Source organism: Phacochoerus africanus, chromosome 7, assembly GCF_016906955.1.
Source record: "Phacochoerus africanus isolate WHEZ1 chromosome 7, ROS_Pafr_v1, whole genome shotgun sequence".
In the NCBI taxonomy this organism is placed as follows: domain Eukaryota; kingdom Metazoa; phylum Chordata; class Mammalia; order Artiodactyla; family Suidae; genus Phacochoerus; species Phacochoerus africanus.
Genome location: NC_062550.1, coordinates 16,923,921 through 16,983,533, shown reverse-complemented (window position 1 = coordinate 16,983,533; position 59,613 = coordinate 16,923,921). Strand labels below are relative to the sequence as shown.

The 59,613-nt window shown below is 51.9% G+C and overlaps 3 protein-coding genes across 4 annotated transcripts; 2 read left to right on the top strand and 1 right to left on the bottom strand.

Moving 5' to 3' along the window:
- Positions 1-12,268: 12,268 nt before the first annotated feature.
- RND1 (Rho family GTPase 1) lies at positions 12,269-19,656 on the top strand. Its single transcript, XM_047786501.1, has 5 exons — positions 12,269-12,493; positions 13,269-13,356; positions 15,991-16,100; positions 16,989-17,123; positions 18,551-19,656. Exons 1-5 carry the CDS (start codon positions 12,374-12,376, stop codon positions 18,794-18,796), a joined length of 699 nt encoding a protein of 232 aa, XP_047642457.1. The 5' UTR covers positions 12,269-12,373; the 3' UTR covers positions 18,797-19,656.
- Positions 19,657-24,613: 4,957 nt separating this feature from the next.
- On the top strand, positions 24,614-45,328 carry DDX23 (DEAD-box helicase 23). Its single transcript, XM_047786500.1, has 17 exons — positions 24,614-24,715; positions 35,132-35,340; positions 35,977-36,087; positions 37,625-37,718; positions 37,831-37,896; positions 38,440-38,578; positions 38,850-38,983; positions 39,106-39,218; positions 39,451-39,594; positions 39,689-39,914; positions 40,139-40,284; positions 41,103-41,280; positions 41,997-42,239; positions 42,671-42,822; positions 43,011-43,119; positions 43,804-43,978; positions 44,411-45,328. The coding sequence occupies exons 2-17, from the start codon at positions 35,132-35,134 to the stop codon at positions 44,632-44,634; spliced, it is 2,463 nt and encodes an 820-aa protein (XP_047642456.1). The 5' UTR covers positions 24,614-24,715; the 3' UTR covers positions 44,635-45,328.
- Positions 45,329-46,038: 710 nt separating this feature from the next.
- Positions 46,039-58,730, bottom strand: CACNB3 (calcium voltage-gated channel auxiliary subunit beta 3). 2 transcript variants are annotated; one of them, XM_047786499.1, is made up of 13 exons: positions 58,575-58,730; positions 51,188-51,310; positions 50,890-51,012; positions 50,295-50,410; positions 49,947-50,011; positions 49,729-49,748; positions 49,452-49,532; positions 49,181-49,239; positions 48,914-49,023; positions 48,443-48,594; positions 48,153-48,248; positions 47,857-48,006; positions 46,039-47,405 (listed from the first exon to the last, which is right to left on the bottom strand). In XM_047786499.1, exons 1-13 carry the CDS (start codon positions 58,614-58,616, stop codon positions 47,091-47,093), a joined length of 1,452 nt encoding a protein of 483 aa, XP_047642455.1. In that variant the 5' UTR covers positions 58,617-58,730; the 3' UTR covers positions 46,039-47,090. The 2 variants fall into 2 exon arrangements, with proteins under 2 accessions (XP_047642455.1, XP_047642454.1); XM_047786498.1 differs by lacking the exon at positions 58,575-58,730 and adding an exon at positions 55,143-55,820.
- Between the last annotated feature and the right edge of the window lie 883 nt (positions 58,731-59,613).

Here is a 59,613-nt window from a genome sequence, read left to right as displayed (position 1 = left end):
GCAACACCGGATCTGCAACCCACTGAGCGAGGCCAGGGATCAAACCCGCAACCTCATGGTTCCTAGTCAGATTTGTTTCTAATGTTTCTAATGTGCCATGGTGGGAGCTCCACTCTCTTGCCCTTCTTGATTGTACCCACTGGCACCTTTTCATCCCTTAGTGTCATCTGCCTGGAGAGATCACCTCGAATGAAGTAGCCACTTGACCGCTCCCTTTCGTGTTCTCTGACATTTGTCAGTATGATATTTTTCTGGCTAATTTTTTTTTTTTTTTTTTGGTCTTTTTAGGGCCACATCCGCAGCCTATGGAGGTTCCCAGGCTAGGGGTCAAATCAGAGCTGTGGCTGCTGACTACACCACAGCCAGAGCCACAGCAACACTAGATCTGAGTGGCATCTGTGAACTACACCACAGTTCACTGCAATGCCAGATCCTTAACCCACTGAGCCAGGCCAGGGATCGAACCTGCCTCCTCATGGATGCTAGTCAGATTTGTTTCCTCTGAGCCGAGGTGGGAACTCCTGGCTAGTGTTTTTTTGTTTACCTGTTGGTTGTTGTTGTTGTTGATGGTCTTTCTCTTCCACTCTGATAAGGGTTTTTTAGGTACTGTTCCCTGCCTTATCCTCAGTACCTAGAATGGTGCCTGGAGCATGGGAGGCGCTCAGTAAATGTTGACAGACCACAGAAACAACCCCAATCCAGACCCCCTCTCTCTCTCTCTTTGGGCCCCAGCATCCTCTTCTACAAGATGCGAGAGCCCTTCCTGCTTACCTCCAGTTCAGTCTCCCAGGGCGTGCCAGAGGATGCCAGAGTCTGGCAGGGGGTGGGACAAAGATGGCCAGGCAGTCACCCGCTTACTTGTAGTCCTGTCTACCTGCTGAGGACAGAAATTGAGGAAGGACTTTGCTTCCAGGTTGCCGAAGGTTAAGGGTATACACCCAGGCACAGAGCAAATAATGGAAAGACAGATGTAATGAGAACAAGCCTATTGGCGCACTTCCTACGTGCTGGGCCCTACCTGCTTGGCCACACTGAGCTCTCCCCGCATCGCCACACCCCCGAGGGCGGATGAGGTGATACAGAACTTCACTGGCATTCCCACCCAGGAGTCAGCCCCACCACACCTGCCAAGGCCGCCCAGGTGGAGAGCCCAGGCTCAAGCCACATGGCCCAGGATTGAATCCTGGTTCTGGCAGCTACTAGGTAGGTACATGACCCTGGGTAAAATGACTAAATCTTTCAATGAGCTTTCTTAGGTTTCCAGTGGGGATGGCAGTCATTGCATCACCTTGTGATCTTCCCAGCCCTTCCTGGGAATTGTGAATCTTAAGCAAACCCGGAGTCCCCACGGGGCTTGCCATCCCATCTGACCCCCTTGGGGTCCTGGCCACTGGCTACAACCTGCTGGTTGAAAGCCTTGGCTCCACGCCCAGCACTAACTACCTTGTGACCTTTAGACGTCCTCTGTGAGCCTCTGTTTCCGTGGCAGGATTGTGGATTTCCAGAGCCAGGGTTTCACCACAACTGGAACATTCTTCTGATCACCAGCCTTAGCCTCTCCAACCCTGACACTTCCTCTTCCCTGAGGGAGAGAAAACAGAAATTGGCCCCGAAAGCCCTGAAGTCTGTTATGATTAAGAGTTTGACCTTCTCTCTTCCGGTTTGCTCCCGATTGAATAATCAACGTCCCTTTTTCGTGCCTTCACGAATCTCATTCTCAGGAGCTTCCATTGTGGCTCAGCAGTCATGAACCCAACTAGTACCCATGAGGATGCAGGTTCGATCCCCAGCCACGCTCAGTGGGTTAAGGGTCAGGCATTGCTGTGGCGTAGGCTGGCAGCTGCAGCTCTGATTTGACCCCTAGCTTGGGAACCTCCATATGCCTCGGGTGCAGCCCTAAAAAAAAAAAAAAAAAAAAGATGGGCAAGAGGGAAAGCAGCAAAAGGCCCCCGGGTACAGCCAGAGTATGTTGCGCTTAGGTGAATGTTTTGGGAAACTGATTTCACCATGAATGTGTGTGTGCTATAAATAAATATATATGTAAACATATATGGATGTAAGGTGCGAGGGGGTGTATATTTTGGGTTGTGATGTGACATGGATTATTACTATGCTTGGTGACAGAAAAGCCTGATAGCCATGACTGGAGGAAGTAGAGGTTCGGCACGGCCGGAGCACAGTGGGAGAGAGAGGATGGGGGCGGTAAGCGCTGCTGGGGCCGGGCAGATCGTGTAGGGCTTTAAAAGGCATTGGATTTTATTCAAAGTGGACTTGATCCCACAAGAAGACCTAAGGAGAGGATGCATATGATCTGCGTAGTGTGTTGGGTTTTTTTTTGGGGGGGGGTGTTGTTTTTGTTTTTTCTTTTTACATCCCCACCTGCAGCAAATAGAAGTTCCCTATGGGTTGAAGTGGAGCTGCAGCTGCCTGCCTACACCACAGCCACAGCATCCTGGATCCGAGCCACATCTTCGACCAACACTGCGGCTATGCCAGGTTCTTAACCTGCTGGGCCACAAAGGGAACTCCCATCTTGGTTTTGTTTTTAATCTAGCCATTTTTTTTTGGTCACAGCCACGGCATGTGGAAGTTCCAGGGCCAGGAACCCCCATCACTGCAGTGACAATGCTGGACTCTTAAGCTGCTGAGCCACTAGGGAACTCCTAATCTAGCCATTGAAAGGTAAAGGAATTGAGTCTCCTTACAGTCATTTTCCCACTAAAAGAGGTTTGCTTCGCTTTTGCAAGGCAAGAAAGTTGAGGGCAGGCAGAGGAAAGGTATATTTCTGTCCATCTTTGCAGATCAAGAAGGACCTCCCGAAGTGGGACAGGAGGGTGGACACACAAGGCTCCCCAGGGGGGCTGTCAGGAAGGGTGAGCAGAGGAGGCCCAGAGGGGGGAGGGGAGGGTGAGGGAGCTGCTACTTGAGGGGGAGGACGAGAAAGTGTCTGGACCTGGGAAACTGGAGAGGGCGTCTGTCTAGCTCAGGGACTGCATCATTTCCCAGCTCACTCGCATGGTCCTAAGGCCCTCCCCTCCCTAGAATTCCCTCTAGCGGGAGGGGCTTCCTACCTCTCATCCCGCAGGTGGCCACCTTGGTCTTGACCAAGCCCTGCTGGTGGCAATAGAAGGCAGGAAGCCCTACATGCTGTGGTCTCCCCAGGGTTCTGTGCCCCAAGTGCCTGTACCATGGATGGCAGCTGCACTCACTTTGGCCACATTCTGATCCTCTGTTCCCCACCCCCACCCAACTCTGCACAAATAGCACAGAACACAGGCTTCTTCAGGATCGCTGTCTTTTTTTTTTTGCTTTTTAGGGCCGCACCCACAGCATATGGAAGTTCCCAGGCTGGGGGTCGAATTGGAGCTGCAGCTGCCGGGGATCAAACCTGCATCCTCGTGGATACTAGTTGTATTCATTTCCCCTGTACCACAGCGGGAACTCCAGGATCACTGTCTTTACCACGGCCCTGTTTCTCCTCCTGCCCCATCCACAGCCATCTTTTTCCTCCTAATTCTTAGTCTAGTTCAGAGAGCTTTTTTTTTTCTTTCTTCTTTTTTTTTTGTCTTTTGTTGTTGTTGTTGTTGCTATTTCTTGGGCCGCTCCCGCGGCATATGGAGGTTCCCAGGCTAGGGATCGAATCGGAGCTGTAGCCACCGGCCTACGCCAGAGCCATAGCAACGCGGGATCCGAGCCGCGTCTGCAACCTACACCACGGCTCACGGCAACGCCGGGTCGTTAACCCACCGAGCAAGGGCAGGGACCGAACCCGCAACCTCATGGTTCCTAGTCGGATTCGTTAACCACTGCGCCACGAAGGGAACTCTTTTTTTTTTTTTTTTAAATGTATGCCCCCCTTTTAAAATTTCATGGCTATACCTGTGGCATATGGAAGTTCCCTGGGCCAGGGGTTGAATCCAAGCCACAGATGCAACCTGTGCCATAGCTGCAGCAACACTGGATCATTTAACCCACTGTGCCAGGACAAGAATCAAACCTGCACCTCTAAGCAACCCAAGCCACTGTAGTCGGCGTCTTAATCCACTGCGCCACAGTGGAAGCTCTTATATATGCCTTTGTAAACACACACACAGATTCACTAGTCTTTTTCCTATGCCTCCATCTCTTGCTTCCATCCCATCCCATTCCTCTAGAACATTCCCTGTACCTTGGTCCACCTCTCAGTATCCCCCCACCTTTTTTTTTTTTTTGGGTTTGCTGCATATGGAAGTTCCCGGGTCAGGGAACAAACCCACACCATAGCAGCAACCCGAGTCCGTGCAGTGACAAGGCCAGATCATTAAGCCAGTGCGTCGCAAGAGAACTCAGCATCCTATTCTCGTTTGACATTACAGCTCATTGCTATTTCCTCCAGGAAGTTTTCCTGGAAAACTCTCCTCTTTTCTTTCGTTTCTCCTTCTGGTCTCTCACCAGACTCATATCACAACACCCAACACCCAGGAAGAGAAGTAGAAGAGCCCAAGAAAGAGAAAAGCCCCAGGAATGGGCCTGGCCCTTATAGCTTAGGCTTTGGTTTTCTGCTATGGAACATAACTTCATAGAACACCAACATCAGGCAAGGCGACCCTATGACCATGCTAGATCAAGGACAAGGCCACTCTGTAGTCACATGCAAACACAGACAAAAACATGAACATTGTCCAAGCCACAAAAATGAACAAAACATCCCCCTGTCCTAGCGAATACGAGTGGCTGCTGCTTCTCTACCAGGCACAGTGTTAGCCCTGCTTCATTCTTTCCACCTTCTGGAAAAGATTTATTAAGGCACTCGATTGTAGAACCCTCTAGCTTCCTGCGAGCCTATAACCCAGAGCAACCTTGCTCCTCTGACCTCTCCCCAAATCAGCAAAGATAAGTCCAGATCCCAAGTCCTTGTCCTGGATGCCTCACAGTTCCACCTCAGTGTGTTCGTGCTCTTTGCTGAAATGAACTCTATTTTGTTTGGCTACAGGGGTCTGCTGGTGGACTTTTTTTTCTTGTTATGCTGCACCTGCGGCATATGGAGGTTCCTAGGCTAGGGGTCTAAATCGGAGCTGCAGCTGCCAGCCTACGCCACAGCTCACAGAAACGCTGGATCCTTAACTCACTGAGTGAGGTCAGGGATTGAACCCACATCTTCATGGATACTAGTCGGGTTCTTAATCCACTCTGCCACACCGGGAGCCCCCTGTTAGAGGTTTTTGTCTGGAGGGCATTAACAATCAAGAACAACATGTAGGGGGATTTCCTCTTGTGGTTCAGGGGTAATGAATCTGACTAGTATCCATGAGAATGTGGTTTGATCTCTGGCCCTGCTCAGTGGGTTAAGGATCCAGCATTGCTGTGAGCTTCGGTGTAGGCTGGCAGCTGTAGGTCTGATTTGACTCCTGGCCTAGGAGCTGTAGCACCAATTTGACCCCTAACCTGACCCCTAGCCTATGCCTCGGGTGTGGCCCTAAAAAGACAAAAAAGAAAAAAAACAAAAACAAACTACATATAGGGGAGTTCTCACTGTGTTGCAGTGGGTTAAGAACCTCCTGTCACCATGGAGGTGGGGGTTCATTCCCCAGCCTGATATAGTGGGTTAAAGGATCCAAGATGAGTCCCAGCTGCAGCTAGGATTCAATCTCTGGCCCAGGAACTTCCATATGCCCCAGGTGCAGCCATAAATATAAATTTTTTTAAAAAATTAAAATAAAGAACAACATACAGGTATTATTGCACTTATTTTTTAAAACTACAAATTCCTATATTTTGGATTTTAGGTATATTTTATGATATTTTAGTATCATCTTTCCTTTCCTAATTATGTTTCCTGGCAAACTGCCCCACGCCTATCATCTCCTCCAGCTGTTCCCATTGATTCCTCAGGCATTTCGGGTGCTTTGCATTTTCTTGCTTCCATCCTTTGCCCTCACGGATCTTAGAGCAGAATTGAGGCCCAGGTGAAAACACCCTCTTTCCTAAGCTTTTAAGGATCACCTCGCCAGGTCTGACTCCTCCCTCCTTAGTCCTCCCCCTGCACTTGGTTTCAATAACCCACCAGGCTCTTGCTTAATCTCCCCCCATAGCTGTTAAACCCCTTGAAGATGGGGATTGAGATCCTAAATACTTGGCTAGCACTAGAGTGGCTCCTTCAGCTAAAAAGCCCAGTCGAGGAGTTCCTGCCATGGCGCAGGGGGTTCAGTATCCCACTAGTATCCATGAGGATGTGGGTTCAATCCCTGAACTTGCTCAGTGGGTTAAGGATCCTGTGTTACTGCAAGCTGTGGTGTAGGTTGCAGATGAGCCTCGGGTCCTGTAGTGCTGTGTTTGTGGCTGTGGCTGTAGCCGGCAGCTGCAGCTCTGATTCGACCCCTAGTCTGGGAACTTCCATATGCCGCAGGTATGGCCATTAAAAAAAAAAAAAAGAATCCCCCTGCAGTGGCTCAGCTTGCTGTGGAGGCTTGGGTTTGATCCCTGGCCTGGTGCAGTGGTTAAAGAATCGGTATTTCTTGCTGCAGCTGTGGCATAGGTTGCTCAAGCTCAGATTCCATCCCTGGCCCAGGAGTTTACATATACTGTGGATTTGGCCATAAATATCTTTTTCTTTCTTTTCTTTTCTTTTCTTTTTTGTCTTTTTGCCATTTCTAGGGCCACTCCCTTGGCATATGGAGGTTCCCAGGCTAGGGGTCTAATCAGAGCTGTAGCCACCAGCCTACGCCAGAGCCACAGCAACTTGGGATCTGAGCCACGTCTGCAACCTACACCACAGCTCACGGCAATGCTGGGTCCTTAACCCACTGAGCAAGGCCAGGGATCGAACCCGCAACCTCATGGTTCCTAGTCGGATTCGTTAACCACTGCACCATAAAAATCTTAAGAAAGGAAGGAAGGAGGGAGGGAGGAAAGGAAGGAAGAAAGAAAGAAGAAAAGAAAAAAATCCCAGTCAAAAGGTCAGGTGTTCCCAAGACCAGGGGGCCAGAGAACCTTGCTGTCATGAGAAGTTATGGTCTAGAACTGAGAAATGGAGCACCTGAGTCATATGAGGGGTGGGTGCGTGGGGGAGGAGAATGGGCCCTGCCCTGCTAAATTCCTGGGGGGACGCATGTGGCAGGGTGCCTGGAAGCTCTTTGTAAGGCTCTCTAGAGCGGAGAAAGTACTGGGTTTCTGTACCTTCTGGTAAGAGTCAGAGTGAATTTGAATTTGCTCTCATTCTCACCACCTTTGTGTATTACGTCACTGTCCCAGACAAGGACCTTATCAGAGTAATCAAAGCCAAAAAAAGATAGGGCAGCCCTGAGTTTTGGACATGTGGCGCGTGCGCGCGCACGCACACGCACACACACACACACACACACACACACACGCACGCTGTCCAGGCTGGTAGTTTTTAAACTGTGTTCCCTGGAGTTTTGTCCCTTAGAGTTACCCCAGGAGGGGAGAGGAGGCTGAGTGAGCCCCACCCCAAGTCCCCTATTGGGACTCAACCAGAGCAGTTTTTTTGGTTTTCATCGCTTTTGCATTTGGGGGATTCTGCATAAGATTTAATTTGTGAAGGAGTTTACTACATGTTAACAACACCCTGGAGATGCAATCAACAAAATCCAGAATATGAAAGACACTGTAGACTAAACAGTCTGGTTTCTTCATCAAATATATCATAAGAAAAAAAAAACAACAAGGTGAGACCTGTGAAATAAAGGACACTTAAGAGTCCTATCAACCAAATTCAGTGAGTGGACCTTGTTTAGATTCTGATTCGACTAAATCAATATATGACGCAATTGGGGAAATGTTAACACTGGAGATCTCGTGATATTAAGGAGTCATTTATTTTTAGTTGTAATAATGGTATTTTGACTTTTTTTTTTTTTGTATTTTCTAGGGCCACATTGTGGCATATGGAGGTTCCCAAGCTAGGGGTCTAATCAGAGCTGTAGCCGCCGGCCTTTGCCACAGCCACAGCAACACGGGATCCAAGCCATGTCTGCAACTTATACCACAGCTCGTGGCAACGCCAGATCCTTAAGACACTGAGTGAGGCCAGGGATCGAACCCGAAACCTTAAGGTTCCTAGTCAGATTCGTTAACCACTGAGCCACACTGGGAACTCCAATAATGGTATTTTGACTATATTAACAAAGAATTCTTTTCTTTTACAGGTGAGTACTGAAATCTCTATGGATTAAATGATGATGGTTTAAATTTGTTTTAAAATCAGAAAAAAAATTTTGGAATTATAAACTTTTTTTAAAGTAAAAGCTTTGGAGTTCCCTGGTGGCTCAGTGGGTTAAGGATCAGCATTGTCACTGCTGTGGCACGGGTTTGAGCTCTGGCCTGGGGAATTCCACATGCTATGGGCATAGCCAAAATAAATAAAGAAGGAAAGAAAGAGAAAAAAAAGAAACAGCTTTGGAGTTCCTGTTGTGGCTCAGTGGTTAACGAATCCAACTAGGAACCATAAGGTTTCGGGTTCGATCCCCGGCCTCGCTCAGTGGGTTAAGGATCCAGCATTGCCGTGAGCTGCGGTGTAAATCGAAGACATAGCTCAGATATCCCGAGTTGCTGTGGCTCTGGCTTAGGCCGGTGGCTACAGCTCTGATTAGACCCCTAGCCTGGGAACCTCCATATGCCGCAGGAGTGGCCCTTTTTTAAAAAAGACAAAAAAAAAAAAGAAAGAAAGAAAGAAAGGAAGAAACAGCTTTATCAAAATATAATTCACATACCATTTATCAATTTAAACTGTACAATTTAGTGGTTTTTAGTATATTCACAGAATTGTACAACCATCACCACACATTTAGAAGAGTTTCATCACCCCAAAAAGAAACCCCACATCCATTAGCAGTCACTCTCTGTTCCTCCAACCCCTGCAGCCCTATACAACCACTAATGTACTTTCTGTTTCTTTGGATTTGTTCTGGACATTTCATACAAATGAAATCATATAGTATGTGTTTTTTTGGTGACTAACTTCTTTCACCTTAGGATAACTTTTTCAAATATAACCTTGTTTTAAACTTTCCTGATCTTGATAGGAAATTTTGTAACTTTGTACATGTATTACTCTGGCTATGGAGTTAAAAAAAAAAAAAAAAAGACACTGGGAAGAGGTTTACACAGACTTGCTGGAGGGAGTCTAACTGCTAAAAAACAAAAGGTTAAAAACCCCTTTAGTCCAACCCCTCACATTACATTCAAGGAAACAGGGGGAGTTCCCATCGTGGTGCAGTGGTTAACGAATCCGACTAGGAACCATGAGGTTGTGGGTTCGGTCCCTGGCCTTGCTCAGTGGGTTAACGATCCCGCATTGCCGTGAGCTGTGGTGTAGGTTGCAGATGTGGCTCGGATCCCGCGTTGCTGTGGCTCTGGCATAGGCCGGTGGCTACAGCTCCGATTCGACCCCTAGCCTGGGAACCTCCACATGCTGCGGGAGCAGCTCAAGAAATAGCAAAAAAAAAAAAAAAAAAAAGGAAACAGGGGCCCAGAGGGAGAAGTTACTCTCCTAAGTGTACATAGGTTGTTAAGGGCAGAGCTGGTCCAACATCCAGACCTCCTGAATTTTGGTTCCATCCTTCTTTCTTTTCTTTTTTTTTCCTGTTACGGCCGCACATGCTGGATATGGAAGTTCCCAGGCTAGGGGCTGAATCAGAGATGTAGCTGCCAATTTAGGCCATAGCCACAGCAAAGGGGGATCCAAGCTGTGTGTCTGTGACCTAAGCTGCAGCTTGTGGCAATACAGGGTCTTTAACCCTTTGAGCGAGGCCAGGGATCCAACCCTCATCCTCATGGAAATTATGTCGGGGGGGGGGGTTGTTTTGTTTGTTTGGCCTTTTAGATTCCTAGGCTAGGGGTCAAATTGGACCTGTAGCTGCTGGCCTACACCACAGGCATAGCAACGCCAGATCTGAGCCACATCTGTGACCTACACCACAGCTCATGGCAACTCCAGTTCCTTAACCCACTGAGCAAGGCCAGGGATTAAACCTGCATCCTCCTGGATACTAGTCAGATTCGTTTCTGCTGAGCCATTCAGGATTCCCTATGTCAGATTCTTAACCCACTGAGCCACAGTGGGAACTCCCCATCCTCCTTTCATGTTTCCACACTTCCTTCCAGCCTCTTTCTCTGTCTCTCTGTCTCTCTCTCTCTCATACACACAACGCATAAGCATGTGACCCACAAAATACCTTCAGAGACAAGCTTGAAACTCAGTCATGATGGGGGCTGCTCCATCTCCTGGCTCAGGCTTCAGGCTGCCCTCCCCTGGAATTCAGCCACAAGGAAGAATCAGTGATAGCCTAGTTCCCAGAATTTCTATCTGGGTGGAGCTCAGGAACAGCAGTCTTACTAGAAGCCAGAAGAAGCTGTTTGCGTAGCAAGAACAGTTTTTACTTATTTGAATATTTATTTGGGGTGGCTCAGGGAGGGGGCGTGTGTAGGGAGGCTGGTAGAGAACGTGGGGGAGAGAGAGGGCTAAACCCTTTGGGGCTGGATTGGAGGGAACCCTGTTCAGGGTTAAGAGGATGTATGGGAACCCCACTGATGCCTCCAGACCTGAGTCCAGATGGGACTGAGAGTGGGAGACAAGAGGAAAAGCTCAGACTGAGGGAGAGGACTCCAGGTTGAGGCAGGCTGTGATCTTATAGCTGTTCCTGGAACTCTCCCAAACCATACTTACGGGCAGCTCAGAGAGGTTGCCAGGCTGCTGGAAAAGGGTAAGCAGAGGACAAATTTTATAGACAGAACATGATCCGAGCGCTGAGGTTGAGGCCTTGGGAAAGGTAGCAGGAAGAAACTTCCAGAGAGCCGGAGAGAAGAGGGTAACCAGCCAGGGGTAGCACCCCTGGGGTGATTTCTGATTCCTAGAGGGGGAGCCTTAGGAGATGGGCAGAGGGCAGTGCAGACCTTAGCCCCAGAGACCTCAGCCAAGCAGCTTGGACTTGGATGCCACAGGCTTTGACGGGAACACACTGGTTAGGTTACAATCTCCAAATACCCTCCATTCCCTTGTCTGTAGTGGGCATTGGCCATCTTACCCTTAGAGATCTGTCCCTTTGGGTCCAGGGAAGACTTTTAAGCATCCTTATACCAGGGAAGATACCCCTGGGTGGGGCAGTGATGAAGGTGAATAAAGCTCAGTTGGAAGGGGACTCTGTGCTCCAGAGGTGCTGGGCTTGACAAGGTGAAGGGACCCAAAGATGAAGCCCTCAGGGCTCTCACTTTTGCCCAAGGTCAGTCTTACTTCAACCCCTGATCCCCAGGAGGCCTCCTTGCAGGCTGTCTTGGTTCCTGAATAATCAATGTGTTACCCAAGCTGCCTACGTACATCCCATGGTTCTGGCCAGTGGTGGTGAAATGAAGGGCTGTGAGGGCCTCATCTTAACCTCATCTTGCCCTCTATCTTCCTAGTCCCAAAGTCCCAGGCCCTGGACTTCCAGTCTGGACTTCAACCAGGTGACACACTCAGTTCATTAGAATCAGTAGTTGTCAACCTGAAACTGGACCTGTGCCTGATTCATTCAGGAAGCTGAACCCAAACAACAGAACAAACACCCCTAAAGCAGATCCTGCCAGGCCTGAGGTGAGAGGTTGTCTGGCCAAACACACAGTGACTTTGTTTTCTGTGTATTCTTCTCTCTCATCCCCCCTTGCCAGACTCTCTCATTGCTTTCTTTTTGCCCATCTCTGGGTCAGTAGCTCTGTGGGTTTTTTCCAGGTGACGCAAGAAGGCGTTTTTATTTTTTGGTGAAGGTGATTTCTGAGGAAGAGACTTGGGCATTGAAAGGGGTCCAGCAGGAGCTGAAAAAGGGGTCCCCGCGCAGGAACTTCTGTGAAGGGAAGCCAGAAGTGAGAACTGGTTTGGGTGGGCATTGGATAGAACAAAGGGGTCGGAGATTTCTGGGACCACCCGTTCCCCAAGGGGTGCCACATGTCCACAGTTTAGCTAAGTCCTTCTCTTCTGGGACGACTCCACTTGACCTCACTTTCTGCATTCTTGGCTTGTTTACTGTTTTTGGCACTCATTGGCGGACACTCAAGACCATTCAGTTTTACTTTGTGTCCCTTCAAATGCAAAACAACGTGGGAATCCCCTTTCAGAAAGATGAAGCAATGGTGCAGCTTTAAGAAAAAGGAAAGGGAGGACGGGGGCTCTGACTCAGATCCTCCTGCTATTGGCTGCTGGAGGGGATCCCACCTCAGGGATTGGCTGTGACAGAGTCCGCCTCTTCTTGTGATTGGCTCATCCAGGGAGATATAAACTGGCTGTGCCGGCCTCTTTCTCAGTTGGAGAGAGGCAGGGAATCGGACTGGGTGGTGTTGCGGAGACGCACCTGGCGCAACCCTCTCCTCTCTGAATCCGAGTCCAGATCCCGCGGAGGCTGCAGCCATGAAGGAGAGACGGACCCCTCAGCCAGTAGTGGCCAGATGTAAACTCGTTCTGGTGGGGGACGTGCAGTGTGGGAAGACAGCAATGTTACAGGTGTTGGCGAAGGATTGCTATCCCGAGGTGAGTGGCTCGCCCGCCCGCTGGCCAGCTTTTCTCCTTGCCTGCCTGCCTTGCTGCCTGCTAGGGGTAGGTTCCCACCTGCCCAAAGGAGCTGTCTCACCCCACCCCACCCCACTCCATCTTCAGCCGCGTTCTGGCTGGAGAACAGCCCTGCTTTAGCCTCCCCTGAGACCTGTTCCACTTCTGCCGCCCCGCTGGCTCCTCCTCACCCCTTCACCCATAGGTCCCAGATCAAATACCCTCCTACCTCCCTTCATCCTGGAGTTTTCTCTTGGGAGGGGAAACTGGAGGCTTTTGAGAGTCTGGGGTTTCTTTTTGATGAATTACCTGCGCGGGTGCCTCCACCCACCCTCAAAGGGTCCATGCGCTTGTCCCCAGACAGGCTTCTGCTGTTCTTTGCTGCTGCCCTGATGGTCCAAGGGGCTTGTGAGGAGATGATAAAGAACTGGAATTGCCTTGTGGCTCTGAAATTGGGAGACAGACCAATCTGGGGACAAAAGGAATCTGAGCATGTGTCCCCCTGACCATCTAGGATATGGGGGCTTGTCACCGGCAGGAAGTCATTCACATTTCTTTCCTCGATGGAGCAAGTGCCTCTGCATCTACACTCCTCTCCCTCCTGCTCCATGTGGTCCTGCTCCAGATATCCCCTCTCCCCATCCCCTGCCACTTGAGTGGCTCACTAGGGTGAGTGGCTTCTTAGGGAGCCAGCACTCACTGGAGGGTTACCAGGGTAGGGGCACCTAAGGTGTGACGAGTTTCCCTCTTTTTACAGACGTATGTGCCCACCGTGTTTGAGAATTACACATCCTGCCTAGAAACAGAGGACCAGAGGGTGGAGCTCAGTCTCTGGGACACCTCAGGTAAGACTGCTGGCCTCACATGCCCCCTTCCCACCTGCACTGCTCTGCCGCAGCCGCTGCCTCTTAGAAATTGTTTCCCTCTTGGATGGGGAGGAGTGTGGTGCTCACTAGGAAACGGAAAGAAGGGGACCTGAAAATTCCTGGGTTGGTGTCGCGGAGGGTTTGGCCAACTCAGGCGGCGGGTTCAGGGGTGCAGAGTGGATGAACCCCAGAAGCTCCTCACTTCTCTGGGTCTAGCTCCATCCTTCAGAGGGCTGGGATGGTGAGGTGAGCGGACCCCAGAATGCTACTGGGGAGGCAGTCAGGGCTTCTCCGTTTCTACTCCCTGCCACCCATCACACGCACACACAGTCTTCACCGCCCCGGAGTAAAGCTAAATAAGAGGCAGGATGCTGTGCCGCTGGAGGCAGTTGTGGTTGAGGCAGGGAGACATGTCTGCTTTGGGGAAAATATTGCTCCCGACTCAGTTTTCTCTCCCGCATTCCATCTTGGGCCACTGCTGCCTGCAGGCCTGCCGCAGCTCAGCCCCACTGTCATACCTCTGCGGCTTAGGGATGAAGCCATGCATCATCCATGCCTTGGAGGGTGGGGGCTTGATATGGGGCACGGTCACGTCGTAGGTAGAGGGAGGACAATGTTGGCTCTGACCATCCCCCCCTCCCCAGGGCCGGGCTCCGTCTTTCTGGAACATAGAAAGCAATATGTTTGAAGCTTCTCATCCCTCAATCTTCAGTGCTAGGCTCGCCTTGGCTTTGATTCTGACTCCTTCCCATTATCTCTTTACCCCAGTGCTTTTTTAATAGACTGAGCTCAGAGTCATAATTAAGGAATAAAAGCCAGGAATAGGAGAAAGGAAATAAAATCCGCTCCTCTCCAAAAATGCATATTCAGGCTGAGTTTTAAGAGGAACTATAAATCACTAGGGGTTTCCAGTTACATACAAATATGCCATCCTACTCCTCCCAAGAGCTGTTGTTCCCATGATCCAATTTTGAGGTCTCCAAAGATTGGAGATAGGCAGGGGTAATCATTCCCCTTACTCTCCACTCCCCCAAACAAACCAGAAATTCCTCAACCTGGTATGCTCTGCTCCGTGGCAGTTCCAGGGCTTGGAACTGGTTATCCTGGGCTGTGCTATGCTGGCTGGGCTGGGCTGGACCGGAATGCAGCTTGGCTGCATGATGTATGGCTTTTCGTCTGCTCGTACTCTGCCCACCTCTCCGTCTTCCCAAGATCTTACCACAGCTCATCTCTTTTCATTTCACTACCAAGGCCCCAAAGAGCCCCTCCCCCCTCCTCCCACAGTCAGACGGCAGCCCTTGAATCCCAGTCCAGATAACGGAAAATCAGCAAGGTGGTCTCTGTTCCCTGTGTCGCATCCCCACACCGCCCAAGTTCCAAAAGGATGCAGCCTATCAATCAGCCTCAAACTCCCTTTTTCCCCTTTTCAAACGAGGTGCCCACAAGGAAGGAAGCGTGGCAGGGGTGTGTGGGATGGGGCTCCCCAGCACTGAGGCCAGGGTTGAAGCAGTCCCCATTATTCACTTGCTGGTCTCAGGGGAGGGGGATCGCTTGGAGCCAGAATGGAGGCCTCCTCCCCTCCCCCTTCCCTGGTGCTGCAGTGCTTGTTTCGCTCAGTGCTGCCTGCTGGGGTAAGACCCCACCTCAGAGACGGATGGGGAATGGCTGCTGAAGGAGTGGGCAGCGCTCCCGACTCCCCTTTACTCCTTTTTTTTTTTTTTTTAACAACCAACCCCCTGCCTCAGCTTGGATTCCCCCCAGTTTCCATGGCGATTGCGGTGCAGGGAGAGGGGCTGCTTGCTATTCTGAGCACGGATCGTCTGTTCCAAATCTGCTACTGTTCCTTCCCCAGGGTGGAGGGGGGCAGGCTCGAGCCCTCCTAGCTTTCTCCCATCTCGGACCCCCTGGGTCTGCACTGCCTTCTCCCCTCCCCGCAAAGGACCCTTGTTTCAAGACTCTAAATCCTAGCTATTGGTGCTGTTGTCTCTGAGGCTGTCTCCTTGAGATCCTGGGATGGGGGCTACTGCTTTCCTTGTGCCCTTTGCAGTGTAAGCCGATTTGGGTGGGAGGAAGAGTGGGACTGAATTCTTCATGCCCTCCCTCCCCGGCCAGCCTCCTGGAGTTCTGACCCCATGGCAAAGACACAGGGCGGCCAGTTATATAACAGGCGGATTTCTTTCTTCACTGGGGGGGACCCTGAAGCAGAAGAAAGGAGCAGAGGTCGTGCAGCAGGCACACTCTAGAAAAGAGACTTTAGGCAAGCCCTGGTCTCTCCGCAGGGCTGGGGGCAGCTCCCTCGGGGACTCAGAAAACTGTGGACTTTTAATTAAGCCCACTGTGGGAGACCCAGACAGGGCCAAATTCGACGCCACCCCCCTTTTCGTTTGCCCCTTCCGCTTGTTCAGGAGCAAGGAAGGTGATATTCTTGCATTGGCTTCTGGCAGGCGGTCAGGTCCCAAGCTTCCCGCTGCAGCACATTCCCCTGGGGAGCTGGGTGGGGCCATCTAACCTCAGGGACCAAGCATGGTGTGTTCCCTGGGCTCTTTGGGTTTCGGCCTGTAGGGGCCGGGATATGGCCTTGGCTCACCGTCAGCGCTTTCTCCCCTCTCCCAGGATCGCCCTACTACGACAACGTCCGTCCACTCTGCTATAGTGACTCGGATGCAGTGTTGCTATGCTTTGACATCAGCCGTCCCGAGACAGTGGACAGTGCCCTTAAGAAGGTGAGGCGGGATAAACTCTACCATCGCTGGCTCAGCCTGAGATCACAGGGGAGGCTTGGGCACCTTGTCATCTACTCCCCTTCCTGCATAAGAGGAAGAAACTGAGGCCAGGCAAAGAAGGGATGTGCCCGAGGCCACACCATTAGCTGTAGCTCTGGGACTGGAACCCAGTTCTCCCATCCCCTCTGCATCCTGCCTTTGCTCCAGTCCTACCCTGCTCTGCCAGAGGCCTAGCAAGGAAGGGCAGGTGGTGGGGGAGACTCAGGAAGCAAGGGACTGAGGGTAGAGAACCTTTCTGTGATGTGATGTGAGGCTCAGGGAAGGGACCTTTTAGCGGCACCTTTTATAGACCTCAATCCCAGGCCTACTAGGACTAGGCAAGCCAGGCAGGCCTGAACGGCACTGCTGGTAGCACATGCCTTGGTCTGGGCAGCAAGGTCTGCCCATACCGAGGATCTAGGATACCCTGTGGAACCAGCCTAGTTTCCCAGAAGACTCAGGGATTCTCTCCTTCCCTCGGAAAGAGACGGGGTTGGCTTCTTCCTGGCTTTCTGCACTTGTGAAGCCCTTTGACTGGGTTGAGCAGGAAGACCGCTGCCCCTTATGCTTGGCAGAGAGGGAGAGATCAGGCCCTGTGCTCGCTCTCTGGTGGCTGGGGTGTTGAATTGGGGGACAGGCTCTCAGGTCAGCACTCCTGCAGCCCCAAAGGCCTCCCGGGCAGGAAGGTGATGTCATTAGTGCAGTGGTGATGCTGTGACTCAGAAGGAGGGCTGGGCTAGAGGGAAGCTGGACAGCGTGTGTGATGCGGCCAGCTGGGCTTGTCTGGGTGGCCATCAGCCACTGACTCTTCTTCCTTCCTCCTTCGCATCTTCTTATGTGGCTCTTCAGTGGAGGACGGAAATCCTGGATTATTGTCCCAGCACCCGTGTCTTGCTTATTGGCTGTAAAACAGACCTGCGAACAGATCTGAGCACTCTGATGGAGCTGTCCCACCAGAAGCAGGCACCCATCTCTTACGAGCAGGTGTGTGTGTATATGTGTGTGTGTGTCTGTGTCTTGGAGGTGCAATGGGGAAGGCTGCAGGAGAGGGCTTGAAACATGGCCCTTGCTCAAACTCTCTCACTACGGCAAGAGGGAACTGGTATTCTGGGGAGCCTGTAGTCAGCAAACTGGTCACCTGGATAGAGGTGGTGGGTATCCAGTTTACTCAGATTTATGCTGTAGTTTGGCAGGCGAGCCATTCCTGGGTGTGCCAGCGTTTCACAGGTGGTTTTCTTTTTGTGGACCACCTGCGTTAGAATCCCTAGAGGTGCTTGTTAGAATTCCTGACTCCTTACCTCCAGAGTCACTCTGGGAGAAAGTTTTGGGAATTGCATTTTAATTAAATTAAATTAAATCCCTAGGGAGTTCCCATCGTGGCTCAGTGGTGGTGAACCCAGCTAGTGTCCATGAGGGCTCGAGTTCAATCCCTGGGCTCGTTCAGTAGGTTAAGGATCCGGTGTTGCTGTGGCTTTGGTGTAGGCCGGCAGCTATAGCTCTCATTTGACCCCTAGCCTGGGGACCTCCATGTGCTGCGGGTGTGGCCCTACAGAGAGAAAAGAAAAAACAAACAAACAAAAAACCCCAAATAAATTAAATCCCTGGATAATTCCTTATGTACATGGGAGTGTAAGGATCATTTGTTTTATTATTCTTATTTAAAAAAATTTTTTTTTATTTTTGTCTTTTTAGGGTTGCACCCACGGCATATGAAGGTTCCCAGGCTAGTTGTCTAATCGGAGCTGTAGCTGCCAGCCTACACCACAGCCACAGCAACACCAGATCCGAGCCGTGTCTGTGACCTACATCACAGCTCATGGCCACGCCGGATCCTTGACCCACTAAGCAAGGCCAGGGATCGAACCCGCAACCTCATGGTCCCTAGTCAGATTTGTTTCCACTGTGCCACCTTGGGAACTCCAGGATCATTTGTTTTAAAACAATGTTCACATTATAGTTGCCTGGAGAGCTCTTAAAAATACTATTGTCTAGACCTACCCACAGAAATTCCGATTTATTTGGTTTGGCAACAGTGTGGTTTTAAAAGTATTCCCAATGACTCTATCACTTTCAGAAAATAATCAGCAGAGGAGTTCCCTGGTGAGTCAGTGGGTTAAGGATCCAGCGTTGTTACTGCTGTGGCTTGGGTCACTGCTGAGGTTCAGGTTGCTGATGTGGCTCGAGTTTAATCCCTGTCCTGGGAACTTCATATGCTGTGGGTGCTGTGGCCAAAAAATAAGACAGAATTTTAAAAAGAAAAAAGGAAAATAATCAGCAGAGGGGGGTCGTGGGAGACTGGCAGTTGGGCCCATCAGCATAGCTGCGGGGAGGACCGCTAACCTCGGAAGGCGGAAGGCGGTGTTTCAGAGCCGTCTTGGATCCCTGCCCTGATGACCTCACTTCCCCTCCAGGGCTGTGCAATAGCCAAACAGCTGGGTGCGGAAATCTACTTGGAAGGCTCGGCTTTCACCTCCGAGAAGAGCATCCATAGCATCTTCCGGACGGCGTCCATGGTGTGTCTGAACAAGCCCAGCCCCGTGCCCCCGAAGAGCCCTGTCCGAAGCCTCTCCAAGCGGCTGCTCCACCTCCCCAGTCGTTCCGAACTCATCTCTTCCACCTTCAAGAAGGAAAAGGCCAAAAGCTGTTCCATTATGTGAAGTTGGGGGTTCGAGAGGGGAGCCAACCTCCCACTTCCTCCCTGGGGTTGCAGAGGCACGGGGAGAGGGAGGAGGAGACATTTTAGGACACTGGACACGAGTTTTTCAGACGGCCACGGTGAGGGCTTGGAAGGAGACAGGAACGGGACAAGGAAAGAGCCAGGCCCGGCTTGAGGACCTGACACTGAGAAAGAACCATCACACCCCAAGCCAGGCACTAGGTGGTAGAGGGGGCGGCTGTCCCCGTGCCCTCCGCTCCAGAGGAAGGACAGGTGTGGGGGCCTGGGGGGCATGCTGGCCTCATGGCTTTGGTTGGGGGCCTCCGGGAGCCTCACCTTCAGCATCATGCCTCTTCCACACAGCGTTTCCATGCGGACCAGGGGATGGGAGGGGTGCCTGAGCCCTTCCCTTCCCCTCCAAGGAGGCTGCGGATGAGTGGAGAGCGAGGGGAAGCCAAGAGGCAGCTCCTCTGGGAGCCGAGCCCGGGTGCTTCATAACTGAAATCAGAAGGGCAGGAGCTGGTCAGAGCCAATGCGAAGGAAACCTCATCTTTGCGTAGCCCATGCCTCCTGGAGAGGTGACATCATGCATTCTCATGCTTCTCACCTAAGTCCCCAGGGTCCAGGGGAGAAGCCCCAGACCCCCTTCTCTTGCAGTGTGGGGGTGGTGGTGCTGCAGGGGGCAGGGCTGGGTGGGGGTCACCAGACTTTTTCTGCCCTTGGGGCAGTATAGCTGGCATTTGTTTTATAGACTCTCGTCTTTGGAATTGGGGGGAGGGGGGAGTGTTTCAATCTGTTATATGTTCCGTGTTTAAAGAAGAAAACCTATTTATTAATGAAAAATATAACACATATAAAGAAGTTGGCTCCAGTGTTCTTAGTTTCTTTGTTTCCTTTGGGTGTTTTGTTTTGGCCACACCCTTGGCAGGTGGAAACTCCCAGGCTGAGCAAACTGCAGTTGCGGCCCGCACCACGGCTGCAGCAGCGCTGGAGCCTTAACCTGCTGCGCCACAATGGAACCTCCTCCTTTGGTCTTTGATAATGAGGAAAAGCTGTCCTGAGGTCCTTTCTGTGGGTTGCACAGTGGCTGCCAGCCCCGTTCCCTGGCACCTCTAACAAGGATCTCCTCCCCCGCCATTGCCCCGACCCCCACCTCCCACCTCATCTCCTTCCCTGCCCCAGTCCTGCTGAGGCAAATGAGATCTCTTTAGCACTAGAGCAGGATTTCCCAACCTCAGACCAAATGACATCTTGGATTAGATAATGCTTTGTTGTGAGGTTGTCTTGTGCACTCGAGGATGCTTAGCCTTCCTGGCCTCTGCGTGCTAGGTATGAGTAGCACCCCTGAGTTGTCAAAACCAAAAATGTCTCCAGATATTGTTAAGTGTCCCGTGGGGCAAAATCACTCATGGTTGAGAATCTTGTTGCCCTAGACACCTACAGAGACAAGGTTCAGTGAGATCATCAGAAGGGGATCCAAGCCGCTGAGATCCCAACCCCTGCAGAGGGTGGACAGACAGAAGCCAAGACTGGGATGCTGCAGGGGTTTTGATCTCTGAGTTCAAGGAGAGGTGATGCCCACCGCTCTGTTGCCCTTCCAATTCCATGGCCTGTGGATGGCGGCAGCTCAGGGGCCTTAACACCCCTTCTCTTCAGCTGCTTATGGCGGCAGCTCAGGGGCCTTAACACCCCTTCTCTTCAGCTGCTTATAGCTCTTTATTTTCTTTCTTTTTTTTTTTTTGCTTTTTAGGGCCACTCCCCTCGGCATATGGAGATTCCCAGGCTAGGGGTCAAATCAGAGCTGTAGCTGCCGGCCTACACCACAGCCACAGCAATGCCAGATCCTTGACCCACTGAACAAGGCCAGGGATCAAACCTGCATCCTCATGGATACTAGTCAGATTCGTTTCCACTGAGCCAAAACAGGAACTCCAGCTTAAAGCTCTTTTGTTCCCAAGTTTCAGTGTGCTAGAGATAAAAAGTTACCGTGTATTGAGTTCTTTACTTACTCTGTGCTCAGTGACAAGCTGAGTGCTTTATTTGTATTATCACATTTAATCTTGAAAAGAGCTAACATTTATTAAATGTCTACTACGGGTCAGGGGTGCTTATCAATTCTTTACATGTTACCTATTCCTGTGATGACCCTGTGATGACCTCATTTTACAGACAAGGAAACTGAAGTTCAGAGAGATGGATGTACCTAAGGTCACACAGCTAGAAAGTGACAGTAGTAACAAAGTGATACAAATCCAGGCAACCTGGCTCCAGAACATGCACTTTTCACTGCCTCACAATCCTATCCTGTGAGATAAATGGTATTAGTATCCTATTTCATTTTATTTTTTATTTTTATTTTTTATTTTTTTATTTTTTTTCCTTTTCACGGCTGTACCCGCGGCATATGGAGGATCCCATAGGGGTTGAACTGGAGCTGTAGCGCCGGCCTACGCCAGAGCCACAGCAACGCCAGATCCGAGCTGCATCTGCAACATACACCACAACTCACGGCAACACCAGATCCTTAACCCACTGAGCGAGGTCAGGGATGGACCCCAAAACCTCATGGTTCCTAGTCGGATTCGTTTCTGCTGCGCCATGACAGGAGCTCCTGGTATTCTATTTTATAAAGGAGGAAATAGAAAAGCGAGAGATGCCATATAACTTGCATAAGACCTTACTCTGGTAAGTAGTGGAGTTAGGATTCAAACCCAGTCTCCATGTTAACTATAGTTCCCTGGGTTCCTTACTGCTAGTCATGTTGTACTTAAATAAGACTACCAGGAGTTCCCGTGGTGACCCAGTGGAAACGAATCCAACTAGTAACCATGAGGTTGCAGGTTTGATTCCTGGCCTCGCTCAGTGGGTGAAGGATCCAGCGTTGCCGTGAGCTATGTTGTAGGTTGCAGACATGGCTCAGATCCTGCATTGCTGTGGCTGTGGCTGTGTTGGCAGCTGCAGCTCCAATTCAACCTCTAGCCGTGGGAACCACCATCTCCCACAAGTGCGGCCCTAAAAAGCCAAAAAAAAAAGAGAGAGAGACCTAGACTACCAGTGGTCCTTACTAGAATGTCAGAGTCCCTCTGTCTCCCTCTCTGGAGATGCATATTTTAGAAAGAACTAGCAGGGTAGGACAAACCACGCAAGCATTCTTTAAGCTCAATATCTTACGTGTGTCTTACATGTGCTCAAGTACTAGGGGACACTAAGTTTTGCCACTATGAACTTGGGCAAGCCTAATCGCCTTTCTGGCTCTCAAATTACTCATCTTTAAAGATGACGGAGGAGTTCCTGTGATGGCTCAGCAGAAATGAACCCAACTAGTATCCATGAGGATACAGATTTGATACCTGGCCTCGCTCAGTAGGTTAAGGAGCCAGCAATGCTGTGAGCTGTGGTGTAGGTCACAGATGCAGCTCGGATCCCGCGTTGCTGTTGCTGTGGTGTAGGCTGGCAACTGCAGCTCCGATTGACTCCTAGCCTGGGAACTTCCATATGCCGCAGGTGCGGCCCTAAAAATCAAAATAAATAAATAAATTTGGGTGGCTGCTATGGCCTGGGTCACTGCTGTGGCACAAGTTCAATCCAGGGAACTTCCACATGCCACAGACATGGCCAAAACATAAAAAATAAAGCTAAATGGGGATTTCCCATCGTGGTGTAGCAAAAACAAATCCGACTGGTATCAATGAGGATGCGGGTTCAATCCCTGACCTCCCTCAGTGGGTTAAGGATCCATCCAGTGTTGCCGTGAGCTGTGGTGTGGGTCACAGACGCAGCTCGGATCTAGCATTGCTGTGGCTGTGGCATAGGCCGGCAGCTGTAGCTCCGATTCAACCCCTAGCCTGGGAACTTCCATATGCCATGGGTGAAGCCCTAAAATAATAAAAAATAAAAAATAAGTAAAGCTAAATGAACCTGGAATTGAACACTGGCTCCTTTTTTTTTTTTTTTTTCTGGCTGCGCCGGCAGTATGTTGAAATTTCCAGGCCAGGGATTGAGCCCAAGCCACAGCAGCCACCCAAGCTGCTGCAGTAACAACCCCAGATCCTTAATCCATGGGATCCTTAACTTGCTGCACCACAAGGGAACTTCTGGCTCTGTTAAACGATGTGGTTTTGGAAGGCGTAATTAATCTTTCTGGGTCACAATCTGCTTATCGGTAAAAGGGAGGTAAAGCCCATCTCATACTGTTTATAAGAAGAAGTAAAATGAATAATGTAAGTTATTCGTCCAACACAGAGGTGGGCACTTAAGAGAGTCTCAGTAACTAGGAGTTGCAGTGCTTAAAGATTCCAGTCTACACCTTCGGTCTGATTGTTAGTTCCATTCTGTAGGTGGAGAGCCCTCCAGTGTTCACTGGGTGAATTACACCTAGCAGATCTCAGACACCTTTTCCCTCAGTTGTCTCTCTGGGGTGCAAGTGAGCAGCTCTAAGGCTACAGAGCTCTAAGAGCAGAAGCGTGCCTCTCCCAGGATTACTTTGGGACCTTGTGTGTGAGGATTACTTGGGCCTACCCCAAAGCTTTGCTTCAGTGGAACTGAACACATATTCGGAGAGAAAAACTAGATGTGAGAAGTTCCCCTGTGGCAGAGAAGATTGAAGATCCTGCGTTACTGCAGCTATGACTCAGGTTGCAGCTGTGGTGCTAGTTCCACCCCTGGCCTGGGAACTTCCACATGCCCTGAGTGCGGCCAAAATCAAAACAAGCAGACAAAGAACAATAACAAAAATACACAAAAAAAGACCTAGAGCCATGTGGGATTGAAACCAAAAAGCTAATGATGGGAAAAAGGAAGGAAGGAGGCAGCATTAGTTACTTCCTGGTGTCTATCTAAACTTTTCTAGAAGTTGGAAAGATTTTTGTTTTTGTTGGCGGGGAGAAGGGGCTGAACTATGAAGCATAAGATTACAGAGAAACAAAGTGAAAGTACAATTTGGGGTAAAAACAATAAAAAAACCCTCAAAACACCTCATTGGAGGGCTGAAGATAGGGAAGGAGGAAGAAGAAAGAAGAAAAATTACGGGAGTTCCCATTGTGGCGCGGCAGGTTAAAAACCAAAGTGTCTGTGAGGATGTGGGTTGGATCCCTGGCCTCTCTCAGTGGGTTAAGGATCAACAACTGGCCAGATTCCAAAGAGCAAGAAAGTGAGGAAGGCAGGTCCTATCTGCAATGTTGAGAAAACCAGGTGCCACAGCCCCAGAGCTACCATCCTTCCAGGCGGTCTTTGTAACCCCTTGTGTGGGCTCACTTCGAGTTGTCATAATAACTAGGGCGTTAGCACGGGGCTAGGATCACTAAAATGTCCTCCTACACCTGGGACAGTCTTCCACAATGAACTGTCCCTCCCTCCCTGGAAAGAGTAGCCTGCTCCTGTAACTTAACTTTTGGTTTGTCTACCTGTAAAATGGGGGTAGTCACCTATCTCACAGATTTTTGGTAAAAATGCTTTCCCACAAACAGTATTTGTTGTTGTTACTGTAGTTGCTACTACAATTACGTGCTATTGATATCTAAGGAAGGCCTTAAGTTCCTCCGTTGTAAGCCACAAGCCATGATAATCCTTAAAGGCAGCTGCTAGGAAAGCCAGCCTATTCTAACAGGACTGCGCCCACGGAGAGAACATTTTTCTGAGAGCCGACCCAGGAAAAACTCTTCCTCCCTTCCTCCCGCAGACTCAAGTGTTTCGAGAACCACATTGCCCAGAGGCCCCGGTGGTCCAGGGCCGGCTCTCGCGCCGTGCACTCTGGGATTGGTAGTTCTCTGGCCTCGTTATCAGCCGGCGCACCCCAGCACCAGGAACTCGTCTTCCCAGCTTGCCGCGCGGCCGGGCGAGCAGCCTGGCGACCAGGAAACGGGAAAGATGGCGGCTGTTCGGCGACGTTGAGGCCGCGTTGGGCGGTTCGAACTGAAGAGTGGTAAGTCTCGGGCGGTGGAAGCGATTCCCACGAGCTTGCACAGAGGGCGAGGGTGAGGGCACGGCAGTGGCCCCTGCCTCCGGGGCGAGGCGGGGAAGAACGCCTCAGGGAAAGGGCATGAGGTTGGAAAGCTCTGCCGAGGGGGAGCGGAGGGGCGCGGGCCCCAGGGGGAGTGTTGATTCCTGGGGGCACAGGGCAGCTTCCTGGACGTGGTTATGCCCTGACCTTTGCCGGTGGGCACAACCCTGTGGTACCCCCAGCCCGACCTTATTCCTTCATGTTTCGAGTAGCCCTTGCTCCAGCCAAACTGGAACTCTGGCTTTTCTCCCAGAACCAGTCATGCTTTCCCGCCTCTGCGCCTCCTGTGTTATTTCTTTTGCCGGGAAGGGCTTCTTTCCGGCACCTTCAATTACACATCTTCAAATTCTACCTATATTTAAATGCTCGAGCCACTTCCTCTAGAGGTCTTTCCAAATTTCCCACTTACAAATGAAAGGAAACTTCTTTGAACTCCTGTAATAATTCATCTGAGCCTTCATCTTGGTATGTGGCTCATCCCTTCTGTTCTGTAAGCTTCCCGTGGACAGGATCTTCCTGATTTCCTTTCGTAACTCACACAGTGCCTAGCACGGTGCCTGGCATATAGTGGATGTTTGGTAAGTGCACACTTCATTGACTGGGAAAAAAAGACTCTGCCCCTGCCCTGCAAGAGTAGAGGAACTCAAAGATCTGGAAGTTAGCGGTACCTATAATAAAACTTGCCTGCATTTCTTGTCTTCTTATTCTCACTTCTAACTCTCTTCTAAACTCACTCCACTCAGGCTTCTGCTCCCTCCATGCCACCGAAACAGCTCTTGTCAAAGGTCACCAACCATCTCTGCTTTTCTAAATGCAAGGGTCACTCCTTTATCTCCTAATCTTTCGCCACTTGATGCAGATAACCACTCCCTCATTGAAACAGATTTTTGGCTTCTGTGACGACATACTTTACTATTTTTTCTTTTTCTCATTAGTTGTTGTTTCTATTTTTTTAAATTTTAATTCTTATTTTTTTTTGTCTTTTTGCCTTTTCTAGGGCTGCTCCTGCAGCATATGGAGGTTCCCAGGCTAGGGATCTAATCGGAGCTGTAGCTGCCCACCTACACCACAGCCACAGCAACATGGGATCCGAGCCACATCTGTGACCTACATCACAGCTCACGGCAGCGCTGGATCCTTAACCCACTGGGCAAGGCCAGGAATCAAACCCGCAACCTTATGGTTCCTAGTCAGATTCGTTAACCACTGCGCCACGACGGAAACTCCTATTAGTTGTTGTTTCTTAACAGTTTTTTTCCTCTGGCTCCTCCTATACCTGACCTCTAAATGTTATAGTGTTCCAGAGCTTGATCCTGGGTCCTCTTCTATAACTAGAATGCTTACTTAGGTCATGTTATTTAGTGTCCCATGGTTTTAAAAGCCATCTATGTATTGATAACTCAAATCATTGTCTCCAGACTGCCTCCTGAGTTCCAGAACTGCATTTTCACCTGCTTTCCTGGAATCTCCACTTGGTTTTCTTACTGACATCTTACACTCAACATGGTCAAAATGAAACTTTTGACTTCTTCCTAAATCTCCCCCCACCCCAGTCTGCTCTGGTCACTAATGGCACCGCAAACCACTTACGTTGGTCAAACCACACACTTAGGAGCTCTCTTTGTGTCCTCGCTTCATCAGTAAGTCCTGTCAGCTCTGCCTTCAAAATATGCCCTGAAGCAGTCTCCTTCTTTTCATTTCCATTGCCACTTTCCTAGAACAAGCTGCTGTCATCTCCTGTCTGTACTACTATAATAGCATTCTCAGTTGTCCTGTGTCTTCGCATGCCTCTCTACTGTATATTTTCTCGTAAGGCACCAAAGTAGTGGTGAAAGTACTCAAAGTAATCAAAATGAAAAATAAGTTCATACCACCTCCTGTTTGACACCTTTCTAAGTTTCCCACTGCAGTAAGATTAAAATCCAAGTTCCCTTATTCTGGCCCAGAACACACTTCCAGGATCTGACTCCTGCCTACCTCCCTGAACTTATCTTGAATCGGTCTTCCCCCAGGTTACTGCCTCACTGCCCCTGAGCCGCACAAGTCTACTTTTTTTTTTTTTTCCTTTTTACAGCCACACCTGCAGCATATGGAAGTTCCCAGGCCGGGAGTCAAATCAGAGCTGCAGCTGCAGGCCTATGCCACAGCCACAGCAACACTGGATCCAAGCCACATCTGCGACCTGTGTCACAGCTTGCAGTAATGCCAGATCCTTAACCCACTGAACAAAGCCAGCGCTCAAACCCACATCCTCACAGAGACAATGTTGGGTTCTTAACCCACTGAGCCACAACAGGAACTCCCCTTAGGCAATTTTGGGGTAAAATGAGTTGTCTCCACCTTTTGAAAGTGCTACTTGTTAATTTTTCTTTTCTTTACCTACTCTACCTCTTAAAGATATATGGCAGGGATTACATGGGAATTGTAAGCTGAAGTTTAGGGAACTGATATTTCATCTGAACCATTTGGACATAAAATAAGTTCGTTTTTTAAAAAATTTTATTGAGGAGTTCCCTTTGCGGCTCAATGGAAATGAACCCGCCTAGTATCCTTGAGGATGCAGGTTCAATCCCTGACCTCGCTCTGTAGGTTTGGTATCCAGCATTGCTGTAGGTCACAGATGTGATTCTGATCTCAAGTTGCTGTGGCTGTGGTGCAGGCTGGTAGCTGCAGCTTCCATTCGATCCCTAGCCTGGGGTTTTCCATATGCCACACCTGCAGTCCTAAAAAAAAAAAAAGAAAAACATTAAAAATAATTTTATTGAAATATAGTTGACTTACAATGTGTTAATTTCTGCTATACTGCAAAATGACTCAGTTATACATATATATTTATATTCTTTTTCATGTTCTTTTCCATTATGGTTTATTACCGGAATATATAGTAGGAATTTTTGTTTATTCATTTATTTATTCATGCATCTGCTAATCTCAAACTCCCAATCCATCACTCCCGCTGCTCCCTTTCCTCTTTTTTTTTTTGGTCTTTTTGTCTTTTTCCAGGGCTGTACCCACGGCATATGGAGGCTCCCAGGCTAGGGGTCTAATCAGAGCTGTAGCTGCTGGCCTACGCCAGAGCCACAGCAATGCCAGATCCAAGCTGCATCTGCAACCTACACCACACCTCATGGCAACACTGGATCCTTAACCCACTGAGCAAGGCCAGGGATCAAACCCACAACCTCATGGTTCCTAGTCGGATTCGTTAACCACTGAGCCATGACGGGAACTCCCTCCCTTTCCTCTTGGCAGCTACAAGTCTGTTCTCTCTATCTGAGCCTCTGTTTTTATTTTGCGGATGGGTTCATTTGTGTTGAATTTTATTTTATTTTATTATTATTATTATTACTTTTTAGGGCCACACCAGCATATAGAAGTTCACAGGCTAGGGGTCGAATCTGAGCTGTGGCTCCTGGCCTGTGCCATAGCCACAGCAACATGGGATCTCAGCCTCATCTGCAACCTACACCACAGCTCATGGCAGTGCTGGATCCTTAACCCACAGAGTGAGGCCAGGGATTGAACGTGTGTCCTTATGGATACTAGTCAGGTTCGCTTCCACTGAGCCACAACAGGAACTCCTTACTTTATTATTTTTTTAATTTTATGGCCACACCCATGGCATACAGAAGTTCCTGGGCCAGGGATTAAATCTGAGCCACAGCTGCTATTACCTACACCAAAGTTGGAGCGTCGGATCCTTCAACTCACTGTGCTGGGCAGGGGATAGAAGCTGTACTCCTGCAGTGACCTGAGCCACTGCAGTTGGTTTCCTAATCCACTGCACCGCAGCAGGAACTCCATGAATTTTAGATTCTACCTGTAAGTGATATGTATCATATGGTATTTGTCTTTCTCTTTCTGCCTTCACTTAGTATGATAATCTCTAGGTCTGTCCATGTTGTGCAAATGGCATTTTTTCATTCTTTTTTATGGCTGAATAATATTCCTTTGTGTATGTGTACATGGAGGTACACCACATCTTTTTGTTTTTGTCTTTTTAGGGCCCCACCTGTGGCATATGCTGGTTCCCAGGCTAGGGGTTGAATTGGAGCTGTAGCTGCTGGCCTATGCCACAGCAATGCCAGATCCGAGCCACGTCTTCGACCTACACCATAGCTCACAGCAGTGCTGGACCATTAACCCACTGAGAGAAGAGGCCAGGGATTGAACTTTTGGCTCCCATTCTGACCATCATTGTAGTTTTGATTTGCATTTCTCTAATAATTAGCAATAATGAGCATTTTTTCATGTGCTTATTGGCCATCTGTATGTCTTCTTTGGCGAAATGTCTGTTTAGGTCTTCTGCCCATTTTTCAATTGGGTTCTTTGTTTTTTTGTTATTGAGTTGTGTGAGCCGTTTGTATATTTTGGAAATTAAGCCCTTGTCGGTTGCATTATTTGCAAATATTTCCTCCTGGTCTTTTGTCCTTATAGGGCTGCACCTGAGGCATATGGAGGTTCCTAGGATAGGGGTCTAACTGGAACTGTTGGAACTGTTGCTGCTGGCCTATGCCAGAGCCACAACAATGCCAAATCCGAGCCAGGTCTGCGACCTACGCCACAGCTCACAGCAACACTGGATCCTTAACCCACTGAGTGAGGCCAGGGATCAAATCCACAACCTCATGGTTCCTAGTCAGATTCATTTCTGCTGCGCCACAATGGGAACTCCTGTCTTCATTTTGTTTATGGTTTCCTTTGCTGTGCAAAAGCTTGTAGGTTTGATTAGGTCTCATTTGTTTATTTTTGCTTTTATTTCTGTGGCCTTGGGAGACTGACCTAAGAAAACATTGGTATGATTTATGTCAGAGCATGTTTTGCCTATGTTCTCTTCTAGGAGTTTTATGGTGTTATGTCTTATAATTAAGTCTTTAAGCCATTTTGAGGTTATTTTTGTGTATTGTGTGAGGGTATATTCTGACTTCATTGATTTACCTGCGGCTGTCCAACTTTCCCATCACCACTTGCTGAAGAGACTGTCTTTTCCCCATTGTATATTCTTGCCTCCTTTGTTGAAGATAAATTGTCCATAGGTGGGTGTGTGTGTTTATTTCTGGGCTCTCTATTCTGTTGCATTGATCCATATATGTCTGTTTTGTGCCAGTACTATACTGTTTTGATTACTGTAGCTTTTTGTTTGTTTGTTTGTGTTTTGGGTCTTTTTTGCCTTTTCTAGGGCCGCTCCTGTGGCATATGGAGGTTCCCAGGCTAGGGGTCGAATTGGAGCTGTAGCTACCAGCCTACTCCAGAGCCACAGCAATGCGTGATTACTATAGCTTTGTAGTAAATCTGAAGTCTAGGAGGGTTATGCCTCCTGCTTTGTTATTTTTCCTAAGGTTTGCTTTGGCGATTCTAGGTCTTTTATGGTTCCTTATAAATTTTAGGATTATTTGTTCCAGTTCTGTGAAAAATCTCATGGGTAATTTGATAAGGATTGCATTAAATCTCTAGATTGCTTTGAGTAGTATGGCCATTTTAACAATGTTAATTCTTCTAGCCCAAGAGAATGGGCTGGCTTTTCATTTCTTTGCATCATCTTCAGTTCCCTTTATTAATGTTTTGTAGTTCTCAGCACATATAAGCCTTTTACCTCCTTGGTGAGGTTGATTCCTAAATTTTGTGGGTTTTTTGTTTTTGTTATTGGCATGATTTTAAATGTGTGGGTTTTTTTTTTAAGTAAGTTGTAAAGTTTAATCATAAAGAATAATAATTAAAATCATGTCAGTGGCACTTACAATTTAATAGATTAATGAAAACAATTTTGTTCTAATCAGTGTACTACATTCGGAACAAATTTTATTTAATAACCTTAGCAATTTTTGCTATAAAAACTGGGATAGAAAGTAAATGGTTGAAAATCATGTGGTTATTAAGTGAGGCCAGTATTTGTATCCAGAACTGTTCTTCTCCAAATCCCTTTACATAAAAATACAGTATATTATGTCCTAATAAAATAATAAGGTGGGAGGGAGTTCCCTTTGTGGCTCAGTGGGTTATGAACCTTAACTAGTACCCATGAGGATATGGGTTTAATCTCTGGCCTTGCTCAGTGGGTTAAGGATCTGACATTGCTGTGAGCCATGGTATAGGTCACAGATGCAGCTTGGATGTCACGTTGTTGTGGCTGTGGCATAGGCTGGCAGCTGCAGTTGCAGCTGCAACTCTGATTCGACCCCTCACCTGGGAAATTTGATGCAGATGCAGCCTTGAAAAGCAAAAACAAAAAATAAGGTGGGTTTAAAGATACACGTATTCTTTTTTTTTCTTTCTGGCTTTTTTTTTTTTTTTTTTGGTCTTTTCGCCTTTTCTAGGGCCGCTCCTGCAGCATATGGAGGTTCCCAGGCTAGGGGTCGAATCGGAGCTGTAGCCACCGGCCTACGCCAGAGCCACAGGAACGCAGGATCCGAGCCACGTCTGTGACCCACACCACAGCTCAGGGCAACGCCAGATCCTTAACCCACTGAGCAAGGCCAGGGATCGAATCTGCAACCTCATGGTTCCTAGTCGGTTTCATTAACCACTGAGCCATGACGGTAACTCCTCTTCCCGCACCTACGACATATGGAAGTTCCCAGGGTAGGGGTCTAATTGGAGTTGCGGCTGGCGGCCACAGCCACAACCACAGCAACTCAGGAGCCAAGCTGAGTCTGTGACCTACACCACAGCTCGAGGCAGTGTCAAATTCTTAACTCACTGAGTGAGGCCAGGAATTGAACCTGCATCTTCATGGTTACTAGTCAGATTCATTTCTGCTGAGCCACAACGGGAACTCCTGATATTTCATTGTTAGTGTAAAGAAATGCAACTTATTTCTCTATGTTAATCTTGTATCCTGCTGAAATCATTTATCAGTTCTAGTAGTTTTTGAGTGGAGTCTTCAGGATTTTCTAAGTATGGTGTCATATCATCTACATATAATGACAGTTTTACCTCTTCCTTACCAATTTGAATAGCTTTTTTTTTTTCTTGTCTGATTGCTTGCTTTCAGTACTATATTGAAGTGAAGTGGTGAGAATGGGTATCCTTGTCTTGTTCCAGATTTTAGTGGGAAGGCTTTCCTTTCAGCTTTTCAGCACTGAGTATTATATTGGCTGTGGGTTTATTGTAAATAGCTTTTATTATGTTGAGATATGTTTCCTCTGTACGCATTTTGGTAAGAGTTTTTGTCATGAATGGATGTTGAATTTTATTGAATGCTTTTCCTTCATCTGTTGAGGTGATCATGTGGTTGTCTTGTCTTTTGTTGATGTGGTGTATCACATTGGTTAATTTGTGTATGTTGAACGAACCATCCTTGTGACCTTGGGATGGATCCAACTTGGTTGTGGTATATGAGCTTTTTTGGGGGGGCTGCCTGGCAGCAATGGAGTTCCTGGGCCAGGGATCAGATCCTAGCTGCTGTTGCGACCTAAGCTGCAACTGCGGCAACGCCAGATCCTTAACCCACTTTGTTGGACTGAGGACTAAACCTGCATCCCAGCGCTCCAAGACACTGCCAGTCCCATTGAGCCACAGTGGGAACTCCTGTACATGATCTTTTTCATATGTTGTTTGATTCAGTTTGTTAATATTTTGTTGATAATTTTTGCATCTGTGTTCATCAAAGATATTGGCCTGTAATTTTCTTTTTTGGTAGTGTCTTTGTCTATTTTTGGTATGAGGGTGATGGTGGCTTCATAGCATGTCTCTGGGAGTTTCTTCTTCTTCAAGCTTTTGGAAGAGTTTGAGAAGGATCAGTATAAGTTCTTCTTTGTGTGTTTGTTAGAAGTAGAATTCACCTGTGAAGCCATCTGGCCTTGGACTTTTGTTTGTGGGGAGTTTTTAAAAATTAAAAAAAAAAAATTTTGTTTTCTTTTTAGGGCCGAACCTGTGGCATATGGAGGTTCCCAGGCTAGGGGTTGAATTGGCGCTATAGCCGCTGGCCTACACCACAGCCACAGCAACGTGGGATCCGAGCTGTGTCTGCCACCTACACCATAGTTCACGGCATTGCCAGATCCTTAACCCACTGAGTGAGGCCAGGGATCAAACCTGCAACCTCATGGTTCCTAGGCAGATTCATTTCTGCCGCGCCACAATGGGAACTCCGTTTTTGTTTTTTGTTTTTTTTTTAATTACAGATTCTGTTTCACTTCTGGTGATTGGTCTATTCAAGTTATCTATTTCTTTTTGATTCAGATTTGGTGGGCTGTATGTTTCTAGAAATATATTAAGTTTTGAAATATATCCTGAGGTTTATGGGTGATGGTGGTGGTGGTGGTGATAGTGGAATTGAGATAGATTGAGATTTGCTGTCATTTTAGCACCTGGCTGAAGTAGATTTTGTAGTTGACCGTATGGCAAACAGTGTTCACTGTCCCCCAGGCAGGAAGGGGACAGAATTAATTCTTGCTCAAACTTTTCATGAGTCTGGATCATGATCGAGGCTTTATAAATCTGAATAGGGAACGTCAGTCAGAACATCTGTGACCTATAGTTTTTTGGATACTAGTGGGTTCTTAACCCACTGAGCTACAACGGGAACTCTGACCTCTAGTTTTTGAAACACTTCGTCCTCCTTTCCTCCTTCCTTCCTTCATTTTTAATTCTAAAATAATTACAGGTTCACAGGAAGTTGCATAACCAAAGTGCATGGAGGTCCTGTGTACCCTCCACCAAGTTTTTGCCTTTGCGTAACTAGGAGAACATTTCTTTTAATCTGAATAGAAGTGAATTTCTCTATTTGGAAAACAGCTATGCTCACCGCTGTACCACCAATGCCACTATGAATTTCTCTATTTGAATTTAGGTTTTCCTTGAGGTGCTGATTATAATCCCAAATCTCAAACTCGAGCTTTTTTTTTTTCTTTTTAGGGCCACACCCTTGGCTTATGTAATTTCCCGGGCTAGGGGTTGAATTGGAGCCGCAGTCACTGGCCTACACCACAGCCACAGCAATACCAAATCTGAGCAGCATCTGCAACCTTCAGGGAAACTTTTGGCAACACCAGATCCTTAACCCACCGAGCAAGGCCAGGGATTGAACCTGAATCCTCATGGACACTAGTTGGCTCTTTTGTTTTGTTTTTTGTTTTTGTTTTTTTTTGGTCTTTTTTTGCTATTTCTTGGGCCGCTCCCGCGGCATATGGAGGTTCCCAGGCTAGGGGTCGAATCGGAGGTGTAGCCACTGGCCTACGCCAGAGCCACAGCAACGCGGGATCCGAGCCGCGTCTGCAACCTACACCACAGCTCACGGCAACGCCGGATCGTTAACCCACTGGGCAAGGGCAGGGACCGAACCCGCAACCTCATGGTTCCTAGTCGGATTCGTTAACCACTGCGCCACAACGGGAACTCCCACTAGTTGGCTTTTTAACCCACTGCACCACAATGGAAACTCCTCAGATTTTAAGTTTTATTTTTTCTTTTGAGTGTTCTTTATTGGTTCAAGAAAACTTATCTCCCTTAGATGTGTATGTATTGACTGATCTTGGTGAGCAGGCAGACCTAATAGACCCCCAAGATAAGCAATGCAGGATGTTTCTAGAGATAGATAGCACACTATTCATTCACTAGCATTTCTTTTAATATTCTTGCTGTGTAATTATAAAAATAAGGTATAGTCATTGTATACTTTTAGAAAATAAATATATACAAAAAGGAATTCCAGAGAGACAGTCTAATATTAATAAATAAGAATGGGCCTCTAGGAGTTCCCTGATGGCTTAGTGGTTGGGGGTTTGGCCTTGTCACTACTGTGGTTCAGGTTCAATCCTTGACCTGGGAATGCAGCCAAAAAAAATAAATAAATAAAAAATAAAATTGAAGGAAAGTAGAGTTCCCATTGTGGTGCAGCAGAAATGAATCCAGCTAGTATCTATGAGGATATGGGTTCGATCCCTGGCCTCGCTCAGTGGGTTTAGGATCCATTGTTGCCATGAGCTGTGGTGTAGGTTGCAGATGTGGCTGAGATTCCGAGTTGGCAGTGGCTGTGGTGTAGGCCGGCAGCTATATCTCCGATTTGAGCCCTAGCCTAGGAACCACAGTATGCTGCAGGTGTGGCCCCAAAAAGCAAAAAAAAAAAAAAAAAAAAAAAAAAATTAAAGAAAAGAAAGAAAATACTTTAAAAAAAAGAAGAAGAAGAAGCGGTGTGGAGCCAGACTGCCTGAAACTCTTACATTTAACGCCCATGTGTCCTTAGGCAAATTCGTTTATATATCTGAGCTTCAGTTTCTTCATTTACAAAGCAGGCATACCAATATATCTACCTCAGAGGGTTTGAGATTAAGTAAATTATATGTAAAAAGTTTAGAGCAGTACCTCATACATAATAAATACCGCTTTTACCCATGATAGATGGCAGGAGAGCTGGCTGATAAGAAGGACCGTGATGCCTCACCTTCCAAGGATGAAAGGAAGCGATCTCGGACTCCTGACCGAGAACGGGATAGAGACCGGGACCGGAAGTCTTCCCCATCTAAAGATAGGAAACGGCATCGGTCAAGGGATAGGCGGCGAGGAGGCAGCCGCTCTCGTTCCCGGTCCCGGTCCAAGTCTACGGAAAGGTAAAGGAGCTTTGTGTTTGTTACCCTGCAAAGGAGTGGACATTTCAAACTTCTTTCTTGGTTCCTCTGATGCCTCCACTTTTAGGACAGTAGTCTTTCATACGTTTCTGTACTCGGAGTGACCCAGTAACTCTTAAATTTAAGAGGGAGGAGTTCCCATTGACAGAGTGGAAACGGAATCCTACTACTAACCATGAGGATGCAGCTTCCATCCCTGGCCTCGCTCAGGGGGTCTGGGGTCTGGTGTTGCTATGAGCTCTGGTGTAGGTCACAGAGATGGCTGGGATCCTGCTTTGCTGTGGCCAGCAGCTGTAGCTCTGATTCAACCCCTAGCCTGGGTGAGGGTGTGGCCCTAAAAATCAAAAAAAAAAAAAAAAAAAGTTAAGAGGAAACTTGTAAAATAGAGATCCAGCTGATTGGGGAAGGTAGTTCACCTGTTCACTTAGTGACCTGTCATTGCTGTTAATACTTAGCAGAGCAACTCTGAGCTCGAAGAAATTCTTCAAATTCCCTCATATCTTCTTGGGAAAGACATTTTCCAATTTGTAAAATATTACTCTGGGGAGAAAAGAGCCTGAAAACCTCCTTAGGGCTGCAGTGAAGCATCCCATGATTTCTTAAATGTGCTGTCTTCAGAGACCGCAGGCACAAAGAACGAGAGCGAGATAAGGATCGAGATCGGAATAAGAAGGACCGAGATCGGGATAAGGATGGACACAGACGGGACAAGGACCGCAAGCGATCCAGGTACCTGAGGGAGTGGGAGTGGGCTTTAGGGCAACGCTGTCGTCTCTTCCTCTTTGCATCTCAGCTGGCTCAGCTTCGTGGGAAAGTAAATTTTCCATAGCAAATCCTATTGGTAGTTACTGCAGAGCTATCTTTTATAGAAAGCACACATCTTTAGAAGGTGTCACCAGTTAGTGAAGTCACCTCCTCTTGAGAATCAGCTGGCTCTTAGAATTTAGAAATTAATTTGAAAAGGTTACCAGCCAACAGAACATTCCTTTAGCTCCATCAGACCATTCAGTTTTCTATCCAGAATGTACAACATATATTTATTAGGATAGCATAATGCAGCTGTGTCTTGGTCTCTTTGTTCTGGAAACTTGCTGCACAGAGTTTTATTAGACCCTGAATGTATAGGTTAGAATTCAGGACAAAGGATAGAATTCTCATAGCAAACTCAGTGGAAGTTTGATAGCCCTTGTAGATTCAGCTTATAGCAGGTGTGGGGGAAAGCTTAGTGGGCCTGGTAGGAAGAGGAACTGAGGAGAGGACATACGTAGCATTGTCTGCGAAGGGTGTATGTGGGTGGCCCCGTCGGCTGCATTCATCGTGTATTATAAAGTAATGCAAGATTTTTTATTTTTTCTGACATGCATATGCTGTTTGGAGGAAAAAAACTTTTTTTTTTTTTTTGACTGCCCTGCGATACATGGAGTTCCCAGCCAGGGATCAGATCCAAGCCACAGTTGCGGCAACACTGGATCCTTTAACCCACTATGCCGAGCAGGGGATTGAACCTGCATTCTGGTCTCTGAAGTGCTGCAGAGACACTGCTGATCCCCTTGTGCCACAGCAGGAACTCCTAATTTTTTTTCCAATTCTTTTCCATCGTAAGGTTATTAAAAGATATTGAATATAGTTGCCTGCGCTCCACAGTAAATCCTTGCTGTTTGTTTTATATACAGTGGTGTGTATCTGTTAGTCCCATATTCTTAATTTATCCCTCCCACCCTCCCTTCCCCCCTGGCAACCATAAGTTTGTTTTCTATGTCTGTGAGTCTGTTTCTGTTTTGTAAGTAATTCATTTGTATTATTTTTAGATTCCACATATAAGTGATAGCATGTAATATTTGTCTTTGCCTAACTTCACCCAGAAGTCACCTATGATAATCGTAGGCACCTATGATATCACCTATGATAATCTCTAGGTCTATTCATGTTGCTACAAATGGCAGTATTTCATTCTTTTTCTATGGCTGAGTAATATTTGGAGGAAATATTTTTGCTATCAGTAGTGAAGACCCACTTCTCAGAAATTAGTCTCAGAAAAGGAGATCCAGGTAGAATGGGGCCAAGACAAGGCCGTCATTAGGTTTCAGAGGAGGCAGAGGGACCAGGCCTGCAAACAGAGCTTCAGACTTGTTGGATGACTGTGAACCATTCTTGTTAAGTTGTGGCAAAACTTTTATCCCGTTTTGGGGGCACAGTCTGAACCTCATCCAGAGGCCGGAATAAGAGTGATAGTGACATGGACCTTTCCTGTTCCTTTGCTTTAAAGCTTATCTCCTGGCCGAGGAAAAGATTTTAAGTCTCGGAAAGACAGAGACCTCAAGAAGGATGAAGAGGATGAACATGGCGATAAGAAGCCTAAGGTAAGAAGAGGAAGGATTTTTTTCCCCTCATCTTCCTCTTCAGTTCAAGGCCGGTTTGTTGTTCTTCAAAGGAAGAGAGCCTCTGGACTGAAGTCCTGTGTTTTTTCTTCAGGCACAGCCATTATCCCTGGAGGAACTCTTGGCCAAGAAAAAGGCTGAGGAAGAGGCTGAGGCTAAGGTAAGAGCTTGAGGGTCTGTATTAGTTGGCTGCTGTAACAGAACACCACAGGCTGCGTGACTTAAACAGTGGAACTTTATTTTATCGGTTCTGGGGGCTAGAAGCCGGAGATCAGATGGGACTGTTTCTTCTGAGGCTTCTCTCCTTGGCTTGTTGGTGGATATCCTTTCCATTCTCCCATGATCTTCCTCTGGGTGTGCATGCCTCTGCTGCCTCTGCTGGCCAGACTTTCTCTTCTTAATAGGACACAGCCAGATTGTTTAGGCCCACTCTTGGAGCCTCATTTTACCTTAATCTCCTTAAAGGCTCTGTCTCCAAATACAGTCACCTTCTGTGGTACTAGGGGTTAAGGCTTCAACATCTGAATTGGGCGGGGGGGTGGACACAGGTTAGCCCATAACAGGGGCCTAGGTCTATTTCTGTTTTCCTTAACAGGTTTAATGCCTGGGCAGATATTTTTGGGCCTCCTGCCATTTTGCCATCAGTGATATGATTATATTCTGTTCCCAGATCCTTTGTTTACAGTCATATTCTATTCTGTAGCCCAAGTTCCTCTCCAAAGCAGAACGAGAGGCTGAGGCCCTAAAGCGACGGCAACAGGAGGTGGAAGAGCGGCAGAGGATGCTTGAAGAAGAGAGGAAGAAAAGGAAACAGTTCCAAGACTTGGGCAGGAAAATGTTAGGTTCGTCTTCTTGCTCTGTACCCCTGGATGGGGTAGGAAAGGGTGGGATGGGATTCTGGTGTCACCCAGGAGAGCTAGAACCTTGTCAGCCCTGAGTTTAGAAGAGGGAAGGCTGGGGCAAGTTTTTGAGAGAAATGTCTCCATTTTCCCTGTATCTTAACCCCCCCCCCCTTTTTTTACCCACTTGATATGTATTGTCTGGATCTTCTCCGTGACTTCCACTCTTTTCTCTTCTCCTGAGCTCCGCAGCTTTGCTTTCTTTGGTCTGCAGAAGACCCTCAGGAACGGGAACGGAGGGAACGGCGGGAGAGGATGGAGCGAGAGACCAATGGAAATGAGGACGAGGAGGGGCGGCAGAAGATCCGGGAGGAGAAGGATAAGAGCAAGGAGCTGCATGCCATTAAGGTGCAGGCCTCGGTTCTGTCTTCCCTGCCCCCTCCACCACAAGTGAAGATTGCCCGTTCTGATCTCTGCCTGTGAGATCTGGGCCTCCTGCTTGATGGGCTTTGTGTTCTGTCCCTGGGCAGGAGCGTTACCTAGGTGGCATCAAGAAGCGGCGCCGGACAAGGCATCTCAACGACCGCAAGTTTGTCTTTGAGTGGGACGCCTCTGAGGACACGTCCATCGACTACAACCCACTGTGAGTGGCTTCGGGCCTCAGTACCTGGTCTTTTAAACTAGGCAGTTAGAGAACTAGTGACTGCAGAGGTAGAAGTAAGATATATTGGGATGGGGACATAGGTAAACTCGTAGTTAGCCAGCCCTCTGGGCAAGGAAAGACCCGGCTGGAAGGGGGACTGGTCCATGTTGGTAGTCTGCCTTCCCATCCTTGTGCTCAGCAGCCCCTTCCCTCTTCCTCCATCTCAACCCAGGTACAAAGAACGGCACCAGGTGCAGTTGTTGGGGCGAGGCTTCATTGCAGGCATTGACCTAAAGCAGCAGAAACGAGAGCAGTCGCGCTTCTATGGAGACCTAATGGAGAAGAGGCGGACCCTGGAAGAAAAGGAGCAGGAGGAGTGAGTGGTCAGGGCTGGGGTGGATGGGCAGAGCTGAGTCTGCGAGAAGGAGGTGGAGGATCAGACCCCACCAACTCCCCATGTCCTGCTCCAGGGCAAGACTCCGCAAACTTCGTAAGAAGGAAGCCAAGCAACGCTGGGATGACCGGCATTGGTCCCAGAAGAAGTTGGATGAGATGACAGACAGGGACTGGCGGATCTTCCGTGAGGACTACAGCATCACCACCAAAGGTGGCAAGATCCCCAATCCCATCCGATCCTGGAAAGACTCTTCTCTGCCCCCACACATCTTGGAGGTCATCGATAAGTGTGGCTACAAGGTACGAAGGAGCAGATTGGCCCAGAACACCCGTGGTGCCAGTGGGCACCAAGGTGATGCCGTCTCTTGCTTTCTGCTAGGGGTATTGTTTGTTGATTGTGTTTCTTCTTGGACCCCATTCCTGTGAACTGTCCTCCCATTGTGCTAGCCTGGCTGCCCACTCTGTCAGCAGTAGCCCAGGTAATATAATTCAGCTGGTACCTGTTACTCTCTGGGTCACTGCAGGAACCAACACCTATCCAGCGCCAGGCAATCCCCATTGGGCTACAGAATCGTGACATCATTGGAGTGGCTGAGACCGGCAGCGGCAAGACAGCAGCATTCCTCATCCCGTTGCTGGTCTGGATTACCACCCTCCCCAAAATTGACAGGTGAGCTCATCCGACACCGGTTAGACTGGGTTTGACTGAGTTTGACCGGGTAGGAATGGTGAAAGTGGCAAATGAGTTTGGTTTCTTTTTAAGTCTTCTTTAGTCTGGATCAGATATCCGGGAATAATCATGTTGTCAAAGAAGTGTATAATTTTATTGCCTGCAGGGACCACTCCCAGGAGAGGTCGGATATCCTAGAGTCTAATTTTTTTATGTGTTTATTTTTTATGGCCGCACCCATGGCATACATGAGCTCCCAAGCCAGGGATTGCATCTGGGCTGCAGCTGCAGCCTGTGCCACAGCTGTGGCGATGCTGGATCTGTAATCCACTGTGCCTGGCTGGGGATCCAACCAGCACCTCTGCAGCAACCCAAGCCACTGCAGTTGGATTCTTTTTTTTTTTTTTTTGTCTTTTTAGGGCTGTATGGCATATGGAAATTCCCAGGCTAGGGGTCGAATCAGAGCTCTAGCTGCCAGCCACAGCAATACCATATCTGCAGCTTGCACCACAGCTCACAGCAACGCCGGATCCTTAACCCACCGAGTGAGGCCAGGGATCAAACCCATGTCATCATGGATACTAGTTGGGTTTGCTACTGCTGAGCTGCAGCAGGGACTCCCTGCAGTGGGATTCTTAACCCACTGTGCCACAGCAGGAACTCCCTGGTGTCTAATTTTTAAGGGCAATTGTTGCATTTTTTTCCCACCACCCTCCCCATTCCCTCAGCTGCCCTTAAGAGTGATTTTGTCTTGCTCCTGTTTGTGGTTGGATGAGAACCAAAGCTCATGAAACTGCGGGATGCCCCATTTACCACAGGATCGAAGAGTCAGACCAGGGCCCTTATGCCATCATCCTGGCCCCCACTCGTGAGCTGGCTCAGCAGATTGAGGAAGAGACCATCAAGTTTGGGAAGCCGCTAGGCATCCGCACTGTGGCTGTCATTGGTGGCATCTCCAGAGAAGACCAGGGCTTCAGGCTGCGCATGGGTTGTGAGGTTTGTTCACCTAGCCAGCAGCCAGCTGGCCATTTGGGAAAGCTCTCTCTTTTGGGACTCTTTCTATTTCTGCCGTAGATGTACAACAATGAAGGAAAGGGCTGGTTTATAAATGTGTGCTGTTATTTATGGAGGACTTAGGCATTAATTCCCACAATCACTGTATGAGAATAGATAATGGTATCTCCATTTTGCAGATGAAGCTGAGGCTCAGGTTAATAACTGGCCCAAAGTCACAGCTGGCGGTGTGCAGAGCTGAGATTCATATGTGAAGGCTGGGCCCATGATGTACTCTGCCCGAACCACGTCCTGGGTTTCGTGTGTTGCTTTCTTCTTCGAGTAGGGGAGGAGGGCGTTTTACAAGAAGTCTGCTGTAGGAATTGGATCTCCTGCAGGCTTCCTAGTGTAATCCCTGTATTCAGCCCCCTCCACAGTATCTCTTAGTCTCTTCCATCTGAGAAAGTTCCTATTGATTTTGCCTCTCCTGTCTGACCCCTGGGCCTTACTGAGACCCTGTTCACTCCTGAAAAACTCCAAGGTAGCAACAAGTGATTTCATGCCAGTTCAAGGAACGGTCGCTGTCAAACATAACTGGAGGTGGGGGTCCAAGGTCCTCAGCGTTGGGGATCTTGTGCACAAGCGGGTGGATAGTTCACAGGAGGGAGAAGAAAGGGGTACCCGCTGGGGCCGCACGTGATTCCACTGTACCCCCCCAGATAGTGATTGCTACCCCAGGACGTCTGATTGATGTGCTGGAGAACCGCTACCTGGTGCTGAGCCGCTGTACCTATGTGGTTCTGGATGAGGCGGACAGGATGATCGACATGGGCTTTGAGCCAGACGTCCAGAAGATCCTGGAGCACATGCCCGTCAGCAACCAGAAGCCGGACACGGACGAGGCCGAGGACCCTGAGAAGATGTTGGCCAACTTCGAGTCTGGAAAACATAAGTACCGCCAAGTAAGGCTGTTCCCCTGAGCTGGGGAAAGTTGGGCAAGTTGCCAGACGTGCTCCAGGGCGCGTCTCGCCCAAGGGCGGGCCCAGAGTACATGTTTCCAGAATGGTGAGGGTGGCTCGGTACAGTCCTCACAGTCCTAGCGGTGCAGCCCCTTAGCCCTGGAGGAGGGGTGGATCCCAAGGAGTCATGCCACCACCCACTCGAGTACTGGCACATGCTCTCAGCCCATCCTGTCCTCATAGGGTGTAAAGCGGCCAAACAGGCCCTGAGGAAAGACGTGGGAAGCCCAGGACAGTTGCCTGCGGCATCGCTTCCTGTCGGAACCCACACACGGCTCATTCCGATCGTTTAGCTCGGGCTGCGCTGCCTGTTCTGGTGGTAGCACATGTGATGTGTCTGCCTGGGCCCAGGGCTGAACTTGCTTTTTTCACAGACAGTCATGTTCACGGCCACCATGCCCCCAGCGGTGGAGCGTCTGGCTCGGAGCTACCTTCGGCGACCTGCTGTGGTGTACATTGGCTCTGCAGGCAAGCCCCACGAACGAGTGGAACAGAAGGTCTTCCTCATGTCAGAGTCAGAAAAGAGGTATGCAAACACCTGAGCCGGGGCCCGCGGTGGAGCAGGGGCTTGTGTGGTGTGAGCGGTGGCAGGATAGCGACTGATCTGCCATGTGAACAAGCTTCTGTTTTCTTGTTCAGAATGCCATGGGTTGGGCATTTCACTTGGAGTGGAAGCTAGCATGCTTCTCAGTTTTCTCTTCCTCTTCTCCCCAGGAAAAAGCTGCTGGCAATCTTGGAGCAAGGCTTTGATCCACCCATCATCATTTTTGTCAACCAGAAGAAAGGCTGTGATGTTTTGGCCAAATCCCTGGAGAAGATGGGGGTGTGTCTGGCAGGGGAGGGTGAAGCCTGGTCTCTTGGGTGCTGCCTTCTGGAACTAGACGGGCCCCTGGGCTCCTGCTCTCAGTGCCCCCCCCCCACCCCGTTCTTGAACCTCTCCAGTATTGAACAAGGGAGAAGGGTGGTTGGTGGGTCACACCTGCCTTGGGCCTCCTTCCCAGTGGGCTGGGCCAGGGAGAGGTTTTGAGCCATATCTCCGGGCAGGGTCTGAGGCATGTGGCAGAGTGTGTTTATGGATGTTTGGGGGAGGGGATGGTGTGGCCAGGAGGGGGTGGCAGTCATCAGTGTCCTGTACTCCTGACGCTGGTGTTGCTGGGGCGGGGGGTGTCCTCTCCACTCAGCGCTTAAACTCCTTCAAGTTCTTGGTCCCTGCTTTCCACCCTCATCGCTCACCCTCATGCTCTGTCACGTTACTTCTCACCTGTCCGGCTCTGCATCTCACCCCTGACGGCTTTGACCTTTGACCTTGCCGTGTCTGTCCACCCCTCCCATCCCCACCCCCCTCCCGTCTCTCCCATCCCTTTCTTCAGCTCATCCGTCCTCTCCTCCCTCCTCCCCCTCGCCTTCTCCCCTGCTGCTCTGTGCATCGCCCTCCCTGTCCTGCTCCCTCTGCTGTGTCCTTCCACGAGCCCATTGCTCTTTCTTCACCTCCCCATTCTTCCAACAGTACAATGCTTGTACGCTGCATGGTGGAAAAGGCCAGGAGCAGCGAGAGTTTGCCCTCTCCAACCTCAAGGCTGGGGCCAAGGATATCTTGGTGGCTACAGACGTGGCGGGTCGTGGTATCGACATCCAAGACGTGTCTATGGTTGTCAACTACGATATGGCCAAAAACATTGAAGGTGAGTGCAGGGGAAGGCAGCTTCAGTCCAGGCCGAGGGAGGCTCCTTGCCTCTCTCTCCTAGAGGCTGGGGCGCTGCACCAGGAGGACCTAGCTGCCCACTCACAGCTCCGAGCCTAGGGTTGCTGGTCCCAGTGAGCAGCGCTCCCGCCCTTTATCTCACCTGGGGGTGCGTCCCAGCACCCGGGGCAGCACTCTGCCTCCAGGGTGTGGAGAGGGACGGAGCTGGGCTGCTCGCTCTGGGTGTGATCGGCTGACCACCCTTGGCAGTGCCGGCGGGGAGAGCCCTGTGGGCTCTGCCGTATTTACTGCTCTTGGAGCTGTGGTGGGGAGGATGGTGGGGAGGACGGTGCCTTTAGACGTGGAGGCTTCAGCCACTACTCACTGGGGCGACCGGCCTGGCGCCCCAAGTGACACCCCTCCCCCTCCCCAGACTATATCCACCGCATTGGCCGCACGGGACGAGCAGGCAAGAGCGGTGTGGCCATCACCTTCCTCACCAAGGAGGACTCTGCCGTGTTCTACGAGCTGAAGCAAGCCATCCTGGAGAGCCCGGTGTCCTCCTGCCCCCCAGAGCTGGCCAACCACCCGGATGCCCAGCACAAGCCAGGCACCATCCTTACGAAGAAGCGTCGGGAAGAGACCATCTTTGCCTGACCCAGTTCTCTTCCCAGGGTTCAGGGCCATGCTCTGGAGCCTGTTCTTCAGGACCCTCATGTCTCTTTCCAGCTCCTCAGACTTCTGGGGGCTTGGGAAGCAGTCAGACTCCCTCTGGCCCAGACCCTTAGGTCTGAAGGCCTGAGCCCGGGGCTGTGAAAGGAGAGGACGCTGCTGCTGGAGGAGGCAGAGAGAACAGATTACCATAGATGCTGGCCCCGCCCCGCCCCTCTGGCAGGCTTTGGGATTGCATTGGGCCATTGGCTCTTGCCAGTTACGGGGGCAGCCAATTGGCATTGCCTCCCAGACTGAACAAAAACCTGGCTGCCAGGCTGGGATTTCTTGGGCACAGACTTGACTGCGTAAGCTGCCGCAGCGCCATCATTGCCCTGGATGACCCAGGGGAGCTGGCGCTGAGAATTATGGACCTTGGACTCCTACTGTCTTTTTGACAGCTGTTTGCCCTTTTGGATTATAAAACAAGTTGAGAGCCTTGTTTAGAGCTGTGTGTGCACAGCCCCCGTGCCAGGGGGTGCTGTGCACTCTAGGCATATCTCACCCAGGGAATTTTTTTAGTATATTTGGGGACAGGGTGAGCTGGCTGAGTCCATCTTGAAGTCAGAGTGAAATTTCTGTTTTCTATTCTCTGAAAAGATGAGTTTGTATGTTCTGAGAATAAATACACGAATATTAAGCCTGTGTCTAGTTCTGGCTAAACTCATGTCCCAGGTCCTCCCTGATACAGCAGGAGGACAGCACTGGGCGCAGTAGGTTGACTTGGGAGATGCAAGACGGCCACATCCAGAGAAGAACCTCGGCCCAGACCATCCAGGAGCCTGACTGTCTGTAGCAGGCACTTGAGGGGAGATGGAAAAGCCACTGACAGCCAGGATCACGATGCTTCTTCCCTCCCCGGTGTGGTGTGCTTGTCACCAGTCTTCAGTCCCTTTGCTTGGGGCTCCCTAATCGCTGAGCCCACTGCTCACAGGAGGGTGCAGAGACAGGTATGGAGGTACTAGGAAGTGCTGAGCTGGGCCTGGCTGGCTTTAGGTTGTGGGGACAGGGCTAGAGGGCTGCAAGGCCATGCTCTTCCTTCCCCTACAAGAGCTGGGCAAATACATGGAGTTCAAGCTGCAACTACCTGAGGACCTTTCTGGCCTGAGGCAGAAACAGCGTAAAGCTGTGACTAAGCCTCTTCTCCACCCCCCAAGACAAGTCCCTTCTGTGTTGCTGCTGAAAGTTTCCCTTCAGGCCCCGGCATGAGGGGCTGGTGAAGGGCTGCCTCCCCCAGCTCCAACCGCTCCCTTTCCCGCTCCGCCAGGGGAAGGAGGCCAGGAGACCCCGTTACCGCCTCCGTGCAGTGAGAACTTAGCTCCTGGAGCCAGCAGACAACAGGAGCCGAGGGACTGTGCATGGTGTTTATTAGTGATGACAGTGAGGTGGGGCAGGGTCTCGTGGAGCATGCTCTGTAGGTCACACACTAGAGCCGAAGGCAGGGGTCGCCGGGGAGGCAGGGCCTCTGGGGGCTGTCCTCTGGGTCCTCTCCCCCCTGCCCCCCATAACCCCAACTTAACAAGCAGCAGCTATGAATCAGGGAATAAAGTCTGAGGCCCACAGCCCCCAGGAGGCATGAGGGCCAGGAACAGAAATGACAGGATGCAAGAGCAAAAGAATGAGGGGGGCAAGGAGGCCCCGACGCTATCCATACGCTCTCTGCGACACTCGCCCTCCCTTCCCAAACCCCCATCCAGGCGGGCTCCCAGCTGCCCTTGGGCTGCACCGTGTTCCTGGTCCCTGGTCCTTTCAGATGTTAAGCTCCCAGGCAGGGGAGCAGAGCCCTTCCCTGTGAGGCCTTGGCCCCAGCCTAGCCTGCCCGCGCCCCAGCCTTGTGTGTGGATGCCCCGCCCCAGCGGATGGATGGGAGTGCCACCCTGTTGGGCTTTGATTGTCTCATTTCTCTTGTGTGGCAGTGAGGTGAGTGGAGGCTCTCAGACCCCAAAACACAACCCCTGAGTCCCTCGGCTGTGAGGATCGTACCTGCTCCGGGACCTTGTTTCTCCCTCATGCCATGCTGACCACACCTCCACGCCCTTGTCACTTTGAGGGGGCATCCCTTCCCTGAGTCTGGTGGGAAGGCCCCTGCTAAGGGGATCCTGGCCTGAGGGCACTGCCCAGTGAGGCAGTTTCTTGTGCAGGAGGAGAAGGTGCCGGGGGTGCAGCACAACAGCTAGTACCTGGAATGGGAGCCTAGGGGAGTCACTGTGCCCAGGAGGTGACGGGAGCTCCCTGCTGCCCCCCGAACCTCAGGACTGCGGGCAGCCCTGGAGCTGGGGCTGGGCAGGGGGTTTCGGGGGCTGAGCCTAGTGCCAGCCTAATGCCAGTCTAACTCCAACTGCCTGGAGTGGGCGCCCCAGCTGGCTGTGCCCACGCCTGCAGGGTAGAGCAGCAGAAGGCTGTCAGTAGCTATCCTTGGGCCAGGGCCGGTTGCGCTGCCAGTTCCGGTCATTGTGTTTGTGCTCCGAGTCCTGGGCCAGGAGCCGGTCTTGGGGGTCATGCCCGTTAGCACTAGGCAACCCCGAGGTGTGTTGGCGGTGAGGCTGGTACAGGTCCTGGTAGGCGTCTGCATAGTCCTCCTCCAGGTGGCGGGAGCTGCGCTGCGAAGATCCTGTCCAGGCTTGACGGGAGCTCTCGCTGGCCTCATCCGAGGGCATCAGGCTGTCCCGCTCCAGGGGTGAGTGCTCCTCGCCACGCTCCCCAAGCAGCTGCTGGTTCTGGGGGCAACACAACCGCTCTAAGTGAGGCGATGTGGCCCTCGCCTCGGCCTCCCTTCCCACGTCTAGAAGGGTGAGGGTTCTTCCCCCTCAACTCTTGGTCCTGGGTACAGAACAGTGCAAGGAAGCAGAAGTATAATGGAATGTTCTTCCATTTCAGGCTCGGAAAACTTTTGACTCCTGCCCAGTTCAGGCTCTGCCTTCAAGACAGACCAGGAGAAGGGTTTGGAGAGTGGGTTTCTTTTGAGTCCTAGAAAAAGCAGCCCCCCGCGGTTACCCATCACACCGCTATCCCCGCTCTCATCAGGAAGTGCCTTCACCCACAGGCCCTACCTCTGCTCTCCTGTCCTTCGGCCTTCCAACTGGAGGCCAAGGATGACACTCTGGGCAGGGAGGGGGCGCTGCTTGGGCTGGCCTCACCCAAGCGTCTGTGCCCACTGGGAACAGTTACCTGAAGTCCAGGTATGGCACTGGGAGGGCCCAGAAGTCCAGGGCCGGGGGCTGGGTGGTGGGTGGCCCTCCAGTAAACCTCCAGGTACTCGGCCAGGTGCTCACAGGCATCCTCCAGCTGGTTCTCATCCAGAATCACATCAAATGACTCCTGGAGGGAAGGGAAAAGGGGGAATGTTGGCTTCTCAGCAGCAGCAGCAGCAGCAGCAGCACCCCCCCCCCATCTCCGCCATTCCCCCAGCCCTGGAAAAGCAGGGGGGGGGAGTGGGCACAGGAGAAGCTGCCCCAGCCACTCACTGGCGGGCACTGAACCAGCTTGTCATACGCCATCATCTGTACAGTCAGGTGCTTCATCTGTGACTTCCCCCGGGAGCGGATGAGACGCTGGAGAACCTGGGGGAAAAGGGCAGAGCTGGGGCTAGAGAATGGGGCATGTGCCTGACGTGTCATACGGCACGAGGAGCAGGCGAGGATGACTCAGAAATCTGCGCAGGGGCAGCACGCAAAGGGAATTCAGGAGCGCTTGGGCCGGGAGCGGGCAGAGCTCTACCGCGTTCTCCCCTCCTCCACCACCGCTGCCCACTTACCTTCGGTGAGGAAACTTTGACAAAGACGATGATGGGGGCCAGTGAGGTCTTGGCCAGCTGTGCTGGGTGGTTGATGGTGTCCGCATCCAACACGACCAGCTGCAGGGACTTGGCCAGCTCGAAGATGCGCTCGATCTCACTCTGCACTTCAGCTGGGGAGGGAGCCCGCGAGCGGCGAAGCTCACCAGTGGCTCCACCCACTTCTTACTCCAGCGGGGCTTTGGGGGGCTCCCAAATGGGGAAAGGAAAGGCACTGGAGGGGAAGGATGTTCACCAAGGCCTGGGCAGGCAGAGGGACAGGGAACTGAGGAGACGGGGAGGGGGTGGTTCTTGCCAACCCTGGGGCAGGAAAAGAACCCCAAAGGGGCCTGGGCAGGAACCCCAAGCACGTCGCCGGGGAAGAGACCGGTAGGAGGAGGGGTCTCACTAAGGCTCAGGTGGACGGAGAAGCAGAGGATGGGGACTTCTCACCAATGCTGGAGCGGGCAGAGGACCGCTCAATGATGGTCCTCTTGCCGGGATTGTTGAGCACAGATCGCTTTGCCAGCGAGAGGTCCGCTGTGACTCGGGTGATGGAGATCCTGGGGTTCGGGGAGAGGAGCACAGGCCGCCTCTAAATTTCAAACCTTACCCAGGTCCCACCAACTCTGACTTTAGAGAAGACCATGCTACAGGCATCTGGAAGAAGGCAATGGCTTCTCTCTGGTTCTCATGCCTCCCCAGGCAGAGGCGGCTTACCTGCCATCAAACCTGTGTTTGAGAAAGTCGAAGAGAGCCTTCTGCATCATGTCTGTGACCTGGGCGGGAGGACGGAGGGGAAAGGCATGGAACTGAACGGAGGCCCTTTTTGGAGAGGGGCAGCATCTCCAGGCAGGGCCGTGGAGCCCACCCGCTCCACACACAGGCTCTGGGGGATGAGCAGGGGGGAAGTATGCCCTCCCACTGTCCCTCAGCCCTTCCAGTGGCAGCCTTGGTAGAGGTGACTCTGGGGTCGGGGACCTCCTCTCACCTCATAACCTTTCAGAGAGGGTCCCACCAGCACCACTGGCCGCATGGAGGGCACCACATCATATGGGGGGACATGTTCCGCCTGCAGAATTGACCTGAGGTCAGGCAAGGTCATGGCTGTGCAGTCTGCCCTTCGCCTGACCGGGGTGGGACAGACTCAGAAGTCCTGGGCCCCCTCCCCTCTGTCCTCAGGCCCCTCCAACAATGACTGCCCAGGAACCTGTCCCCACAGCCAGAAGCCATGAGCCCCCCAAGCCCAGGTCCCTTCCTTGACTCACCTGCTTTTGCTTCTGCTTGGCTTTTTGGAAAAGGAAATAAAAGATTAAAGTTGGTGAAGGGGGAAAGGCCCTGGGGGCACAGTATTCCCGTTCCCAGGGGAGACCCTGACCTTCTCCCAGCTCCGACCTCTCCCCACACTGTTCACCTGGGCGAATCTCCCTTCCCCTGTGTCTGAGTTGCCCACCTACCCAAGACAGGCGGGTAGAGGGGAGGCTACCTAGAGATGGAGGAGGGGAGCGTCGGTTGCCAATGTCACTCAGGCTGGAGGGGTTCCCAGATCTCCTGAGAGCAGAAAGGGAGGTCAGTAGGGGTCTTTGTGCGTCTACCCCACGTATTACTGTCCTTATGTTTTAGCCAGTGCCGGACGTGCATGTGACACGTGAGCTTTTGTGTGTGTGTGTGTGCCTTTGCACCTGTGTGGTGTGAAAGCAGACACTAGGTCTGAGTGTGTGCATTTGTGGGGGGATACGTGTGCCCGTGTGGTGCTGCGGACTGGAGAGGAACATGCACACCCCTGGCCGGGGGTGGGGTGGGGGGGTTGATTGAGTCACAGCCCTGCTCTCACCTGGCCTTCTGCTCCTGCTTGAGCCGGATGCTCTCGAGGCGCTGGGGGCTGGGGATGAAGGCGATGTCCCCGCCCTCTTTCACTAGCCGCCCGATCCACCAGTCGTTGCTGTACTTCTGGGGGTGGGGGTGGGGGGCGGAAGGGGCAGTGAGAGGCAGCGGCCCAGGTCTCAGTCCTGGCTCTTCAGCATGAAGGAGCCAGGGAGGTTCCCATTCCCCGAGCTGTTCTGAGAAAGGCGGGCCCATGGGGAGGAGGGCAGGAGAAGGTGCCAGAGGGAAGGGCAGCCAGATTTGAGACCCCCAAGATCTTGGCGTGAGACATCACAGCTGTCACACGGAACCTAAGGGGCACCTCATTTAACTGCTCGTATTTACAGATGCAGAGACTGAGGCCTAAGCCAGGTCTTCAGGAGAGACCCTGGGGTTTAGGCCTCTGCTATGAGGGGTATATGGGGGTCGGGTGGGGGGTTGTTAAGGATAAGGGCTGAGGAATTTGGGGACTTGTTGATCAATGGGGACTAAAGCAAGAGGCCTGGGAGCCAGGGCAAGAGCAGAGAGAAATTAGGTGCCTTCTATTTGGAGAAGGGGTTGGTCACCTCTTTAATGTGCAGAAAATCTTTGGCCTCAAAGTTGACTCCAGAGCCCTGGACGGGGCACTCCTCGTCCAGGACGCCACAGTAGCTGACATTGGTCCTCACAGCAAAGGCCACGGGTTTGTGCTGGAGAATTTGATCGTCGGGGCAAATGAGGGGCGCCCCGGAGGACCCCTCCCAGTCTCAGTGCCCCATGAGTCCACCCATTACACATCCTGCCCATTGACCCCTCGAGACTTAGGACCTAGCACAAGTCTCCCCCGAGCCCGGCCTGGCCTGCCCGCACCCAGCAAGGTGATACCTTGGCCCTTTCAAGCTGCTGCTGAGCCTGGCTCTCTACTTCACGCCGGGCACTCTCCCGGTCCTCCTCCAGGGAGACGTCCGAGTCCAGAGACGGGCGGCTGGTGTAGGAGTCGGCTGAACCCTGGCGACGGGGAGAGGCTGTGACCCCTGGGCTCAGGTGTGAGGGGTACAGAGGCACCTCCGGCCCCTACAGTAGGGCCTCCACTGTCCCCAGCCTCTCCAGCTCCACGGGGGTGGCTGGCCTCGCCAGTTCCTCCCGTTTCTCAGAGAAGGCCCACAAGCTGAGGTCTAGGGCACGGAGTGGCTGGGATCTGGCGTTGCTGTGGCTGTGGGGTAGGCCAGCAGCTGCAGCTCCGATTTGACCCCTAGCCTGGGAACCTCCATATGCCGCACCTGCGGCCGTAAAATAAATAAATTAATTACTTAAAATGCTTGGCAGGAGTACAGCCAGCTGGGAACAGTCAAGAGACACCGGTTGGCATGGCACTGGTCCTGAGTGCCAGGCCACCCCCAAAGAGCGCATCTCCCCCCAGGACCTACCCTTCCAGGGTGAAGAGGAGGACACAGCACTTCCAACTCCTGAAAGGTACCTCCCCTCTACACTCCCCACCCCCACTTCCTTTCCTTTCACACCTGCTGGGACAACCTGGCCAGGTGTGGGCAGCAAACAAGACAGACTGAGAAGGCAACACACAGCTAGCTCCCTGGGCCCAGGCAAAGCCGGCCACGCCTACCGCCGGGCCCTCGGGCCTACACAGCCCCACCCCTGCCCCCAGAGGGATATTAGCCCTGGAGGAAGGCAGCATGGGTACCAGGCAACCAGTCAGGAGCAGCCCTGGGGCTGTGGGGCGGTGGGGTGGGGTGGAGTGGGGTGGGGTGGGATCTCTGGAAAGCTAAGCCAGGAGAGTGTCTTGAGTCCTGCAGGGCCTCTGGACAATGAGGGTGCATTTGGAGGGATGCAGAGCTCACCTTCAAGGCCCTGAGGGAGACAGACAACTGAACAAGGGAAGCTGGATCTTAGGGCAGGAGGACAGAAGTCAGGGTGTCTGAATGTCTTCCTCAGTCTGAGGAAAAGGGTCTTTTTTTTTTTTTTCCCCCTCTTTATGCGCAGAATTCTACTTGCACTTCTTTTTTCTTTTAAATGGCCGCAGCTTTGGTGTATGGAAGTTCCCGGGCTAGGGGTCAGATCAGAGCTACAGCTGCTGGTCTATGCCACAGCCACAGCCCTGCCAGATCCAAGCCACCTCTGCAACCCATGATCCCACAGGTTGTAGCAATGCCAGATCCTTAACCCACTGAGCCGGGCCAGGGATCCTGTGGATGCTAGTTGGGTTCGTAACCCGCTGAGCCACAACGGGAACTCGGAATTATATCTCCATCAGTTCATCAATTCTGAGGTGCAAGTGGCAGAGCTAAGGCAGGAGCCTAGCTGGCGTCTGCGTGGGAATGCACACGTGCGTGCGTCTAGTAGGAATGTTTTCAGGCGGAGGAACATTCCTGCAAGCCCACTGTGCACGACCACCTACAGAAGGCAGCAGAGGGGAAAGACAAACGCACACACCTGCCCAGGCCCCACCCACCACGGGCAAGCGGGCTGGTCAGCCTGCGGTCAGCCAGATCCCAGAGCGCAAGCTAAAGACAATGTCTGAGGCAGACGCAAGGCCTGCAGAGAGCAAGCACAGGGGGTCCAGCCTTCATCTTACAGAGACTGTTCCCCATGGCTCTTGAGAACTAAGGAAGGCTGGCTTGGCAGCAGAATAAAGAGCAGCTGAGCCCCGGGGAGAAACGCTGCTGCACTGTCAGGGGAGCGGGGGACCGCCTTCCAGGAGCCCTGGGCACAGCAGACGCTTCTGTGGGAAAGGGCTGTCTGCAGTGGACAGGGGCCAGCCAACTGGCCTGGAGCAGGAGGCGAGGCAGGACGACCACTCGCTGTGACAGGCTTCTTCCTAGATGCCTACACGTGCACTGGGAGAGGAGTCTGGCCTGTATTCGCTGTTCTCTAGGCTCTCAGTGCAGTTTAGTCATCTTCGTGTCCCTGCCTGGGGCACCTGGGTTACCTGGCCTCTCACCCTCGGAAGGGGACAGACAGGATCTCTTCCTAAATGTCTGACGGGTCGTGTGCTCAGAAGGGAACCCCCCTCTCCATTACTCCCAAGTCCCTGGGGCTCACCCATCGCTCATGCTCCAGTATCACTCAGGGAGGCCGGGGTTGCCCTGCCAAGGGTACTCTGGGGTCTTGCCTCCCCCACCCCCTGTGATGCCAAAACAGCCAGAGGCTTGGTACTTTGAAGCTGCCAGGAGTTGGCACGGTGCCCTGGTGGTGCCCCCCTCGCCTGGGGAGTGTGTGGGCAGGCTGCAGCTCCACTCTTGCCTGGCACGGGGGAAGGAGAGGAGGGAGATGAGCCGTTGGATTTATTTAGAGCCTGATTTCCCTCCTACTGCTTCAGAGGGGGCCTCAGGGAGAGCAAGAAGCCAGGCAGGAGAAAGAGGAGTGGGGGAGGGTAACCCAGGAGCCAGGGAGGGATGAGAAGCCTGCGCCAGTGCCGGCGGGGGAGCGGGCTGCCCCCAACTCCACCTACATGTCAGTCTTCACCTTGCAGCAGTGCTAGCCAACTCGGGAAGGCAAGAACCTTCTAGGGCCCTCCAGCCCCACACAAAGGTGCATTCTCAAGCTCACCTTGGCACCCTGGGCCATGCCATCTGTCCCTTCAACTGTCAGAAAGAGGTATCCACCAGAGCCTTGAAATTCATCTGCTCTAGCCACAACGCAATTAGCCCCAGAGGCCCTATAGGAACTGGGCCCAGCAGGAGCCCAGTCCCGGAAAAGGATTGATAGCTGTCTATTCTGAGCCCTAGAACTCACCTACCCTGGGCTTGGCCGTGGGAGAGATGGGAGAAGACTCATAACAGGCCCCTTGTGAGCCTGGAATGAGCTAGCCTCCACAACTGTGAGGGACCCCTTCCACGCCATCTAGCTGCTCTCATAAGGGCGCCTCTGGTAGGGTGTTTGAGGGAAGGCACTGAGATGCGGCTGCCCTCCCGTGCCCCATCTTTCCAGGCACTGTCCCTGCTCTCTGAGCTCCGGGAATCACTGCCTAATGAGCTGATTTGTCTCAGCGGGTCAGGAGATAAAAGCAAAGAGGAGAATTAAATATTTATCAGTTGCCTGGTTCTCTGAGCAAAGAGCTTCCTCTCTATCCCCAGGCCCTCAGCATCTCTGGCCTCCCCTCCAGGCCCTCCATGCTGAGCCACCCAATGCTTTGAGGCTGCCTCAGCAGGAGGAGTGGAATGGATGGGGCTCGGTCAGCTGGCCCACTCATGTGCTGGCTGCCCAGTTTTCAGCCTGGGCGAGAAGCTGGGCGTGAGGCAGGGTGAGGAGATAAGGCCACGCTCAGGGATGGACAGCGCAGGGGGACAATGGAGTCCTCAAGTTTCAGGATCCTCCTGTCTGAAGAGGCTGGTGTCGGATTCTCTGCTGTCCTAGAGGCTCCCTAATTTGTCCTTTACTTGAGGCACAGGAGGTCTGGATGGTCCCCCTCTGCAAGAGCCCCAGTTTCTCCTGTGGCTGTTATGTTCAGACCCCACAAATCACCCCTTGGGAACTCCAGACATTGCAGTGAGGCCTCTCTAAAGCCTCTGGGCCCTCTGCCTCCAGCCCCTCCTCCCTCTACCCTTCTATCCTGGGCTGTGGAGCCACCTGCTCCGAGCTCCCCCCACCCCAACTAGCCCCTCTCTGCACACACCCGACGCCCCTTGCTCTAGGACTGGAGCACTGGGAGCCTCTGGCATGAAAACCCATCTCCCCACTTTCCTGGAGCGCCCCCACCACGCCCTGCCCCGCCACAGAAGCGGGTTTTTTTTTTTTTTCCAAAGTCCTGAACTGGGGGAAGGGTCCAAGAGAGAGAAGGTGTCACCCCAACTTCCCCACCCCCACCCTCCCCGTAGGCACTCACCGCCTCCGAGTCCTCAAACCCGGGCACGTAGGAGTCGTCATACATGGGGGAGTCCGGATTGGGGGGGAAGGAGCGGCGCCGGGGGCGGGAGCGGCCCGGAGGCAGGGGTGAGGACAGCGGGCCGCGCCCGGGAGATGCCACCGAGCCCCGCAGCCCTGCGGGCGGCGGCGGAGGAGAGCGGGAGCACGCAGGAGGGAGCGAGCCGCGAAGACCAGCTGCTCCGAGCTCAAATCACCGCTTCCCCCCACCCCACCCCCCCAAACCCTGCCGATCCCACCCCGAGCGCCGCCGAGGAATCTGGCGCCGGCTCCTACAACAATAGTGCCCGCCCACCTGACCCCCCCTCCCTGGGAGCGGGCGGGGGTGGCGGCGGGGGGCGCCGGCCACGGGGGAGCCCGAGAGCCGGCGGGCAGAGGGTTGCCCGCGGGAGCTGGCCAGAAGGTGGGTCCCCTAGCACTTGCGGGGCAGAGGGGCGGCGGGGAGGAAGGGGAGGAGAGACTGCGGGCGGGGCGGATCCAGCCTTGCAGGAGGCGGGGCGAGGAGAGATGCGGAGACGGAGACGCTCGGCAACCCAGGAAATACTCCGCCGGGAAACAAAGGGCTGGGGCGGGGGAGGGGGAGGGGAGGCTGCGCTGAGACGGCAGGGGAGCCGAGACCCCGGCGAGAAAGGAGAGAGCGCCGGCTACCGGGCGGTGGGAAGCGGAGAAGGGAGGAGGAGAGGCAGAGGGAGGAAGTGGGGAGGCAGGAGCCTGGGGAGACGGAGGGAGACGGAGGAGGCGGGGCGGGGGCGGGCGGCGGGCGGGGGAGGGGCGGCAGGTGAGAGGGCGGCGTGTCTGGGCCCTGGCGGCCCGGGAGACTCCAAAAGCAAGCCCAGCAGTGGCACCGGGAAGGAATGGGCTTAGCGACCCCAGGCCGTGGCCAAGAAAGTAGCCTTTCCCCACCCCAGGCGCTCGGCCCTCTCCGTGTTGGGACTTTGGCAGCAAAGGGCCTCGATGCCCAAGCGGTGCGAAGGGGGAGGTTTGGGGTCCCGCCGCCCCACACCTGTTGCGCGGGCAGATCTCATCCTCGTCTGGCCAGGATGGGGGTTCCCTTCCTCACTTCCCTGCCAAGGGCTGTGCGGGGCGTTGCCAAGGCATCCGTGGGAACTGGGGTAGGGAGGGGCTGTTTTAGGCGAGCCTAAAGGGAGAGGGAAGAAACCTGAGAGCAGAGGTAAGGGGATGGCTGGGGCTGGGGCGGAAGGTGGGGTCCGGGGCACGTTTCCCCCTTCAGAGTCACTAGTGTGAGGCCAGATCCCCTCCTTGGCAAGAGGATGGAGGTGGGGTGGGATGGCCAGTATCCGGCTTGGAGCCACTTAACCAGTCAGTCGCCTTCAAAAGGGCACTAAGATTTGAGGTTAGAGACTGAGCAGCAGTCCTTATCTTGAGGAAACTTCCTCAAAGTTCCACCCATTTGAGTTCCTTCCTGTTTTTTTTTTTTTTTCATCTCCTGAACAAAATTATCCCCTTGAATTTTGATTGCCTACCTACTCTTCTCCACCCCATCCTCACCCCCAGGGATGTGCCAGGGAAGATTACTAGAAAGCTTCAGAAGCTCAGTCCTTCTCCTTTTCCACTGTCTCACACCCAGGGGGGTGAATCAGAAATCTGCTCACGCCTTCACCTTCCTGGGCTCCAGGGGAATTAGAAAACCAGAACTCTGACAGGGTTTGATGAGACCCATGATAGGAAGCATTGTGCCTTCGCGAGAGAGGAAGACCCCCCCCCAAAAAAAGAAGCCCCAACTGGCTTCTCACTATGTCACTTGTTCACGTTCCCTTAGCAAGAAAAAGAGAAGGAGCCTCATCTAAGACATCTTTAGTCTGCTTTAGTCTGTCCACACCCTGTAAGTGGTGCAGTCCAGCCCTGCCCAGCATCTTCCTCCTGCTGAATTTGGCAAACAACTTTGTTAGAGCCCCCATGGCTCCCTGTTGGGGGGAGGGGGGCAGTCTGCTTTCCCAGGTCCTTCTCCTGAGTCCAGCACCATTTGGGAGCTGGTTTTCTGTTGGATTCTTCCCAGACACTGTCTTCTCACTTTGTGCCCTCTCCCAGTTCCTTGGTATTTATCTCCTCTTTTATTCTGTCTCTTCAATCCTTTTTGTCCTTCCAGAGGGGCAAAGGGAGGCATGAAATGTAAAAGAGTAAGACCCTCAAGGCGCTCTCTCCTGGGAGATGACTCCGATGAAGAAGACAGCTTCTCGGGCATCCGCTTCTCTCCCCAGCCCTGAGTGTACTCTCCTAGCCTCTCCTTTTGGGACTCTCCCCACCACCAGAGTGTCCTCGGGACCGTAGGTAACAGTGGATCTACCATCAACCTCCCTCCTTCCTCCCACACCTTGTTGTCTCCATCCTCATCTGGGACAATGGTGTCTAAGTCTGCCCACAAAGAAGCATGAATTGCCATGCCAACCACCCCCAGGAGATGTGTTCACGTTCCTCATACCTGTGTCCAATCCCCTGGGTCCTACGGGGAGCTTCAGAGCCTCTCTCCCTGTTCCCTTATCTCTGATTTGCTACTCACTGCCCCCTTCCAGTTCATACCTCACCGACACCTGCCTGCTCTAGTTCTCATGCCAGCCTGGTGACTCCTGTCCTGTAACAAGACATATGCCTGTCCCTATCCATGTGGTCCCTAACCCCTTTTCTTTTCCCTGGCTGAGCACAGAGAGAGAGAGAGAGAGAGAGAGAGAGAGAGAGAGAGAGAGCGAGCGAGCGAGAGCGAGCGAGCCTGCGCGCGAGAGCGAGCTGAGGTGAGGGGGAAAAAGTATTCAAGGAGCGGATTTCTTCTGTCCTCTTTCTTTGAGAGTCCTTAGGCTGGCAGCAGGCAGGTACCCAGGCATGGAAGCAGGACATGGGGGTGGGAGAGCCCGAACAACCAGGTTTGGGAGTTGGAATTCTTGGGAGCCTCTAGAATACATTCTAGTTTCTCCTATAAGCACACCAGGAAGCTGGGCAGATCCCAATCCCTGAACACTGAATGGGGAAACTGAGGCAGGCTCTAGGGCCCCTTGGAAGTCCTCCCCAGCAGTCTTTAAGATCTGGACAAAGCCAAAGCCTCTAGCATTCTAGCTGCTGGCTGCTCCAGGGAACCCAGGGAGGGGCACCAGGGGAGCTTGCAGCAGAGGCACCCCACCCCCCGCCCCCATCCTCATATCTAGCCCCTTTTCTGGCTCCCCAGGCAGTCCTCCCATCCCATCCCAGTCCCAGTGGTTAGAAGCTGCCAGCTCTGGCCCTGGCGGATCCCTCCTTTCCTGCTCGCTCCTTCTACCCTTAGCCTCACCTACTGGCCCTTCCTCCCTCCCCACCATCCCTGCAGTCTCCCCCTAGTGCAGGCCCTCTTCCTAGCTGGGAGTGGGGCTCTCCTGCTACCCACTGGGGTCGGGGCCCCCGCGTTTACCTCATTCAGCAGGAAGGTTGCACTGGAGTCAGAAAAAGACATAGACCGGGCTGGCGGCCTCTCCCCCTCCCCCGGGCCAGGGGCTCCGAGGCGGGAGCAGGACCCGGCCGCTGCTCTGCACACTGGCTCCCGCCTGCACGCTGGCCTCGCCCCACGCCCGCCCGGCTCCAACGCCTGCTCTCTTCCCTCTCTCCAGGTTCCCTCCCCTTTCCCTCCTCCCTCCTTCCCACCCTCCCTCCCTCCCTCCCTCTCTCCTCCTTTCTCGCCGCCTCTGTCACTCTCTCCCTCCCCTGTCGCCTTTCGGTCCTTCTCTCTCCATTTCCGTCTCTTCCTCCTTCTACAGTCCCTGTTCTGTTTATCTGGGTGCCTCCCACTGTCCTTCCATCCGATATCTCGCCGTCCTTCTCCGACACCCCCACCCCGGCTTCTTCCTCAAACCCCTCCCCAGAAAAGGTAGGGACTCGGGAGCTCCTACAGCCGCAGGCAGAAGGGCGGGAGCAGCTAAACGGCTGCGGGGACTCCGGAGCCGAGGCGGAGGTTCCGCTCCCTCCCGGCCCCTGCTCCGTGCGCCCGGAGCCCATCCTCCAGCGCCGGAGGAAGAAAGGCGCCGCGGTCCCAGCGACGGCTTCGACGCATCCTCAGCAGAGGCATGGATCGACAAGGATGGATGCTCGTGCACAGCTCGCTTGCCCCGGTGTCCAGCGCCCCCTCTGGGTCCCGGGGGAGCCACGTCCGTCCACCCGTCCCAGGCCCAGACCCGGTGGCTCCTTCAGGATTGAATTGGGATGCCCCCGGCGCCTGGGGACTGTCTACTGTCACTCCCCTCTCCAGGGTCCTGGGGCCGCGGGACTCGGCCTGCAGAGGCCACGGGCGAGACGAGGCCCGCCGAGGCAAGGTGCTCCTCCTCCCCGACCCGCCGCAGCGCCCCCTGGGCTCACTCGCTGGCGGCCGCACCAACCCTCCGGTTGGCGGCCCCTGTCCCGGGGTCCCATTTGTTGCCCGGCAGGGGTCTGGCCCTGCCAGCAGGAGGCGCTGCAAC

Bases quoted from the DNA above. Each gene is read 5' to 3' on its own strand.
- RND1 (XM_047786501.1), top strand. From the start codon at position 12,374: ATGAAGGAGAGACGGACCCCTCAGCCAGTAGTGGCCAGATGTAAACTC. The intron at 12,494-13,268 runs GTGAGTGGCTCG...CTCTTTTTACAG, and splicing joins CGAAGGATTGCTATCCCGAG to ACGTATGTGCCCACCGTGTT. The intron at 16,101-16,988 runs GTGAGGCGGGAT...GTGGCTCTTCAG, and splicing joins TGGACAGTGCCCTTAAGAAG to TGGAGGACGGAAATCCTGGA.
- DDX23 (XM_047786500.1), top strand. From the start codon at position 35,132: ATGGCAGGAGAGCTGGCTGATAAGAAGGACCGTGATGCCTCACCTTCC. The intron at 42,240-42,670 runs GTAAGGCTGTTC...CTTTTTTCACAG, and splicing joins GAAAACATAAGTACCGCCAA to ACAGTCATGTTCACGGCCAC. The intron at 42,823-43,010 runs GTATGCAAACAC...TCTTCTCCCCAG, and splicing joins ATGTCAGAGTCAGAAAAGAG to GAAAAAGCTGCTGGCAATCT.
- CACNB3 (XM_047786498.1), bottom strand. From the start codon at position 55,187: ATGTATGACGACTCCTACGTGCCCGGGTTTGAGGACTCGGAGGCG. The intron at 51,013-51,187 runs GTATCACCTTGC...CAAATTCTCCAG, and splicing joins AGCAGCTTGAAAGGGCCAAG to CACAAACCCGTGGCCTTTGC. The intron at 47,406-47,856 runs GTAACTGTTCCC...TGTTGCCCCCAG, and splicing joins GTGCCATACCTGGACTTCAG to AACCAGCAGCTGCTTGGGGA.